The sequence below is a fragment of the Gobio gobio genome, assembly GCF_949357685.1.
Source record: "Gobio gobio genome assembly, chromosome: 11".
In the NCBI taxonomy this organism is placed as follows: domain Eukaryota; kingdom Metazoa; phylum Chordata; class Actinopteri; order Cypriniformes; family Gobionidae; genus Gobio; species Gobio gobio.
This window is the reverse complement of record NC_137104.1, coordinates 54,095,708-54,166,244: the sequence shown is the minus strand read 5'-3', so window position 1 is coordinate 54,166,244 and position 70,537 is coordinate 54,095,708. Positions and strand designations below refer to the sequence as shown.

Sequence of the window (70,537 nt, the reverse complement as noted above, 5' to 3'; positions counted from 1 at the left end):
GAAGTATAAAACACCCTGCCTCTTTTCGTTTACATTTAAAAAATTATATATTAAACATTAATATGTGGTTTAGGTAAGGTGACCAGATTGCTGAAATGGAAACCGGGGACATTTCCTATTTCAGAACACAAGTACAGACAAGAACGCATATTGAGAAACGGCCAGAGTCAGATGTTTCTCCGTCGCTCTGCATACGTCATCTCCCTCATCGCTCTGATTGGTTTTAGGTCTATCCAATTGCGCCGAGAGGCATTTGAGCGACGCCCGTTGGTGACGCCCCTTTGGAAATGATTTGTCTATGAAGCTTTGCCAGACCATAACTCAGTTACTACTATGGTCTGCGGACAACTTAGAGGTAAGATAGTTCACCCTGCAATCCTCTGTAATATCAGAACTGACCAATCTGTGTCCGTTAGAGCAAGCGAAATCTTAAAAATCTTAAAATCAGCTGATAAACTCTAAACATAACACACTTTATGGAGTCACATAGAATTGGAGTCAGATAATATTAGCTACAGGAGCTACAGGCGCTTTCCTGTAGCTCAAACAGTAGAGCATGGCGCTAGCAACGCCAAGGTCATGGGTTCGATTCCCAGGGAAAGCAAGAACTGACAAAATGTAAAATGTGTATCTTGAATGCAATGTAAGTCGCTTTGGATAAAAGCGTCTGCCAAATGCATAAATGTAAATGTAGATAAAATTATTAATGGAGTCAGATTTAAAATGAGATATCAATAAATTAAGAGAACTTCACCAAAATGCTGAAAAGGCTTACACGCAGAATTCCTTTTGACCAAGCCATTAGCGTCCGGTTTTTGGGCTAAATGGATGGAAATTTACAGCAGCTTTACAGTGTTAAACAGGAAAATAATGCAGCATAGTTTTTTTCAGCCGTCTAGCCATTCTGGAGAAAAAATGTCATCAGTTCATTTCAATTATCATACAGTGACAGTGTGGGCTTAAGATCAGTAATTAGAGCAGTAATTTAGTTTATATGGTTAATTTAGTTTAATAATTAGATTTATTTCAATATTTAGTTGAAAAATGTAGTGTCCCCAACTGAGCAAGCCAGAGGCAACAGTGGCAAGGAAACCAAAACCCCATCAGGTGACCTAATGGAGAAAAATAAACCTTGGGAGAAACCAGGCTCAGTCGGGGTGCCAGTTCTCCTCTGGCAAATTAACAAACAGCGTATGATTATTATTCTGGAAACTTTACAGGTCAGAGGTCATAATAGATCGTAATATTCGAAGGATCGGAGGCATCTTTACTTACACATCGTATTTCCATTTGGCCCAAATGTTCATGGGTCTGAAGACTGCAAGTGTGTGTAGAACTGTTGATTACCCAATGGGACACACTTATAGTGTCACAATTGTTTACAGAGCTATATTTTATTTTCAATAAGTAATTCATAAATAATTAAATTAATTAATTAAACCAGTTATTTTACATTTTAATAATATTTCACAATATTACAGATTTTTAATAACGTAAATGCAGCCTTGGTGAGCAGAAGAGACTTTTTTCAAAAACAATCAAAATAGTAGTTTCCAAACCTTTGACTGTGTGTGTGTGGGCATGTTTTTGTGAAATATCAGGACACCAATGTGTATAATGACATGGGTATGACTTAACAACTTAGTATAGTCATAACTTCCTGCGAGTAAGGTCAAAATACCGGCGCGATCATAGAAATTAGCCCAGCAATTGGGTTGTTTTAACCCAGCGATTGGGTTGTTTTAAGCAAACATTTAACCCAACGGCTGGGTTAAAACAACCCAAATGCTGGGTTAAAACAACCCAATTGCTGGGTTAGTCCATTTTCAACCCAACTTGGGTTATTTTTAACCCAGCATTTTTTAGAGTCTATGATTTTAAAATATATCCAACAAACCATTTTTTAAAAAGATATAAAAATTATCTTTCTGAATGTTGCGCATTTTGTAAAACGGATATTTAAACTATTTTGCATCTTTTTTGTAATGTATTCTAATGTTAAATTATTTTGATTGATATAGAATATTTATTTAATATGCTAAGTGGAACCAAAATGAACATAGAGAAATGAGATGCTATTTTCTATAAGGATATAGAAAAGAGCCATGTTTTTATATTAAATATTATAATATTACTCACAAATGTAAATGGTCTGATAGGATTCCTAACATCACCCATTTCAAGGCTGACATGAAGATTTATTTTAAACTCTCAAAGGACTCTCAAACCGCGAAGCAATAAGAACTATGGACATTTACAAAGATTAAACTCCTCTTCTTTAATTTGAATACACATGTAGGCCTATACCCTTTTTTTATTTATTTTTTTAAATGTTTTTTGTTATGTTATGTTTTTTTTGTTATGTTTCATGATATTATGGACATTTTCAAAGAATTATATATGAAACCTTTGTATCTTTCTGAAATGTTACATTTATATCTTTGGAAAAAAAGAAAAAAGACACAAGTCTAAAAATGGTTCACACGTTTTTGTTAAGTCTCCATTTTGGTCCATTTACACTGAAACTAAAGTGGGGTCTGCACCGTTTTCGAGGTTCGGAAATGCCGGAGTAGTGTAGACGACAGGCGTAACTGTAGCAAAAGTTCTACGTTTTAAAATGAAAACACAAGTGTAAACGGGGCCTGAGTGCGCTTTTGCCTAGCTTGTGCTGTTTAATAATCATTTGAAACTTGCAATGACATTACACTGTACACTGCAGGTTTGGAAAAGCCGCAGGCGCCATCTTGTGGTCAGAAGTGCGACTCTCACAGTGAATTATGGGTATTATCAAGCCATTGAACCGTTGTACACTTGTTATTGCATTGTGGGATTGAATGAGTGCACTCGTCCACTATTGATGTAAACATGTAGGAAGCAGATCGTCATTGAGGTCTCTACATGTTTACATTTGCTCACAGGTTTCTACACCTGAGGTTTTCTCCTCAGCTCTTCTATTTGTCCGTATGGTTGTGTCATGTTTTCGAAGACACGTTATACAAATTGATGTGTTGTTGCAACACTCAGCCGTCGCCATCTCCGCTGTTCAACGCAATATCAAAAGTGCAATTCTCTCATTGGCTATTGTAAAAGAACTGAGGTAATCATCCCGATTTAAAATCCTAAATATCAAACATGTTTGATATGATGGGGGCGGCCCAGATTTGTGTGAGAGCAGATCAGGAGGTGCAAGATTCGATCTGTGAACGCCTCACATTACCAGATAATCTCCGCCAAACATCGGAACCGATCGAGGTCCTCGACAAGAGTTTTTTCTCCGATTCTCGGGAGGGCATAAATCAGCCTAAAACTCCTCTAGTCCGAGCCAGGGGGCGATTTCAGACACAGACATCATTAAAATAGTCCATGTGACTACAGTGGTTCCGAGTTCTACGTCAGAACGCTGGCTCACTATTGGCCGATGCTGTTCACGTGGGCACAAGCAGGAGCTGGCCAGTGTGTGTTGTGTTTCTCATGAGTGTTGTTCTGTGATTGTAGAGCTTCATGTTCTTCAGAGAATAATTGGCTGTGAACTGGAGAATCTTCCTGATGGATCAGTGGATCTGACTGTCTTTGATGAATATGGATTTGATGGAGAGGATCTTATATCCTTTAATTCTGACACTATGCAGTGGATTGAGAAAAGCCCCAAAGCCAAAGAAACCAAAGAGAAATGGAATCTTCATTCAGGACGAAACCAGGGCTGCGTTCAGCCCCAACAAAACGTTTTTTAAACGGAAACGGTGCAGCGTTGAACACCCTGTTCTGATGACACAAGAGTTGTAACTATGGCAGCTGAGAAGATCTTTGTGTTCTTTTTGAGGAATTTTCGGAGCCTGATGAAATCGATATAAATACGTGTTTAATACTGCAAAATACACTCAATCACTGCCCTTGCTGTCCAGAATAAAAGACAACATCCCAATCCCATTTAATGAACCTTTTTTATCTCCTGGTAACCAATTCTAATTTCATTTTATTTTATTTCTAGTTCTTACTTTTTTAATAGCTTGTATTTTCTTTCTCATTTTTATGTAAAGCACTTAATTACCATATATGAAATTTGCCTTGCAATGAAGTTAAAAATATAAATAAATAGATATATATACTGTATATATATATATATATATATATATATATATATATATATATATATATATATATATATATATATATATATATATATATATATATATATATATATATATATTTTTTTTTTTTTTTTTTTTTTTTTTACGACAATCTTGTCTTCTAATATCTTCAGTTGTTATGTATACTGAGCTGAGCGGACACATTTGTAAACATCTTTACTTGGACCCATTGTGTGAGCTCGAGCTGTCTCTTTAATACCGCGTGGTTTATATACATGTTGCTGCTGATTGGGCTGACATTTTTGACACACCCACCAAACGAGAAAAAACGCATCTCAAACCTGTTGCACACCGTTTCCAGGAAACATGACGTTTGAACGCTTTGAACGTGCCCCTGGTCTTCAAACTTTACCTCAAGAAATGCACTGATTGGATCTAAGAGTACGTTCTGGTCAGATCACTTTAATTAGCTCATGTCTTTGTGTGTTCTTTTAAAAAAAAAGATTTTCTTTGTGTTTTCATGTACAAACCTAAGAAGCAAAAATACATGTTGTTTTCTGAATGTATCAAAACTAAACATTTAAAAAATTGTGCTTAAAACCAGAATCGCCTATGCCAATGGAGTCAGAAAAATAAACCTACGGTATTTGAATTAAGTTTGTCTTTCTGAACACATCTGGGCCCTTATTCATAAAGAATCTTAATGCAAAGAGTAGCTCCTAGTGACAAAATTCTGAGAAAATTCTTAGAAATGTGGGCGTTTACTCTTAAAATTAACTAAAAAATCCTAGTAAAGAAAAAAGTAATTCAGAAAGCATCTTAACCCTTAAAAGAGGTCTTAAGGTCAAATTTGTTAGGAGCACGGACGAGGACTTTTAAGAGGCTTAAGAGTTTCTTTAGCAGCGGAGAAAATGGCAGAAAGTTGAAGAGAGGAGAAGAAATGTGTTGCAGACAATGGATGACAGTGACTTAATAAGACGCTATAGATTAGATCGTGCAGGGATCATGTTTGTTGTATTAAATCCAACTTTCAAACCACTAGGGATGGGCGATATCTTATCGTTTGCGATATACCGGTAAAAATTCTCCCCACGATAAGAATTTGTCTTCCCGCGATAATAACGATAAAGCCTAGTTGATGGCGCGACCCATCCGCACAGTGCCGTCGCTGGCCGTGTTGATGCCCTAAGCGTTATTACTTTATGATGGCCGTGGTGGCTGCGTTCGTCACTTAGTATATATGAACTTTTCTTGTGGTGCTCCCCGCAGCACTTGGTGTCCTACGCGGAGCGCGTGATGGGAGCGGCGGCACTGAATCCGCATCTCACGTGCAGAGCTGCGGAAGAGTTCACAGCTAAACGAGGGGCTACCTGAGGGAAATCTGAACCTGTACATACAGATGTATTTTCACTCGCTGAGCACTTGGACTGACCGCTTAAGAGATTCGCTCCGTCTCAATCGATCGGTAAAGCACACTATTTCAGTTCATCTCAATGAATGCGTAGTGTATTTGACGCACAATAAACACTAGTGTGAGGCGCGCGACTGAGAGCGCTCAGTGTTTCACACACACTCAAAGAGAGAGCGAGAGAGTCTTATACAACACAGAATTGACGTGCTACATGTAAACAATATCCTTTGTTGTATTTTCCTGTAAAATAAAGGTGTTTATTTGGAATTATTCAGCCTTTCGTGAACAGGAAGAGACGAATGCACAAACCAAACGGGAATCTCATAGGCTGTGCCTGTTTTGATTTCAGCAAATCAGTTCGAATGAGCGCTGACAACGTGATTAATATTCATGAACCCAGAAGCTCATTATTCCTTAGTGCAGTTTATTTTTATTAGTTGAAGAATTCGTGGTATTATTTTATCAACTCAAATGACTGAAGTTCTATAATTAAATCCTTATTTGTAACTTTTTTGTAATCTGAAGACATGGTTGGGATAATTACTTTTGCTGTTTCTGCTATTTTTACCACTGTTTGCACCATGAGTGTATGAATACAGAATCGGTTTACATTTAAAACTTGTCATTGATTTGAATTATTATTGTTTGTATTGTGTGATGTTTTTCAGCACAGTTGCACTATTTAAACATTACCTGCACTTTTACAGAAGACAATTATATCTGCAACTTTTCCATTTCTGAAAAGGCTGGTGTGGAATTTTACATAAAAAAAAAATTTATATATATGATGTATTATAGGAGCCTATTTGATGACAGGTACGTTTTAAGTAAGATCATTTGTTTTTCTGAGCTCTCACTTGTATCCAAAAAAATGGGGAATGATACTACATTTATCGTCATTGATATCGTTATCGCAATAAATACTAGAAAATATCGGGATACATTTTTAAGTCCATATCGCCCATCCCTACAAACCACCATTTAAATAGACATGCCAGCAATCAGTGCAATTGGAAAGAGTGGAACAATGTTTATAATTCTAAGCCAATCAAATACCTTATAGGAAATTAACAGCATGGTAAATAATAAAAGGATTTATATACACTGAAAAAAAATGATTTGTTGAATTTACTAAAGAATTTTATCGTAAGTGGTCGCAATCAATTTATTTGATCTCAATTTAAACAAAAACACATGCAATTCCCATTAAACCAATAATTTTTTTTAAATTAAAATAAAAAAAATAAATTTAAATTATTTAAACGAGCACAAATTAATTATGCTTAATTTAATTTTTCAGTGTACATTTATATATATTGTGTGTGTGTGTGTGTGTGTGTGTGTGTGTGTGTGTGTGTGTGTGTGTGTGTGTGTGTGTGTGTGTGTGTGTGTGTGTGTGTGTGTGTGTGTGTGTGTGTGTGTGTGTGTGTGTGAGTGAGTGAGTGAGAGAGAACGGTAAAATAGGACAATTTGCGCTTGTAAATTCAAAGTGAAGGCTTAGAATAGACCCTTTACTTAAAAGCGCTCCTTTTTTCCCCTTTTTGGACAACCAACCAATTACAGTCGTCAAAAGACTGTGTCATACGTGGCAACGGAGGTCAGCCCCGCCTCTTCACTAAGATAAAAGTTTTTGTATTTGCCTTGCTCAGAGTTGCTCTCAGATCGGTCCCGAATAGCTCTTAAGCTAAGACTCCTACGTAAAAGTTTTTAAGCTAAATTAGGATTTTCTGAGAGGACTCTTAGAATCTTTATGAATACGGGCCCTGGGCCCTTATTCATAAAGAATCTTAATGCAAAGAGTAGCTCCTAGTGACAAAATTCTAAGAAAATTCTTAGAAATGTGGGCGTTTACTGTTAAAATTAACTAAAAAATCCTAGTAAAGAAAAAAGTAATTCAGAAAGCGTCTTAACCCTTAAAAGAGGTCTTAAGGTCAGATTTGTTAGGAGCACGGACGAGGACTTTTAAGAGGCTTAAGAGTTTCTTTAGCAGTGGAGAAAATGGCAGAAAGACGAAGAGGGAGAAGAAATGTGTTGCAGACAATGGAGGACAGTGACTTAATAAGACGCTATAGATTAGATCGTGCAGGGATCATGTTTGTTGTATTAAATCCAACTTTCAAACCGCCATTTAAATAGACATGCCAGCAATCAGTGCAATTGGAAAGAGTGGAACAATGTTTATAATTCTAAGCCAATCAAATACCTTATATGAAATTAACAGCATGGTAAATAATAAAAGGATTTATATAAACTGAAAAAAATGATTTGTTGAATTTACTAAAGAATTTTATCGTAAGTGGTCGCAATCAATTTATTTGATCTCAATTTAAACAAAAACACATGCAATTCCCATTAAACCAATATTTTTTTTTAAATTAAAATAAAAAACTAAATTTAAATTATTTAAACGAGCACAAATTAATTATGCTTAATTAAAATTTTCATTGTACATATATATAATGTGTGTGTGTGTGTGTGTGTGTGTGTGTGTGTGTGTGAGTGAGAGAGAACGGTAAAATAGGACAATTTGCGCTTGTAAATTCAAAGTGAAGGCTTAGAATAGACCCTTTACTTAAAAGCGCTCCTTTTTCCCCTTTTTGAACAACCAACCAATCACAGTCGTCAAAAGACTGTGTCATACGTAGCAACGGGGTCAGCCCCGCCTCTTCACTGAGATAAAAGTTTTTGTATTTTCCTTGCTCAGAGTTGCTCTCAGATCGGCCCCGAATAGCTCTTAAGCTAAGTTAAGCTACGACTCCTACGTAAAAGTTTTTAAGCTAAATTAGGAGTTTTCTCAGAGGACTCTTAGAATCTTTATGAATACGGGCCCTGATGTTTTCATTTATATAGCCTATACTGTTTCTCTGTTAGTACCAGAGGTGATTTATTATCATTATCATCACCGGTGAGGACAGGTTCAGAAATATTAGTGATATTCTCATTTGAGTGTTTCATTGAACTTTCTGGGGATTGTATCTGTTTGCATTCTTTGCATTGTGAAAAACTCTTACTTTGGTCTAAACTAAACTTGAGGAGGAAGTTTGGAGAGCGACCTTTTCACCAGTTAAAGTTAAGACTGTCACATTGGATTGCATGGCATCGATTATTAGATTATGAATTATGAAGATGAAATTATTAAAGAAATAATCACTCAGAAATATAAATTAGAAATTGACTTTTCTTCTGTGAAACATAAAATGTGTACAAATAATAATAATAATAATAATAATAATATAAAAAAAATAATAATAAAATTTTCCACAGCACAGAATCCACAGAGACCGAACCAAATTCTTTGTAAAATGTTTGTTTGCATTATTTTCATCTTCAGGTTCTCCAGATGTTCATGTCTCTGTGAGTGAAGCTCCTGATGATCAGAATAAGCTGGTTCTGACGTGTCTGGCCACTGGTTTCTACCCCAGAGATGTTCAGATGGACATCAGATTGAACAGAAACATCTTTGAGGATCAAACATCTTCTGGAATCAGACCAAATCATGATCAAACCTTTCAGATGAGAACCAGTGTGAAGATCAACAGAAACCATAGAGGATCTTATGACTGTCTGGTCATTCACAGCCGTCTGACAGAACCAGCTTCAGCTAAATGGGGGAAATATGGCCATAAATACAGTCACTCACAAAGTTGTAGCAAGGGAACATAAAACAAACAATTACTGCAGGAGCAAAAAATAATGATTCTTTAACCACTAGATGGTGGTGTTCACTGAGTTTTTTTCATTAAATGAAGAACAAAGCATTGAAACAGACATCACTATGTGGACATTGTTTATTTCAAAACTATGAGTGAAGAGCATCTTACCAACGTGCCCTGGCTTATAGGAAACCCAATTACAATTAAAGTGTCTCAACTCATTTTTAACTGTTCGTAATTTTGATTAAAACGGTTTCCGCGGGTCTTTAAAAAGTTTTAATTTGATCTTTCACAATTTAAGGCCTGGAAAACATCTTAAATTGGAGCAGAAAGTCTTAAATTCACTATCATGGCATTAAATCAGGGCCCTATGATTTCTGCAATGCTGAAAATGTGGACAGAATTGCAGAATTGCATTCATAAAAATGTAGTTTACTGTATAATGCAGAATGTCATGCCATTTGTCACATTTTGGATGAATAAATCATAAGTAGGTCAGTCACTTAAAGGGACAGTTCACCCAATAATTAAAAATGTAAATGTACTTTCCCTAATGTGGTTCCAAACCCGTAAGACTTTTGTTCATTATATAAAGCCATCGAGTCTCTTCAGAAAAGCTTCAGAAAAGCTCTTGCTTAGACTGTCAATGGAGGGACAGAAATCTCTCAGATTTCATTAAAAATATCTTCATTTGTGTTCCGAAGATGAACGATAATAAAATTTAAAGTCAGTAAAATTTAAATTAACAATCAAAGCCAAAATTAAAACAGAATAAACTTTAAAACAAATAAATCAAATCGACTTCATACGACCCTAAATTTGACTGCACACACTGCAAAAAATGTTCTTCCTCAGGATTTTTGTTTTCCAGTAGAAATTCAAAACATCCTTAACAGCTGAACCCATGAGCGGATGCTTATGCGGAAGAAATCACACGGGGAGGCCCACCCAAAACAAATCAACGGGAACTCTGGAACCAATTGGAAGATAACAAAATGATTATATAAACTATTCATTTTAGTTTTGTGGGAGTTAAATGCATAGATTACTCTGCTACAGCCCTTGCTGCGACGGGGTGGATGGAAAACACTGGACTATTGAGGTCTGATGTGAGGGACGATATTTCTGTTCATCGTGCCTAGAAAAAATACAGTAGATTAAATTTAAAAAAAATGTTTTTTTGAACTATTTGAGGTCGAGTACAAACAGATGTCATGCAATTCTCATTTGTTATGGATCCTACCTTGTGTCCTTCAAATAAAATTTAAATAACAAAAATACTTAATTCCTCATTAACAAAATCTCTACTAGCTCATATTTCTATTGTCATACAGTAAATACTGTCAAAACATATTCATATTTTGAAACGTCTTTAAAACAAGGATATTTAAAAAACAAGAAAGTGCTGCATAAAATATATTTCAAACTCACCGTTTAAACATTGCTGCATGTAGATGTAGTAAAGCATCCCAGTTAAAACTAGAACAGCAAAGGTTGCTGCTACTACTGATATAAAGGGCCATCGGGGTTCAGTTTCACACTCAGCACAATTTCCCACTGCAAAAATACATAAATAATTAAAGTAAAAACACACATTATAGCTAGTTTTAAACTGTTGAACAGTGAGTTCGCCTTTGGCTTGGCTTGCTCAGTTGGGGACACTACATTTTCAACTAAATATCCAAATAAATGTAATTACTAAACTAAATTAACTTTATCAACTAAATTACTGATCTAATTACTGATCTAAAGCTCACATTGTCACTGTATGATAATTTAAATGAGCTGATGACATCACCGTTTTCTCCAGAGCGGCTGTACAGCCGAATAAAATTCTGTTGCATTATTTTCCTGTTTAACACTGTGAAGCTGCTTTGAAACAATCTGCATTGTAAAAAGCGCTATATAAATAAAGATGACTTGAGTGGAGGCACTTTAACTGTAATAGTGCGTGATCAGCAACATTTGTCGTGTTCTCTTTCTACATGTTGAGAGACTTGTATTATGTTTCATCCGTTATTGCAGAAACACCGTTACTGTAGGAAGGCCATTCTTCACATATACACTCAAGTCAAGACTGAATTTTTGGCCACATTTACCCCATTCTACTGAAACTGGTTCTGTCAAACGGCTGTGAATGAGCAGACAGTCATAAGATCCTTCATGGTTTCTGTTGATCTTCACACTGGTTCTCATCTGAAAGGTTTGATCATGGTTTGGTCTGATTTCAGAAGATGTTTGATCCTTAAGTTTAGATCTATCCAATCTGATGTCCATCTGAACATCTCTGGGGTAGAAACCAGTGGCCAGACACGTCAGAACCAGCTTATTCTGATCATCAGGAGCTTCACTCGCAGAGACATGAACATCTGGAGAACCTGGAAAGGAAAATAATAATGCAATTAACAAATAAACATTTACAAAGAATTTGTATTGTAATTTGTAGATTTGTATTGTATTGTAGAATTTGTGTTAAAATTTGTATTTATGTATATACTGTATATACACCGATCAGGCATAACATCCTAATATTGTGTTGGTCCCCCTTTTGCTGCCCTGCTCAGCCCTGACCCGTCATCTGATGGACTCTGATGCACCCTGTGGCCGGTTCTCCACTGGCCCTTCCTTGGAGCACTTTTGATAGAGACTGACCACTGCAGACCGGGAACAGCCCACAAGAGCTGCAGTTTTGGAGATGCTCTGACCCAGTCGTCTAGCCGTCACAATCGATTGATAGGAGAGCATCTTGCAGTTGATGGAGATTTGTGGGATGCACATCCAGGGCACAAAGCTCCCGTTCCACCACATCCCAAAGATGCTCTATTGGGTTGAGATCTGGTGACTGTGGGGGCCATTTTAGTTCAGTGAACTCATTGTCATGTTCAAGAAACCAATTTGAAATGATTGGAGCTTTGTGACGGAGCATTATCCTGCTGGAAGTAGCCATCAGAGGATGGACACATGGTGGTCATAAAGGGATGGACATGGTCAGAAACAATGCTCAGGTAGGCCGTGGCATTTAAACAATGCCGAATTGGCACTAAGGGGCCTAAAGTGTGCCAAGAAAACATCCCCCACACCATTACACCACCACCACCAGCCTGCACAGTGGTAACAAGGCATGATGGATCCATGTTCTCATTCTGTTTACGCCAAATTCTGACTCTACCATCTGAATGTCTCAACAGAAATCGAGACTCATCAGACCAGGCAACATTTTTCCAGTCTTCAACTGTCCAATTTTGGTGAGCTTGTGCAAATTGTCGCCTCTTTTTCCTATTTGTAGTGGAGATGAGTGGTCCCCGGGGGGGTCTTCTGCTGTTGTGGCCCATCCGCCTCAAGGTTGTGTGTGTTGTGGCTTCACAAATGCTTTGCTGCAGACCTCGGTTGTAACGAGTGGTTATTTCAGTCAAAGTTGCTCTTCTATCAGCTTGACTCAGTCGGCCCATTCTCCTCTGACCTCTAGCATCAACAAGGCATTTTCGCCCACAGGACTGCCGCATACTGGATGTTTTTCCCTTTTCACACCATTCGTTGTAAACCCTAGAAATGGTTGTGCGTGAAAATCCCAGTAACTGAGCAGATTGTGAAATACTCAGACCGGCCCGTCTGGCACCAACAACCATGCCACGCTCAAAATTGCTTAAATCACCTTTCTTTCCCATTCTGACATTCAGTTTGGAGTTCAGGAGATTGTCTTGACCAGGACCACACCCCTAAATGCATTGAATCAACGGCCATTTGATTGGTTGATTAGATAATTGCATTAATGAGAAATTGAACAGGTGTTCCTAATAATCCTTTAGGCGAGTGTATCCCACCCACTAACAGGGTGAAATGGGTTATAATTATAGAAAGTAAAAACCTTTGCATATATGAACACAACATGAAAGATTTTCTATACATTTATATTTTAGACTGAATTAAAAGTGTTTCATATTGTGAAGGTGCTGCTGATGTTTCACTGACAGGAGTGATGTTTCACAGAACTTACTCTTTTTATTGTTGATAAACGTTGAGATCCAGTCGGTGCAGTTCACAAGGAAATGTTTGATGAAATGGTTTCGTCCTGTTTGACGATCCCATTGCTCTTTGGTTCTTTTGGCTTTGGGGCTTTTCTCAATCCACTGCATAGTGTCAGAATTAAAGGATATAAGATCCTCTCCATCAAATCCATATTCATCAAAGACAGTCAGATCCACTGATCCATCAGGAAGTTTCTCCAGTTCACAGCCAATTATTCTCTGAAGAACATGAAGCTCTACAATCACAGAACAACACTCATGAGAAACTTACAGTAAATATAATGTGTGATCATTAATAAGAGTAAAGCATGAATCTCACCAGAACACTGAGAGTCTGTGCAGTTTGACAGAGTCCTGATCTGATGCATGTACCAGTCTTTACGATCAGATGGTTCTCCAGGAGCTTCAGTCCAGTCTTCAGTCCCAATCCAGACTCTTTCTTCATCACTGAAGTGTGAGATCCGTCTGTCATCATAAACAACCTCAGCACTGAACTCTGGGAATGTGTCTGCTCTGGTCAGGACTGTAAACTTGTAGTGCAGAAAGTGTTTCTCTGAGGAACATAGGAAACACAAACCACAATGAAAACACTTCATGTTATTCGGTCAAGGAATCCATTACACCAGTGATCAGATGTTTTAAAGCCACCATGAAATCAACATGGACGTAACTATTTGAAATGTTTATTATTGACCTTACAATAGTATCAAGAGTTTGACAAGGGCCAAAACAAACTTTCTTTTTTTCACTACATTGCAAAGCTTAATATCAGACTTTCCCCTCCACTTCATTAAAGGAAAAAATGTGGTTCCTTGTTATTTTAAAATGAATAAATCAAGATCTTGTCAGAGACCCGACAGTGACCTTCAGGTTGTATCTGAAAATCTCAGAGCCCCCGCGGTCAAATCTTGTGATTCACTTTATGAAGCAGGCTTAATATTAAAACTCTGTGTCCGAAATCGCCCCCTATCCCTTAAATTACTTTACTTGAGGGGACAGCCATTTGGAGTGGTGTCTGAAACCATAGTGGACGTTAGTGCACTCATCCAATCCCACAATGCACCACAATAACGAGTGTAGGCCTACAACTGGACTGCATTCAGCCCCGACAAAACATTTTTTAAACGGAAACGGTGGTGCGTTGAACACCCTGTTCTGATGACGCAGGAGTTGCAACTATGGCAGCTGAGAAGGCCATTCTTTGTGTTCTTTTTAAATAATTTTCGGAGCTTGATGACATCGGTATAAATACGTGTTTCATTTTCAAAACACGCTCGATGTTACAGTCACTGCCCTTGCCGTCCAGAATAAAAGTGTGAAGGGATTTGTGGAAACTGTGGTTCGTTTATTGTGATCAAGCATTTCTCTCGCATTTTCGGATGAAAAGACGTCTTCTAATATATAATATCTTTAATGGTTGTGTGCTTAAAAGTGCTTAAAATATGGATTTCGTTAGAGGAGTATCTCTACTATAATGGGCTCATGTCCACTTTAACACACTCTCTGTGGTGGCCGAGAAACAGCGGCGCGAAACTCCACCCAGAAGTAGTCAAACAGATCTGGACCAGATTTTACAGAGCGGAAGTGGACCTCTTCGCCTCTTCTCAGACAGCACAATGTCCCCTATGCTTCTCTCTCAGTCACCCAGCCCCGCTTGGTCTGGATATGATGGTTCATACATGGCCCAAAATGCGTCCGTATGCCTTCACTCCAGTCGCTCTGCTCCCGGGAGTTCTAGCTGGGGTTCGCCAAACAAGGGTCTTGCCTCTTATCGATTGTGCTGCGTTGGTCGAACAGGGTTTGGTTCTCGGAGATAGTGTCTCTCCTCAACGGCTGGCCATGGCGATTCCGGCGAAGAGAGGGACCTTCTGTCTCAGGCAGAGGGCATGATATCTCACCCCAGGCCCGACCTGTGGAACCTTCATGTTTGGGGACCTTCATGTTTACCAATTGAGGGACACTGGGCTTTTGCCTGCAGTTATTGAGACCATCCTAAGTGCTAGAGCTTCATCCACTTGGAAAGTTTATGCCAATAAATGGGGCGTCTTTAAGATGGTGTATGACACATAATGCAGACCCAGTCAACTGCCAGGTTGCTTCAGTTCTGGACTTTTTGCAAGAGAAATTGTCATCAGGCATTTGCTCCTCCACTCTCAGGGTTTATGTGGCCGCTCTATCGGCTTGCCACGCCCTGGTGGATGGGCTGCCGCTTGGGAGGCATCCTCTGCTCACTCGCTTTGTTGTGCCAGGCAGTTGTGGCCTCCAGTAAGAATCAAGATCCCTTCATGGGACTTAGTTTTAGCCCTTGAGGGTCTGGTTGAGACCCCTTTTGAACCTCTAGAATCAGCGTCTGACAAACTTCTGACTCTAAAGATGGTTTTTCTTATGGCTATAACTTCTCTGAAAAGAATTGGGGACATGCAGGCTCTGTCAATATCGCCATCCTGCTTAGACTTTGCCCCAGGAATGGTGAAAGGTGATTTTGCATCCTCATCCTGACTACCTGCCTAAGGTTCCGTTCTCGACTGTACATCCTGTTACTCTTGAAACCTTCTGCCCTCCGCCGTTCACAACACCGGATCAGGAGAAACTTCATAGACTGTGTCCAGTCCATGCTCTTCAGGCCTACGTCCACCGCACTAGCCAGTGGCGTAAGTCAGAGCAACTGTTTGTTTGCCATGGGGGCCGTAACAGAGGTTCTGCTGCTGCCACCAAACAATGTCACATTGGGTCAGGGATGCTACTGCTCTTGCCTATGAGGTGCACGGTCAAGCTTCGCCTATAGGATTAAGGGCTCACTCCACCAGGGGAGTCGCCTCTTCTACTGCGTTAACAAGGGGTGCTCCCTTACAAAGTGTTTGTGATGCGGCAGGTTGGTCCTCTCCACACACATTCATAAGATTTTATAGCTTGAATGCTCATGCCACTCATCACAGGCTAATGTCAGAGGCTTCTTGCGTTCTTGTGCACACCTACACAACCGTAAGGGGTCCAGGCACCATCAAGCACGGTGGCGTGGGTATTCTCGTTCTCATTTGCTTAAGCTTATGCAGCATTGAGTGCAGCTTTTGAAAGGGAACACTTGGTTTTTCTTGACTGTAACCCTGTTCCCTGGTAAAGCAGAACGAGATGCTGCATCGCTAGGCCGTGCTGATGATGCTCCAGGACTGGTCTTTAAATAAAGAGATCTGATGGCTACTGCTGGAGCTCATCTATTTATAGCCTCGTGCAGCAGGTGCGCATATGACGTCACCGACCGAGGCTATAAATACCTCCCGGGTCAATTTCATTGATGTGTTTTCTCAACTGATCTATATAAATGACTGGATAGCTCATCGCGTTCTAAACTGCCATCACGCAGTGAAGCCACCGGAAGTGCCGGAGCGGCCATCTTACTATTCCCTACCAGCAGAGGGCATCAGTGACGTTCAGCCAAAACATTGAGCTAAAAATCACACGATTTGCAGCGTCTCAGGCTCACAGGATTAGCTTTACGGTACACTGTAAAAACTAATTAGTTCAGTATTACTTTAATTGTGCAAACTTGTTGCCTTAATTCAATTAAGTAAGAATTAAGAAGACCGTTTAAGTTTTGTCAACTTAATTCTATCTGGGATCTGAGGAAGTGTACTCCCAGAGTGCATTGTGGCATGAATAAATTAATTGCTTGGTTTTACTATTTTTAGCTTTATTTTACTATTTGTCTTTTGTTAGTATAACCCCAATATTGACAGCAAGTAAAATAGTAAAGGTCGTATTAATAATTAAAAAAACAAAAAAACAAAAATAAAACAAATCCTTGTTGTTGTGTTTTGCATGCTGAATGCATGCTGAAGTCTGTGTGTGACACACTCAAGCATGGTCAAATGATATTGTGGCAAATATAGAGAGATTATATCAACTCAATTAAAAGGTTATGGCATAAATATTAGCAAAAATAATGTTAAAAGATCATTATTTGACATTAAATATAGTTATGTTATATATCATGAAAGGACAAATATTTTAGTGTGTGTGTGTGTGTGTGTGTGTGTGTGTGTGTGTGTGTGTGTGTGTGTGTGTGTGTGTGTGTGTGTGTGTGTGTGTGTGTGTGTGTGTGTGTGTGTGTGTGTGTGTGTGTGTGTGTGTGTGTGTGTGTGTGTGTGTGTGTGTGTGTGTGTGTGTGTGTGTGTGTGTGTGTGTGTGTGTGTGTGTGTGTGTGTGTGTGTGTGTGTGTGTGTGTGTGTGTGTGTGTGTGTGTGTGTGTGTGTGTGTGTGTGTGTGTGTGTGTGTGTGTGTGTGTGTGTGTGTGTGTGTGTGTGTGTGTGTGTGTGTGTGTGTGTGTGTGTGTGTGTGTGTGTGTGTGTGTGTGTGTGTGTGTGTGTGTGTGTGTGTGTGTGTGTGTGTGTGTGTGTGTGTGTGTGTGTGTGTGTGTGTGTGTGTGTGTGTGTGTGTGTGTGTGTGTGTGTGTGTGTGTGTGTGTGTGTGTGTGTGTGTGTGTGTGTGTGTGTGTGTGTGTGTGTGTGTGTGTGTGTGTGTGTGTGTGTGTGTGTGTGTGTGTGTGTGTGTGTGTGTGTGTGTGTGTGTGTGTGTGTGTGTGTGTGTGTGTGTGTGTGTGTGTGTGTGTGTGTGTGTGTGTGTGTGTGTGTGTGTGTGTGTGTGTGTGTGTGTGTGTGTGTGTGTGTGTATAACTTCCCTTCTTTTGAAATCATACAACTATGATTTCTTGTATGAAGTAATATGAATGAAGTTCCAAGTGTCCAACCAAAGGGAACACTAATCACAATTATGGTGAGAGGAAGTGGAGGAAATGAGTGATAAGTCTATAAAAAATTTCCCCACCTCAAAAACACTTTGCCCGCCCGCCCATCCGCCTGCTTGTTTTTTTGCTTTGGCAAAATGGTACTCAAACCAGTCAAGTAATGTTTACTTGAGTTTTCGAAGTACAAAGGCATAGCATGCAAATAGTTCTTTTAATAAATGTTTTAAGTAAGTTCAACAAATTATTGGACATCAAGTAAAGTTTACTAAAAAAGTCTTAGTATGAACAACTGTTGGATTTTACAGTGTATATGTATGTAAATTAATAGTTATTTGAGAAGTTATCTGTAATGACACACTGCACACTGAACTAACACAAACATATTTCTTTATGTATGTAATTATGGAGGAAATATTAAACATTAACGTATATCTGTGTTTAGCTGCAGAAATTGATTTGAATAGCTTATAAAATATTAATACAAGCCTCTATATTGCACTATATTGTATTACAATTCAAAGTTTGCCATGCATCATCTCTGAAATGAAGTAGTTAGCGTTATGATGTGTGTATTTTATTTCCTATTAGCAACATCTATTTCAGACTCTTAAAGACAAATTTGTGCCGTTTACAGTTTCCATTTCAGTATAAGTGTTATATGAGAATGTATTCCATATAAGTGTTATGTATGCCATGTTGTTGAATTAAATATTTATCTAATCATCGTTTACATAATTAACTGCTTGATAAATACTGCTATAAAAACAATACTACAGCACAACATAAATGCATAAACGCAACAGTACAATGCGTTTTCTGGTTACAAGGCATAAATCTTTATTCTGATTTCAAAATCTGATCTGCTGCAACAAAGTTTTGCTGGTAAAATATTAAATCCTTAAATATAGGTCAGAAATAAGATTATTGATTTATTAGAATTTATGAGGCTGAAAACTTGATGATCTTGGTTTCTTTCTTAGCAACAAATTATATGTGTTTTGCTAAACACTGTTGCAAAGGCCATACACTCACACAAAGAGTCAAACTGCCCAAACAAGGGAAACATGATTTTCAATTAAAAAAAAAAAAAAATCTACATCTAAACCTGTTCATTCTTAAGATCTTCCAATGGACAACATTTCTTGAATTGGCTCAACTACAAAAGATTTGTTACAGAATAGTTGCATCTCTCCAGAAAACAAATAATGTCAAGTTGACTCAACTAAACATTTTTTATGTCACAGACAACTTATTTTCAGTTCGTATAACTGTTATTTACAAAAGTTGAGTCAACAACAAAAAAAAGCTGCGATTTTTTTGTTGTTGTACAACCTTACTTTTTTTTTTACAGTGCAGAAACAAGTGAACTCTTACCTTTCAGCGCATCGCTTAGACGAGAGAGAAACAGACACAACATTATTTTCACTATAAATAAAAATTTTTTAAACAAGAGTGTGTGAAACATGTTTGCCCTGTACATCCATATCAATACTGAAAGTGTGGATGAGCTCGAGTTACTTCAAGTGACCCTTTGTGGTCACTGGTGGGAAATAATCAGAGTCTGTGAGTTTCTGTGAGCGATGCTGCAGTCTGTATGAGTATTTCATGTTTCCTGTTTCGAGTTAAAGCGCCACTGATGATATTAGTGCACACTCCTCGGCTTTCATAAAGGTAATTAGCCTGTGTTTCAGTGTTAAACGATATACATTTTAACTGTTATTTATGCACAACAGTTTATGTATGTTGTGTTATGTCGTGTCGTGTGTTTGATATGATCAGATGATTTGCCAGAGGTGTCATTACCTTGAGAGACTTTAAAAGCGAAAGATTTAGCCTTTTGCCTAAATGTGTGGTGGCATAATAATATGAATCATAACTCATGTGGTAGCACTTGCTTCACTGCAGGCTAATGTGAGAAAGGAAGAACGATGTAAGGCTCTCATCATCATTTGAACAATGTTTCTTCCTTCAGAAAGGAGTTTATGAACAAAATGGGTTTCCATTTCATATGCAGGGGATTTGGAACCATTGTGTGTGTGTGTGTGTGTGTGTGTGTGTGTGTGTGTGTGGGACAGACCCAACACTGAAAAAAATGGTGTGTTGGATTTACATGATTTAATCATGTACATCGGTTCCACATGATTCAATTAAGTTAAACAAACATAATTTGTTCACATAATTTCAACATAATGGAATTAAGTTATTTTTAAGTAACCGAATTGAGTAGTCTCACAATGATTTTAATATGGCTCCCTAACAACAGTGGTGCACATGGGGGCTTAAGATCTAATCTCTTTAATCAAAACACGTTTATTTTTGTATATTTGTGTTGTCATTTGACTGATCTATAACACAGTACTCAGTAGCTTTCATTATATTTGTCAGCAATAGCACATCATATATATGCTAAGTGTGAAATGCTATTTAATGGCATGTGCTGAGTCAGTCCACAGCCTAAGCAATCGCTCCGCTCTTCTCCACTATGGTAACCCAGTGTAATTTAAATGGTTCGAATAATTCCAACATAATTAAACATTAAACACTAATAAACAATATAAAGTCTCCCCCTTTTTCTCATTTTGCCCAAAAACACATAAAATAACACTTAATTTCAACAATTTTACTCTAGTCGTCAAGTCCCAAGCAAAGCATGCTGGGAACTACAGTTTCAGCAAAAATCATTTTCAAGTACTTAATTGCTTCACATTCACCCCAAATAATTTAATCTAGTAGATTTCACATTTTAGAGAATTACATTAATCGAAAGCAATGAAATCATGTTTAGAAGAGAAACAAAAATTTGTTGCGTAGATCACAAATAATACGATTAAGTAAATTGGACAACATGTGTTTTCTTGTTTTTTCAGTGAATGAGGGCCCGTATAGGCCATAATTATTAAAAAGCTTCTTACAAACACTAGTGAAACGGAAAACGTTGACCAACCTTCCTCAGTGAAATTCATGCACACTCATAACTGAAAATGCTTTTATCAACCCACAGTGAAATGGTTTCAAGCTTACCCTGAACTGAGAAAACCTTTGGTAGTTGAGGAGAGAAAGCAGAACCGTCACACGGTCTGTGCCAAGTGAGAAATTAGAAGAAACAAGAGAAGAGACCAGCAGAAAAACTTCTACAATTAACCTCAGGCACACTGAATGTGAAACCAGTGTAAGACCGCATGAATCCACTCCAAGGATCGGTAGCGAAACAGGGTGAAGGCCGCACGCGCGTTCAGTGTTTCAGCTGGAAAAATTTATTTAATTATAAGATTCTTTATCTGACTCCATTTATCATAGTTGCCGCATTTAGGAGAGAATCCCAACTGGTTGCTTGTTCGTCTATATTTGATAGTTAATCATACATTTAATAATTCTGTTTTAACCCTTTGTTGCAATTATACCGTTCCGTATTGGAGATAGTTAATAATTACAGATTAATTCAGAAAGGATCAAAAATGTAACAATTTATTAACAATCAAGTAAATGTAAAATGTCAATTGCATCATAGACAGAAATCTCTTTTAAAAGGAAACACAAATTCTAATTATGGTTACACTTAAAATAGTTTCAAATAGATGCAAACTTAAACCCTTAATTATACTCAGTAGGCCTCTGCCTAGAATGTTACCTGTGAGATAGAGAGAGAAAGAGAGAGAGAGAGAGAGAGAGAGAGAGAGAGAGAGAGCCAAAGAGCAGCTCTCTCTAGAGAAAGCCAGAGAATCCAAAAGAGCCAGAACTACAGTTGAAATCCTCTTTTATCCTCTTCCCTGATGTCACCAAACTCAAATATGACTCTTTTAAAACTGACCAATCAGACCAAACCGTTAGACGTTTGAAAGTAACCAATCAGACGAAACTTCCCCCATTGTACCAAAGGTGTGAAAACCATTTGGCCAGCCAGCCATTCTTTTGTCCTTAGAAACTCCAACTGGCCCCTCTGATGGCGTTAAGGGGGAGGGAGTTGAGTCAATTTCAAATATCTTGGTCACGACGATGGCTGCTAACAGCAAAGCAGATGATTTTGTTCTATTTCAAATATATTTGATTATTTTCCACCTTACACCAGTTTACAAACCAGACATTATTTATTTCACTTTGTGCAAGTCGCTTTGAGTTAAGACAGCTCAAGTGGTTCTTCACTAATACAAAATAATTATTCAATCACTTAATTATCTCATTACCTCCAACACTGATTAAGTGTTACATTAAACAGCCTGTAGTGAGCACACTAAGCAGTGTTCATTTCATCTGGGCAAATCCATGTGGGGCCTACATGGAAACTGGGTGCAAAACTGGCTGGGTCCCAGTTAGATAGCCCAGGTCAAACCCATTTGGGCCCCACATGGCTCTGCTGGCTGGGAAGAGTTCAACACTCCAATCTCTTGCGGCGATACGATGACGCCTCGGATCTAATCAGCGTAACACACAGGCCCTTTGTTTAAGTATAATTTGATTAGAAAACTCACGAGGGCTGTGAGGTGTTCAGACTTTGGCCTTCCTGCCAGACGACTGATTGAATCATTACTGTTACAACATTAGAGAGAAAAACAGAATATAATCCTACAAAATGCAGCGGGCTAAAGAAAACATTGTCGGACCATATCGCCTAAAACTAAATCCTAATGCAAAGAAGAGATCTGATGAGAAAAAGGGAATCAAATGACTGGATCCTTACGAGCTGAGCGACTGGTCAAGGGACGTCAAACTGTTGCCCAACTTCCAGCACCCATATATATATACAAATACATGATATTAAGTGTTGTTAGTGCGTACACACACACGCAAACTTTTCAGAATTCAAGTCGCTGCAGTCTTTTTTACAGATGGATGGGTCTAGGACCTGGAGATTGTAAAAGTGGGGCAGAAAACTGTCGTCCATTCAAAGTTATGCTAAGTTTTAAGCACCACACTCCTCGCTCTCTCTCATCTATCTGCATACAGTCAGAATTCAACAAACCTGCGTGTGTGTGTGTGAGAGTGAGGCCGGCTACACACTGCAAGCGTGGCGTGTCCGTTTTTATTTCGGCTCCCATGTTAACAGGTTAGAGCGTGCACACTGCCTGCGTGAGACACGGAAAACGCGTGCATGCTAGAAATAGAACAAACGCGACACGCAAGCGTGTTGGAAGCGTTTGACATGAAGTATAGGCCTTCCACTACGTCACCTAGCAGCAGCATCGCCGCGTCAGACACGCTTCTGGTGTGCAGACACAGAAAACGCCACGCAGCTGAAACGCAACAGAAACGCCACGCTTGCAGTGTGTAGCCGGCCTGAGAGAGGGGGGCGCGGGCGCAATCCAACAGTGGACACAAAAATATACTCTGTCATTTTGTTCATACAGGACATCATTCAAACTGCAAAGTGTTTACTTATTTGTATATCCCGTTCTTAAGCTTTATGCCACTTCTATCGTGAGAACGACTTTTGCAGTTTATAACACAGCAGGTAGACGGCATCTTGAACACTGCGTTCTTCCCTCCATGCAAAGAAGTCTGCCGCCCGGCGCCCGTTTGTGCCGCGGATTCCCAAAATGCTTTGTGTTTACCACTGGGAATACGTCATGATGACGACACATTAGCAGTAGGCTTGTTTGAGATGAGCGAAATCTGCGCAGAACCGATCACCGGTGATCAGCGCGAGATGCATTCCGGTTAGAAATGTGTCCGAGGGCGGTCCGCCTTGCTCTGATGTCATGCCGACGTATGTCAAAAAACTCTCGCGAGCGAAAGGCGGATGTGTCGGATTCTGCAGTCGAGCGCAGTTGCTCTCCACCGACTGCGCGGAGCAAAAGCATGATGGGAAACGACTTGCTGACGACACAGCTGAATGCTTATTGGTTTAAACAACCGTGATGTATGGTTCTTTTTTTTTAAATGTTTGATTTTAAAACTCTGAGATCATGTTTTTATGTGTGAATATTCCCAAACTCTCTAACAAAGGCGATCTCTCTGTGGGTTATGTGATTGTTGTCCTATTTATAAAATATATAAATATATATAAAAACATGTATGTAGGCCTAATTAAAGTAAAAATGATTGATAAACACGTCTTTCGAATGGAAATAAATAACTAAAACTTTGGGTGTCTTGTTCATAATATTTATTTTCATATAAAAGTAACAGAACTTAAATTACATCCAGTTTATCAGCAACAAATCGCACGAGTGTGAATCCCGCGATATCCGCCTGTGATCTCGAAGGTGTCTGATCCACTACTACGAGAAGAGAGAACTGTCCGGCTTGCTGCACTTTTTTCACTCCTCCACTAACAGCAGCCGCCTAGTCTCGGCTGAACTGCAATCTCTATACTTCGGGTGGGTTGTGGTTAGGTTGTGTAGGCTAGCATCATCGCCATAGGCGTCGATTTCAGGGGGGACGGGGGGGGGGGGACGCGTACCCACCAGATTTCGTCATGAGTCCTTTTGTACCCACCACTTTTTTTTTTTTTTTTTTAAACCTCGAGTTCAATTTTGCGGTGAAGCATTGCTGACACACACATATTATTTTTTCCACTCAATTGTGTCGTAATAACGATATCTTATGTCGTTTTAACTACATCTTTTCTCATAATAACGATATCTTATGTCGTTTTAACTACATCTTTTCTCATAATAACGAGATCTTATGTCGTTTTAACGACATCTTTTGTTGTAAAAACGTTTGAAAAGCAGAAGCAAGCTCCGTAAAATAGGCTCTTCCGCTGCCTGTATCAGTGGCAGTGCCCATAACACGAAATTGTTGTAATGGATTGATGTAGCCTATACAGTTCTTAACAGCCATGGGTAGCAGGTGCCATGGACCGCTCATGATTTAGCGTAATGACGGACCCCGGTGCAGCCACAAATATCATAATTAGGCTAGGCCTAATTGAGACATTCAAGAAATGTATTAAAAAGAAAGACGCTTTCAGCCTTACTCAAAGTAGAGCCCTACATTTCTGCCCGAGCCCGACGGGCCCCGACTTTTTTACGCCCTAGGGCCGGGCTTCGGGCCAATTTTCCAGTCATAGCCTACCTCAGACGCGGGCCGGGCTTCGGGCTTTTTTAGGCTATAGGACGGCGCTATGCAACACGCATCGCCGCAAATGAGTAAAGAAAGCCAACAAGCAAACTGCCACAAGTGAAACTGAAAATAAGCTACGTTTTAAATGCTCAAAAGCACAATCATCTTCATTAAAATTAATGAGACTAAATGCTCTTACCAGTGTTTAGGTCGCTCGTTCTCATAATGCGGTCTTTGATGTTGAAAAGAGCTGATGAATAAAATGCTCATATCGGTTGATTTCGTTGACATGAACTCCGTTAAATGTGCATATAGCACGGGAATTGAAGATCGGATGTATATTCATTTCGCGGAGAGGTGTAGCCTAAGGTAAGACAACCAGCATGTTTTTTTATTTTTAATTATTTGTTTAGATTGTGTAGCCCGTTTTGTTTGCGCGCGCCGTTGCGATCTGCCTGCCTCATCTTGTCAAAAATGCCTTTTTACTGTGATGGTGGTGATAATAGGCTAAACGTTTAAACGATGCTTTAAGTGTTTTTTATGGATTTAATAAGCAAGACAAGTCAAGTGTTGATTTCAGAGGCTAAAGTGTTGGGTTAACTCACTGTCGGCCGCTGGCCGCTTGGTCGTCACTTTAAAAAGCAAAAACTTTAGTTTAACAAACATTAAATGCTTTAAACATTTTTCTAAATTAACTTAGGCCTAATAAAGAAACAAAACGAAATATATCTACTTTGACATTAAAAACAAAACTGAACTATTTTAATGGCTGTAACTAATGTGTAATAGGGAGGATAAAAAAACACGGGCTCCAGACTGACTCTGATAATGAAGTGGTAAAAAAAATTGCAAAAATGAAAAATATTACAGAATTCGCGGGGCGCTTTCGTCGGCATGAGTAAGATAGGCTATAAGACCCGCAATATGTCTCTCATCTGACATTTTTATTTATTTACATTAGTAAGCTGCAGGACATAGTCTTTCAAAACATGACCTGCGCGAAAGAGAAAAAAAAAGGTACCCAGCACTTCTGAAAATGCACTTCTGAATGCGTCTCTGTCCCCAGCACATTTCAAACCAAACTGACGCTCATGATCATCGCCCACGTGTCACAGAAGACTCAGAGTAGCCTATATTTACACCCACACGGTGCGAGCGGGCTTTTTTTTAACAGAGAAACGAGAACTTGAAGTAGCTCAAGATCATCACTTTCAGTATTGATTTGGATGTACAGGGCAAACATGTTTCACACACTCTCGTTTAAAAACATTTCCTTTATAGTGAAAATAATGTTGTGTGTGTTTCTCTCTCGTCTAAGCGATGCGCTGAAAGGTAAGAGTTCACTTGTTCCTGATTCATCTACAAATGTAGAAACTAAATCTTCTTAGTTTGCTTTCAGGGTTTGTTTTAAATAGTTTCAGCAATCATATCTTCGACTATTGTTCCACATACAGGGGACGAATATTTCCCTCTTGTGATATTCGGGCATTTTGAGCAGTTTCTGTTCGGGGTTCATGAAAAGTCATGTCAAAAACTGTTCAAGAGCTTAACAAAAGAAAAGCTTGATCTGCTTATAGTTTCAGACATGAATGAGGAAGTTAAGATACAGAGTCATGTTAAAAAGCTGAGCTAAGAAACAGTGTTTGTTTATAAGCTTGCACTAATATGGGATTGGGTTACATTAAAAATATTGTCTATGCGTAATTCATGTTTGTTCATTAAAAATTGCTCTTCATTAACGTTAATTTAAAATGTTTAATTTTGTGTTAAGAATATAGAGAATATTTCGTTCTGTATTGACAGGTGCAATATTTTTTCTTAATTACAATTAGCCTATATCTGCATTTATGTAAACCTATAGAGACTTTCAAACATCACAATGTCATTTATTAATATGAATTTGTGTCAAAATGACAAACAGCTAAAAAAAAAGATGCGGTTCTACCCATTTCTAGCTTGCACGCGTTTCTGTCATGCAGGCATGCAGTGTACAAGCTCTAACCTGTTAAAATGGAAGCCAAAATAAAAACGGACATGCCACGCTGCCGGTGTGTAGCTTGCCTTAAAGGATAATATTAAATGAATTAACTTCCACACGCAATGCTTCTTTGCCGTCGTGCAGGGCCGGCCCAAGCCTTTATGGGACCCTAAGCAGAATTTTATTTGGGGGCCCCTCTGTGCCACCAATACGACTATTGTCTATTGACTATTGTCAGTTCTTGATAATTCACACACCCATTATCAATTTCATTAGTTGTAGCTGTGTTGCTTATCTGCCTGTCATGTTTTTACCCTTGTATTGTAACAGTAGCAATTGCAAACCCACAAGAGTGGTCAGATGTTAACTTGCACTTTAATATTCAAAGTTTTACAGTACAACAGACTGGGATATGTACGATTTTTTAAAAATATTTTAAAAAGAAGTCTCTTATGCTGAATATGTGCACAGTTCCCCCAGGATTCTTTGATGAATAGAATGTTCAAAAGAACAACATTTATCTGAAATCCTAAAGAATCTTAAAAAAAAAGTTCTCAACTGTTTTCAACACCGACATGTTTCATGAGCAAATCCTCATATGAGAATGATTTCTGAAGGATCATGTGACACTGAAGACTGGAGTAATGATGATAAAAGCAGCTTTGACCACAGGAATAAATCACACTTTACTATATATTCTCATAGAAAACAGCTATATTAAATTGCATTCCCTTTCGTTCAGTCACTACGACGTACGTTAGTGACTAACGAATGGGGGTTTCGCTTAGAAGCCAATCATCTTCATCGTATTCAACAGCGCCCAATGGCAGTGCCAATGCCATGGGCATGCGGAATTTGCATGCGTAACTCCGCCCCACCTCGTGGGTATATAAGGAAGTACGCTGCGAACATCGCATTATGTTTCTGCTTTGGAGCCAAGAGGATCTCTTCACTCCTACAAGCCTGATCTGAGTCATCGACAGCTTTCGAGACGAGCAGCTTTCCAGAGGCGTTGGTGTTACGGCGCGTTCCAGTGATCATCATACTGCCTGCCTGCTGATCTGCGCAGTGGTCCGCTAGACAGCTGGTGTGTGGTCCCTGGGCGCTTCGGCGTTCTCTGCGAGGCTTCCTCTCATAAAAGAGCTTACACGTGACGCGTCCTTTTCAGGATGTCTCGTCCGTGTACTTCTGGGTGTGGTCGGTTGCTTTCCTCTTCTGATGGGCACGAACACTGTCTGATATGTTTGGGCTTTCAGCATGCTCAGACAGCGTTCGCGGATGAGTCATGTTCTCACTGCGGGAACATGACCATCGCAATGTTGCGGTCAAGACTCCATGACCTTCGTACTGAAGTGAGAGTCCCCTCTACCACACCCCGATCTACTGAGTCCCAGAGGCCCAGTACTTCGGCTGGTGGTCAGGGTGACTTGACGGTTACGGTGTGGAACAAAGCCCCGACGCTCATGCCTCGGGCCACACCCCCGTCTTGCACATTGCAACCCGCGAGTGTTCAGATGCAGATCGCGGGGCCGGCTCCGGCCCCCCCGCGCATCTCATTTGGCGCTCCAGAGGAGGATGCGATGTCGATCACCGCATCACAAGGTGGGCTCGAGTCCTCTGGAGATGATGACTCGGCTGTGCTGCCTCCCTCGGGCGTGCCAGCATTGCCCGAGTCAGATCCAGAGCTGACAGCCATGTTGTCTCGGGCAGCCGCGAGTTTAGGGATCGAGTGGAACCCTCCACCCTGTCCCGAACGCTCAAGGCTCGACGATTGGTTTTTGGGGGCTCGCGCTGACACCCGTCAGTCCTTGCCCTCAATACCTTTCTTTCCCGAGCTGCATGAGGAACTCACGCGGTCCTGGAAGTCCCCGTTGTCTTCCCGTGACCGTTCGGTGACTTCCTCCGCCTTCTCCGTCCTCGATGGGGCGGCAGCTAAAGGGTACACTGGGGTCCCTCCAGTTGAACGTTCTGTTGCGATGCAACTGTGTCCTCAGAGCGCTTCAACCTGGCGTGGTGATCCTAAGCACCCCTCCAAAGCCTGTCGATTCACATCAACCTTGGTGTCGAAATCGCACAGAGCCGCGGGGCAGGCTGCCGCTTCGCTGCATGCCATGGCGATCCTCCAGGTCTACCAGGCCAGGATCCTCAAGGACATGCACGAGGGTGGAGTTGATCCGGGGCTCTTAAATGAGCTGCGTGCCGCCACCGACCTCGCTCTCCGGGCGACGAAGGTGACCGCACGCTCCCTGGGTCAAGTGATGTCCACAAATGTGGTCCAGGAGCGTCACCTGTGGCTGAACCTGGCCGATATGCGGGACACCGAGCGAACCCGGTTCCTCGATGCCCCCATATCCCAGGCCGGCCTCTTCGGCGGGGCGGTTGAGGACTTCGCCCAACAGTTCTCAATCGCCCAGAAGCAGACTGAGGCTATTAAGCACGTACTGCCCCGGCGGCCAGCTGCTGCCTCCACCCCGCCGCCGGCGCAGTCAACTCAGTCTGCTCCACGCCGAGGACGCCCTCCTAAGGCTCCCGCCCCTCCCACCCGGTCCAAGCAGCAGCCTTCACCCGGGCCGGGTCGCGGAGGAAGCCGTAGGAAGGCGTCCAAGTCCCCTCAGGCCGCCCCGCGCCCCGCTAAACGCCAGGCCAAGCGGCGCTCCTGAGACGGACGGCTCAGGGATGGGAAATTCTTTCGAGGAGATGGTAGCAGGACCACTCCTTCCCCCGGTGGAGGGCCGGGGGAGAATCCTTTGTTCAGCTGCTGGCCCCCGGGTCAGCAGCACCCTATGTTGGTCAAAGAAAGAATTAACACTCCCATCCCTGAGCCCACAGAGTCCGGTGATGACGGTGCGCGCCACCCACGGGTCCCGCCACTCGCATCCCACTCTGTCGCCAGCCTCCTGGCAGAGCAGACCCCAGTGGAACGCTGGTCCTTCCCTGGTCTCCTCTGTCAGGACGCAGCTGTCAACCGTGCCCCCGCACCGGGACGCCCCACAGCCTCCCATGTCCGGGCCGGTGACGCTGCATCGCTGCAAGCCCACACCGGGTACGTCTGTACACCGTATGACCCCGCTGGTGCAGTTTCTGGATGTCTGGCTTCAGCTTCCAGGGCTGTCCCGCTGGGTCGAGCGGACCGTCAGGCGCGGCTATGCGATTCAGTTCGCACGGGTTCCTCCCTGCTTCCAGGGAGTCCGTTCCACCATGATCGGGGCCAACGCCCCCGTCATGCGAGCGGAGATTGCCACCCTACTGGCGAAGGGTGCGATCGAACCTGTCCCTCCAGCCGAGATGAATTGCGGGTTTTACAGCCCGTACTTCATTGTACCCAAAAAGACCGGTGGGCTACGGCCAATCCTGGACCTGCGCATCCTGAACCGTTACCTTCACCGGTTTCCGTTCAAGATGTTGACAGCGAAACGCCTTTTCGAATGCGTTCGTCCACACGATTGGTTTGCAGCGATCGACCTGAAGGACGCCTACTTCCATGTCTCCATTTTGCCTCGACACAGACCGTTCCTACGGTTTGCTTTCGAGGGGCGGGCATATCAGTACGCAGTTCTACCATTCGGGCTATCTCTGTCCCCTCGCGTCTTTACGAAGATTGCCGAGGCAGCCCTTGCGCCCCTTCGGCAGCACGGGGTCCGCATCCTGAACTACCTCGACGACTGGCTCATACTGGGTCCCTCTCGAGAGCAGGTTTGCGGACACAGAGATCTGGTGCTCCATCACCTAGCCCGTCTGGGCCTTCGGGTCAACTGGGAGAAGAGCAAACTTTGCCCCGCGCAGAGGATCTCTTTTCTCGGTATGGATATCGACTCGGTCGCCATGTGCGCGCAGCTTTCGAGCGAGCGCGCGCAGTCTCTGCTGACTGCCCTTCGACAAGTCGAGGGCCAGAGTGCGGTTCCACTGAAACATTTTCAGAGGCTCCTGGGGCATATGGCATCTGCAGCCGCGGTAACGCCGCTCGGATTGCTTCATATGAGACCGCTTCAGCACTGGCTACGCGATCGAGTCCCGAGATGGGCATGGCGGTCTGGCACGCTCCGGGTCCCAGTGACTCGGGCCTGCTTACAGACACTCACCCCGTGGTCGAACCTCAAGTTTCTACGGACCGGAGTGTCCTTAGAACGAGCTTCCAGGCATGTTGTTGTGACAACAGATGCATCATCCACGGGCTGGGGTGCCATGTGCAATGGACAAGCAGCCGCGGGCTCCTGGACAGGACCCCAGCGCCTTCTGCATGTCAATTGCCTCGAGTTACTGGCTGTACGGTTCGCCCTGCACCGCTTCCGAGCGTTGCTGAAGGGTCAACATGTGCTAGTCAGGACAGACAACACGGCCGTAGTAGCGTACATCAACCACCAGGGCGGTCTACGCTCCCACCGTATGTCTCAACTCGCCCGCCATCTCGTTTTGTGGAGTCAGAAGCGCCTGAGGTCCCTTCGTGCTGTCCACATCCCTGGAGACCTGAACTGTGCAGCCGACGAGCTGTCACGGTTTCAGCCTCTCCCCGGAGAGTGGAGACTCCACCCCCAGACGATCCAGCTGATATGGGAACGGTTCGGCGACGCACAGGTAGATCTGTTTGCCTCCCAGGACTCTTCCCATTGCTCCCTGTATTATTCCCTGACCGAGGGCACCCTCGGCACGGATGCACTGGCGCACAGCTGGCCGTCCGGGCTACGCAAGTATGCGTTTCCCCCAGTGAGCCTTCTTGCACGGGTACTGTGCAAGATCAGGGAGGACAAGGAGCAGGTCGTCTTGGTCGCCCCGCTTTGGCACGGCCAGACCTGGTTCCCAGAACTCTTACTCCTTGCGACAGCCCCTCCCTGGCCTATCCCTCTGAGACCAGACCTTCTGACTCAGAGACGGGGCACCTTTTGGCACCCGCGTCCAGCGTTCTGGAAGCTCCACGTGTGGCTTCTGGACGGGACACGGCAGGTTTGAGTAGCCTTCCACCTGCGGTGGTCGCTACCATCACTTCCGCTAGAGCTGAGTCTACACGACGTCTCTACGCGTTGAAGTGGAACCTCTTCGTCACATGGTGCTCTTCCCGCCAAGAAGACCCCTGGAAATGCCCGATCGGGTCCGTGCTATCGTTTCTCCAGGAGGGGGTGGAGCGAAGGCTGTCTCCCTCCACCCTGAAAGTGTACGTGGCCGCAATATCTGCCTACCACGATCTCCTGGGAGACAAAAAGGTAAGTCAGCACGACCTGGTCATCAGGTTCCTGAGGGGAGCGAGGAGACTGAATCCTCCTCGCTCTCCTCTCGTTCCCTCTTGGGACCTCTCAGTAGTCTTAAGTGCTCTGCAGAGGCCTCCCTTTGAGCCTTTGCGGTCGGCCGAGATTAAGTTCTTGTCTATGAAGACGGCTCTGCTGACCGCATTGGCCTCGCTTAAGAGGGTCGGGGACCTGCAAGCATTTTCGGTTGACGAAGCGTGCCTTGAGTTCGGGCCGGCTAACTCTCACGTGATCCTGAGACCCCGGCCCGGATATGTGCCCAAGGTTCCTACCACTCCGTTCCGAGATCAGGTGGTGAACCTGCAAGCGCTGCCTTTGGAGGAGGCAGACCCAGCCTTGGCATTGCTCTGTCCAGTACGCGCTCTCCGCGCCTACGTAGACATGACGCAGTGTTTCAGGACCTCAGACCAGCTCTTTGTCTGTTATGGTGGAGAGCGGAAGGGAAGTGCTCTCTCAAAGCAGAGGTTGTCTCACTGGGTGGTGGACACCATTGTTTTGGCTTACCAGCAGCAAGGTCGACCATGTCCCCTTGGTGTGAGGGCACACTCCACCCGGAGTGTGGCCTCCTCTTGGGCTCTAGCGCATGGCGCCTCGCTAACAGACATCTGCAGAGCTGCAGGCTGGGCGACACCCAACACATTCGCCAGATTCTACAATCTCCGAGTGGAGCCAGTGTCCGACTTTGTACTCGCCCCCCCGAGGGGCCGGTAATGGACCACGCTCAGGTGTCTTCGCTTGCTCGCCATTCCACTCCCATGACTGGATACGTGCGATATTTTCCTCAGGTGAGCTCCCCGAGAGCCCTGAGCTCCTCCAGCACTGTCGACGCCGACATCAGTTCAGTCTGCCCTTTCGAGCCCAGACCCTCATGTCCGGCCAGGTGCTCCGTGTGCATGGTTCCCCTCTGGCGACCCCCACACGAGTATTCCCACCGTAAGCCTCCTCAGTGAGCAGGTGTCTTTCCCTTGGCAAGTCCCTGCCACCCCTAGGGTTAAAAATCCACCTTCGGCTGGTACCCTAGAGATCTTCCATATGCAACCCTCAGCGGGTCATATGTGTATTCTCTAAGTCCTCCCTACGGTAGGCACCTTGGCATTCCCTCACTGGGATATGCTTCCCAGTGTACCTTGGTAATCCTGTGATAAGTGGGAGTCCTAGGGCCTTAAGTGGCGGGATCTCACACTTACGCAGGGCACTGGATGACAGCTGAGTGGCGCTGTTTTACAGGTTCCCCCATTCGTTAGTCACTAACGTACGTCGTAGTGACTGAACGAAAGGGAACGTCCGGTTACGTATGTAACCCTCGTTCCCTGAGGAGGGAACGGAGACGTACGTTTCCTTAGCCACGTCAGCTGTGCTGCCTGGAACGCGAGGAGTTCAGTCTTGGCTCCTGCAGCAGTAACATAATGCGATGTTCGCAGCGTACTTCCTTATATACCCACGAGGTGGGGCGGAGTTACGCATGCAAATTCCGCATGCCCATGGCATTGGCACTGCCATTGGGCGCTGTTGAATACGATGAAGATGATTGGCTTCTAAGCGAAACCCCCATTCGTTAGTCACTAACGTACGTCTCCGTTCCCTCCTCAGGGAACGAGGGTTACATACGTAACCGGACGATAATATTTCACAATATTACTGTCTGTTTTTACTGTATTTTTGGTCAAATAAATGCAGCCTTGGTCAGAAGAGACTTCTTTTAAAAACAAGAAATGTTGATGGATTTCTTTCAAACACTAAACAGCTTGTATTTTGGCAGAAACACGCAGGAAGACCTTAGTGGTTCTTTTTGTTGACAACAGATTTATAAATGATTCTCATTCCGAATATGGGAGAGATGATTGCTGCATGTTGCACTGCGTTGTGTTGCGTTCCCATATTTTGAGCGACTCAAACATATAGTAGCCTACTTGTAGAGAAGCATTTACTGTGAACAGAAACTGAAAGCTATACTCAGTCCAAAACATGCAGCACGTCAGATCATGTCCCCCGCACTTTTAAAGGGGTGGTAAACCACGATTGCACTATTCTAACTTTAGCTAGCATGTAATGTTGCTGCTTGAGCATAAACAACATCTGCAAAGTTACAACGTTCAAAGTTTAAAGCAAAGGGAGATATTTGCTTTTAAAGAAATCAGTTTCTAAGAACTACAGCAAACGGCCAGTAGGCGACTACACACATTCCTCCAGGGTTGGTGACATCAACAGGCTCAATATTTACATAAACCCCTCCTCCGAGAAAATTAAATAAGGGAGGGTGAGGCCATTTTGTATCGCGGCGCTGTTGTGGTATAAGTTAGTTAGGCTGGAGTGTTGTTGCCGCGATGCCGAGGAAACGCTGTTATTTCCATCCGGATTGCAGGTCTGGGGTACTTGCTCTGTTCAGCCTTCCTTGGGACGGGGGTGCGTTGCAGAGCGTTTAACACACAGCATGTTATATGCACGTGTGTTTGAGTCAGCGGGGAATCAGGCGCGCGCGGGGCTTCCTGCAGCACATCTAACAGAGGAAAACATCCACCGTCTTCGCGATTTCAATGCCGGATTTGCACAACGTCAGCTGCGTGAAAAAAACACTGCCGGTGCGTGGATGCATGACGCGCGCGCTGCACATTTCACGGAGGACAACACAAACTTCCACAAACTTCGCGAGTTCAATACAGGATATGCACAACAGCTTGTCCTGAAAGCTGGATTTACAAACAGAAGCTGTTTACGGGCCACAACCTGTAAGTCTGATTTATTTTTCATCGATGTGTTTTCCTGTAATAGGTTGTAGCAAGGAAGTAAACAGATGACAACGCTGTTCTGCAAACCAGTCTGTTAAATGCTCATTCATACTTAACGTTATCCGACAAACACCTAACGTTACAAACACTAACGTTAAAATCTCAACAGTGAACCTGGCATTAGTGTAAATGATTCTTTGATTAGAGCTTTTATGTATTGTTTATCTTCAGGCATGCTAAACATGGTTCTGTGTGTGATTTGGCTAACTTACTAGTTAAAGCCAGTGCTTAGTGTTTGTTTTGGGTTAGTTCTTGCGACAGATATTTGGCTATAATCGTTCTAAAAATACAAAAGTTAAAGTGCCATTCAGTAGCGATCATTATAGATCCGCAGTCTTTACTCTCGAGGACTGAACAGGTTCTGCTCGATCATCTTCACTCAAATGTTCTGGGTCTGATTCGGGCGGTAAGGGGCGTGACGTTTCCGACGTGCACTGCGGTTAGCGAATCACAACACACTGGGCCAGCTAACCAATCTGAGCCCACTGCGTATTTTTGAGGGACTGGCTTCATACAACCCGGAAAGCATCAGACCGTTTTACAAGGAGGGACAGAGCAGTGTAGAATAAAGGTCAAATATATGAAAAATAAGGCAATTTTTTTTAAAACGAAGCATGAACACATGTTACAGTGCACCCCACAAACACAGTCAAGCCTTCAAAAGAATGTGTTTTACCACCCCTTTAATAAAACGTACATTCGTCCCCCGCACTTTTACAGAGTCTCACCGGTCCAAGTCGACCCGCTCCGGGCGGGATTCGAACCGACGTCTAGTCACACCGCTCTTACTGGCCTACTTTTGTTACACAAGCAAGTTCGTTTACGTAGAAGGCAACGTAAATAAATTTAGATTTAAATTCAAAGACACAAAATAATTTATACATGACCTGTCATTTTATTCGTATCCAAAAACAAGGCGATCTGAACACTATGGAGTGCTAACACTCTCGTGCAACACTCCAATTCATACTCGAAGCCATAGGGCGCGCTCTCAAAGAAAAAACAAAACTGATTCTTAGAAGTAAAACCCTGTCACTTTCCAAAGGCATTCAGCGATGTAGCAGCAGCTGAATAAAAAGAATCGCTATGACTGATGAAACCTGACAACAAACACGATTGCGACAATATAGCCTATGGTTTGTGTTTTTCCAGCCATTTCAAGGTATTTATTGACAATAAAGAATATGAATAATGCAGTGCTAACTGACAGACTTTTAAATGTTTAGTATCTTCTGCTTGCCAAGGCTGCATTTATTTAATAAAAAATACAGTTAAAACATTAATATTGCGAAATATATTCACATATAAATGCACAGTTGTTTTAATTTGTAATGATATTACAATGATATTATATTATAGTAAAGTGTTATTTATTCCTGTGATCAAAGTTGAATTTTCAGCATCATTACTCCAGTCTTCAGTATCACATGATCCTTCTGAAATCAATCTAATATGATCATTTGATGAAAAGGAAACATTTATAATTATAATCATTGTTGAAAACAGCTGTGGAAACCATGATGCATTTTATTTTTCAGGATTTTTTAATGAATAGAAAGTTAAATAAACAGCATTTATTTGCATTGAATAAAGCATGTATAAATCTTTTGTTATATTATAAATGCCACTTGATCAATTGAATGCATGTTTGATGAATCAAAGTATTAATTTCTCTCTTTTTTTATCTTACCACAAATGTTTGAATAGTTCAAGATTTCCACAAAAATGAAGCAGCACAACTGTTTTCAACATGATAATAATCATAAATGTTTCTTGAGCATCAAATGAACATGATTTCTGAAAGATCATGTGACACTGAAGACTGGAGTAATGATGATAAATTCAGCTTTGATCACAGGAATAAATTACAAAGATTTTTTTATTTTTTACTATATATTCACAAAGCTGCTTTACATTAGGATAATATTTCACTGTATTACTTTTTTACTGCATTTTGTATTAAATAAATGCAGCCTTGGTGAGCAGAAAACTTATTCAAAAACATTTAACAATTGTAATGTTTCCAAACTTTTGATAGGTACTGTATATTTTCTGCCTTATTCAGTGATATTTTTTTTTATAAAGCATAAAATCCATGGGGACTTAATGCACAAGTGTTTGTAGTACATAAACCAATCATAAAATTGGCATAACATAGGGAAAACATTATAGATATTAGTGGTTATTGTTCAGCAATGTATTTGATATATTACTGAATTAAAAGCAAGAGATGAGATTAAATCTGTCAATTAGACAAAGGTCAGAAAAAAAACTGGTATTACACCTGACATTTCTGTCCCCCTCACTTCTGAAAAGATGGCTACCCTCCTGCGTCAGATAACATATTCACACTAAACCATATCACATTCTCAAATCCAGCCATTCATAAAAAGGTTACCAGGCAACTAGGGCTGTAATCTCCCAGTCAATTAGTCGATTATTAGTCGATACGTTCTGGCTCGACCAAAATTCTGATTGGTCGATTTTTTGCCGTGTTCATTTCATTAGTTTTGCTGCGTTCATTTAATCAGTTTTGCCGGGCCGCGTTCATTTAATCAGGTGGAAAGCAATAATTGCTAATGGGGGTGTTTTGAGAGCACCCCTGTTTCACAGGTAGGCTAACAGTCTGCCTTCAGAACACCCCCATTGTTTTCACTTCTTTTGGATTAGCCCAGCCAGCCAGCTGGCGAAGAGAAGTCTCTCGCGGGTCTTTTGTTTTTCATTCCCGCTGGCTCAAACGCACGCCCATAGCGGTAAACTTGAGGAACGCCCATCAACATACACATGAGGGGAAGCGTCACAACATCGCGCTTAGTGGATCTGTACTGTCAGTTTTGCCGCGTTCATTTCATCAGTTTTGCCGAGCCACGTTCATTTCATTAGTTTTGCTGCGTTCATTTCATCAGTTTTGCCGCGCCGCGTTCATTTTCATCAGGTGGAAAGCACTAATTGCTAATGGGGGTGTTTTCAGGCTTTGGGTGCTCGAGCCCCTGCCCTTTTTCAAAATGAATCAAAAGTGCCCCTCTCAGACAAATATCAATGATAATATCGTGGTCAATAAAACTAAATAATTGTGATTATTATAACATGACATTGATGACAATGTATACAATAGTAACGAACGGCTCAAAAGTCGGACAATTTCTGTTGAGGCGTTGCCATAACGCGTTGCTATGGGTTGCGTGCGTTTTGATTGACAGCTGATTTTCCTCTGTTCGGAAGCGGCTCTCGAGACAAATATGGTCCTTTCAGAGAGTGTGTGGCCTTACGGGAAAAAAGTAAACCAATATTTTTTTTTCATCCATAATCAAAGCTAATGTGTTGATTTAAATACAAATCTATATATTAGGCTATATATTTTAAAGTATTACACAATTCACCAATGCCCGTTTGTCATGTAGGCTATATACACCAACCAATCGTGATCTGGCAAAGCAAGTTCAAATTCCATTGGGCATGTGAAGTGGAGCGGTAATTTTCTGTTCTTATTCATAAATCGGTTCAAAATTACCGATTTATGGACAAACCGATTTATGGACTTATCAATGGACAAACGAACTAACGTTTCGGGCTTTCGGTACGGTGCGCGCGTGTACCAAACGTTTATGAATGTAATCTATAACAGTTAACAGTCGGCTTGTTTAAAGCGCGGAACACACTTCAATCCTAGTTCCCACACGAACATATTAAGTATTCAGTCCATTTTATCACGAAATTCAAACGATAAATGCCATTTTAACGCTCTATTATGTGACGTGACAGAGACGCGTATCTTCAAGCGACAGCGCGCGGCGCGCGAGTGAACGCGATCATCTCTTCCTAAAGAAATGAATATCTAAAAGGTATGTTGAGGATACATTACAACTTACTGAAACGTATAATATGTTGTGTAATCGCTCCATCGGTGTTTCAACCGCGGAAAGACAATAAAACAGCTTGTAAACAAACAATGTCATGTAGAATCACATTTACCTCAGAAGTCATTCAGTGTCCACAGCTGTGAGTTCACTAGAGAGATTAACTCTTTCACTGAATACATGCACTATATTAGCCTATATATTCGTAATTAGTCTATATATATTCATTATATACCACTTAGCCTGTTAGTGATGTCTTGTTTATTTAATGTATGTTTAAATAAACCTGTCATGAAAATTACAGCCACTAAATGATTATATTTCAACGAGTTGGAGAAAAAATAATAATAATTAGATTTAGATATTAATGCAAAAACTGCCTTATGTGAAGCTTATGAGTGTTGATTTTTATATCTAAAAATAAATAGCAAATGAATTTAGGCTAATAGTTTGGGCTCTGTTGTTAATCTTTAATAGCAATATGTAAGGGCTCCCTATATAGTTTACAGCATTATCTTTAAGAAACTTTTAGTTATAACTGAATTCATTTAAGGACAGACACAAATTTTTTTTTCATTAAACCACTGTTGAATAAAAATTAATAAAAAGCAATTTTGTAAAACTGCTGTACCGAATCCGTACCGAACCGTGACTTCAAAACCGAGGTACGTACCGAACCGTCAGTTTTGTGTACCGTTACACCCCTAATATATATATATTTACATATTGCCCCTTTTTTACATTTGAGCCCCTGCCTCTGAAGAACTCTCTGCACGGCCCTGCAACACATAGCCTATGACTTCCGAAAATATAGTACTATGATATTGCGCAGGTGCACGTGATGCAACGCTGTCAGAGCCAACAGACTCGTGTGTCAGACTCATTTCAGTGCAAAATAATCAGGTCAAAAACGATTTAATATTCTGCAAATAGCCTACTAGATTTTTATGTTTATTTATAATTAATTTAGGCAGACAACAAGGCTACCAAGTACTGCGCACAGTGCGCAGCTAATTCATTTAACGTTTTTTTTTCCTAACGTCATTTTAGTCGATTTTTAGTCGAAAATTTCAGGACTTCAGTCGACTAAGATTTTCTTTGGTTGATAACAGCCCTACAGGCAACTGACAAGCGATTTTTCTCGCACTTTGAACCCTGGCTAACAAGCCAATGAATGGTGTCCCGCCAATGGCGCTGCGAGCTGTCAGAATCAATCTGTGCATATGAAAAAAAAAAAGAGCAGTTTATCTAGTAATTGTCTTAGGCCATTTCGCGATTTCAATAAAGTAGCATGCGGCAAGTAATTTCATGTACTCTTGGGGGCCCCCTGGTGGCCAAGGGGGCCCTACATTCTAAAAAAAAAAGGTTCTATATGGCACCAAAAATGGTTCTTGGCTCGTAATCATAGGGGAACCTTTTTTAATGCTATATAGCACCAATTTTGCTGCTTCAGTGGTTCTTCAGCGGTTCTTCAGAGGTGCTATATAGCACCTTAGTCAAAGAACCGGTGAAGAACCTCTGAAGCACCAAAATTGGTGCTATATAGCATTAAAAAAGGTTCCCCTATGATTACGAGCCAAGAACCATTTTTGGTGCCATATAGAACCTTTTTTTTTAGAGTGTAAGCAGCTGCTTAGTTCTCTTATGCCTTGGGCCGGCCCTGCTCTGCCGTCATGTTTACATATATAATATATTTGTTCACATATATATATATATATATATATATTATACAGTGTTTCCCCTAGGTTTACAGCTTTGGGGGGGGGGGGACCTCCCGAAACTACTAGTGTCGTGGAGCTGGAGTGTTACGGATACTCTGTGTTGCCATAGACAATAAATAAATAAATTAATTTGGTAAATAAATATAAACAAACATTTTTTATACATCACACAACTATTTACAACACAACAGAGGTTGGCTTAGCTTGAGTTTTTGCTCTGGATTTTGTTGCTTTTAAGAAAAAAAACCCTAATTTTTGCCCGTTTAGGTTCGTCACCTTCTCCATTGCATTTTTACATTTTTACCATTAAAGTTACTACACGCAAATCCGTGTTTTTTTTTTTGTTGTTGTTGTTTTTTTGGGGGGGAATATATTTCAGGGCTCAATGCTAAGGATTTTTTTCAGGGGTTCAAATTTTTACTTGCCCTGTCAGAATTTTCACTGACCCCACCACAAAAAAAAAGACAAATAAAATAAAATAGGCCTAGTATTGTTTTTGAGCCATATAAGCTTAATAAATAAGGTTATGACTCTAAAAACTAAAATCCTAACTCATATATTTTTTTTATATTGTTAAAGACCGTCAGTAATAAAAAAAGAACAAATAATCAAATTATGAGCAAAAGCACAAATAAATACAGCAGAACAAACATATACAAATGAAATAAACAGTTATTTTCATGTAGGTCTAAACTAGATTGTCAGGTACAAAAATAGTAATCAAATGTAAAATATCACTGCATAGTCTGCATAAAATTATATGTCACTGCATAAAAATACAGATTAATCCTTATTTAAAGTTATTCAGTCAAGAGCAGTGAGTGATTTTTTTTTGTCTTTTGTTATCTCAATATTTGTATAGCCAATGACGATATTTTCCGGCTTTCCGTGTTTTCACTGTTATACGGTAGGGGGCGCTGTAGCGCAATTCCTGCACGAGAACAGAATCTCCTGATCAAAACAGCCGAAGAAGCAACGTGCGAAATCATAAGCAGATGCATATGTAAAATAACGCGATCATCACCATTAAACAGCATATACATCACAACTGCCCAATGTTATTGAATGAACTGTCAACCCAGGACGAGTTCTAGGACTGTGAAGCTTTGGGGTGTTGATGGACTCGATCTACAACATCTGTGTTTTGTTCATCGTTCGGACGTAACGTTAGTCTTTTACAAAAACGTGCTTTTTTCAGCTTTATGCTCAAAATGTTGCTTTTTCATGAAACTTGTAACATTCAAGTGTTGATTAAAAAAATAATATATGAAGCTGGAATAAAACAGTGGGTCAGTTCTTTCTTTTGATATATTGCATGTTTAGATATTCTGTGGGCCATTAAAACTTACAAACTTGACCATAAATGCTGGCGGTGACTGGCAAATTTCATGTTTACGTTGATTTAAAAGACCTAACCGACTATGTTTACGATGATACTCAACAAGACAGGCATTTTGATATAATTTTGTGTGAATATTCGCGCGCTGTGAGACGCGTGTGTGTGTGTGTGTGTGTTGTGTTGCTGCCCTTCGCGAGTATCAAACTGAGACACTTTCTCGTCTATGAGCGCTTGGCTTGAATATTTAAATTGCCATGGCTTAAAAATGCGCAAATGATCAGTTTCCGTGAAGATGCAGCTCTGGGAGTGTCTTTCACGCTGGCACTGAACCATCGGGCAATTCTTATTGTCGACCGTAATGACAAATATTTTTTGTCACTCATTCAGGGGGGGCGGGGGGGCGTTTTGGGAGGGCGGGGCGCCCCCCCCTGAACAATGGTAGGGGAAACACTATATATATATATATATATATATATATATATATATATACAATCTATAATCTTTTTAAATCTAAAGATTTTGTACCGTATCCATGTAATGTTAGGCCTATGTAAACGTTATCTCCCCCTGGTTTTCTGCAACCTAGCTGCGCGCGCATCCTGTATGTAACGGAGGCCAGCTAGTAGTTGCTGTGTGAGTAAACCTCACTCCTCTGATCTCTAGAGACGCTCTAGATTAGATTAGATTAGATTCAACTTTATTGTCATTACACAAGTACAAGGCAAAGAAATGTAGTTTAGGTCTAACCAGAAGTGCAATAGCAGCAAGTGCAGGATATACAATGGTTGAATAAGTGCAAGACATATGATATGTACTGAATATATATATATAAATATATACAGAGAGAGATGGTTATGAATAAATACAGTGAATAAATAAACAGATGGCTATTACTATAAACAGAATTTTACAGATAGAGGTATACAATGGTATGTTAGGCTAAAATGAGGAATATAGCAGTGGATTAAAGTAGTGCAATAAATTATGGACAGAAGCTATCCGAAAAAAGTGTAAAAGTGCAGTGGAAAGTGATTGCATATTACAGTTAGAAGTAATATGTAATACGGTGCAAAATGCAAATGTAAACAGTAGGTATACTGTAAATAACAGTCGGCAGTGCAAATGAGCATAATGCAGTTAAGGTATGGTAGTGCAAGATGCATAAGTAAACAGTTGTTACTGTATAAACAGTCGGTAGTGCAAATTGACATTCTTGACAAATTGACATTGACATAGTGCGACTGACGCTAGGGGTTGCAGCCTTTAGCCTCCTTGTTAGAGGACCCGGGTTCGAGTCCCGCTTGGAGCGGGCGGTTTGAACAGGTGGGGTTACATGTATGTTTACAAACAGTAAATTGTCGCGCACACTTGACTTCTGCTATCTCTCATCAACTACCAAAGGTTTTCTCAGTTCAGTGTAGGCTATGAAACCACTTCACTGTGGTTGATAATAATAATTTTCAGTTATGAGTGTGCATGAATGTCACTAAGGAAGGTTGGTCAACATTTTTCGTTTCACTATTGTCTGTAATTGGCTTTTTAATAATTATGGCCTATACGGCCCCAAACTCCCTGGGTGTCACTGGAATTTTATGGAAATTTAGAAACTCAGAGTAAGTTAGCAGCATACCTTCTTGATTTAGTAATTGATCTGCTCGAATTATACCTGCTAAAAACCATCTTTCAAAAACTAAGGATTTATTTTTATATAATATATTGTTTGTTTCAAATTAAATATCTATGGGGTGACAAATTATGCTTCTATAACAGGGACCAAGCAAGCAACATTTGTTTGTGAAAGGAAGATAAATTCAGAGGGATTTTCTCAATTTTATAATTTTGCAAATCAAGAGAAAATCAAGACTCTGGAGAAAAGGTTTGGAATGAAATTCCAAAGAGAATTTGGATTTAGAATGAAATGTCTAATCCAATTAATTTTAAAAATATTATTTAAAGTACTGAAATCAACCCTACTGATCTATATATGAATGACTGGATTTAGTAGGCTAAGCTCACGCCTTCTATTGAATCTATAGACAATTATAAACAATTATATGATTTTACTGAGAAAACAGTAAACTAACGAGCCTAACGAGTCAGCGTTTTTATATTTGAAGTCTTCTTGTACACAACACAAACGTACTAAGCATGTAAATGGTTATTCGTTTAAAGTCAGCAGGGATTTCCCCTGCTTATTTATTAAAAAGTTCATATTCATTACAGTAGTGAACATCAGCTCGGTGGGCGGCACTTCAGCATATCACAAATGTCAAAGCGCGAATTTGTATGACTTGAAAACGTAACCTGAAATCGTATTGTAGGCCTACTGTTTTGTTGGGCTGTGTGTTGTTTTTATTCATACAGTAGCCTAGGCTAACTGCAAATGTTTCAACAATGATTTCGTTAACAGCATGCATTTTGAAGCAGTTCATGATTTAAACAATGATTAAATAAATAACAGGGCATACATAACACTTATGGAATAGCTACTCATATAACACTTATACTCATATGGTCTTTACACTGTCTTTACACTTTACACATAACTTATTCGGGAAGATAACGCTGACTGCTTTATTTCCGAGATGATGACAAACCTTGAATTGTAATACAATATAGTGCAATATAGAGGCTTGTATTAATATTTATTATAAGCTATTCAAATCAATTTCTGCAGCTAAACACAGATATATGTTAATGTTTAATATTACTAACCCCTAATTAACGTGCGTTTAGCTGAAGCAATGCATTCGAATAGATTATACAATAAATATTAATAGCCTACATATTTTTTATTGGCTATGTATTCCAATAAATATTAATACATACAATTATGGAGGCTTAGTGTTAGTTACTAACCCTAACCCTCCATTACATACATAAAGACATATATTTTGTGTTATTTCAGTTACATTATCTCTGTCGGCAGTGTGCAGTAGTCACACCCACATGACCATAAACATGACATCTGAAGTTACTATTAATTTACATACATATGGTAAAACCAATCCTGTGAGACTGAGACGCTGCAAATCTTGTGAATTTTTTTTTTTAGATCAATGTTTTGGCTGTACGTCAATAATGACCTCTGTTGGTATAGAGGGTATGCATCGACGTCACTTTCCCGCCGGAACACACCCCCTCAGCCGGGACTGAGTGGCAGAAGTGCTGCTGCGTAACTGGAGTTAATAGGGGAAACCGCGAGTAAAACAAACAGTTATCAGTTTAAACTAAAGGTTGGACTCGATATAGTGTTCTTTACAACTTGGCAAAGATCCAGAGATCCATGAATATTGACATGCAGCCAGGAATCGTGTTTTCCTGACATTTATATGAGCCTGATTTCGATACATAAATATCACTGTCAGTCATCACAATTTCGAGAATGAATCCCGCATGTAAATGCGGATATGGGTCTATGTATTAAAGTGTGTATGTGGCCGCTTGTCAAGAATGGAATACAAAAGTTTTATTCAAATTCTGAATATATTGCGCGCAAATAGTGCAAAATTGTGTCATTTTCTATATTCTATTGTCTTTTATGAGTTTAATAAAGAACTCTATCATAACATACCATCATCTGTAAAGAATGCCACATACAGAGAAGAGCGAAATGTTTGAATTGGCAATTTTACCACTTCGTTATTTTGGCTTGTAATTTCGTTTGTTGGAAATATAAACTGAATTTAGAAATGCTTTTAAAATGAAAAACTTTGCATTTAATGAACAAAATATATTTTTGAAATGAAGACAGCGTTTGGTGTGAGTGCAAAATAATCTGTTCCCAGCTGAATCCACTGCCTTTGTTGTTATTGTGAGTGTACACAAATAAAAGTAGACAGTTTATAGTTTATAATGATGTCTTATCTGTATGGCTAAAAATGACGGAGTATTGTGAGTTGTTTCCGCTGTCATAAAGGAAAAAAATCCATCAGAAGTCGCCGACGCCTTCCTCGGCCATGGGTTAAAGAAAATGCAGCCATTTAGTTTCATAGTTAGGCTATGTTTAAATATTATTATTATTTTAATTTCATATGTTGATTATGAAAAGTGAGCAGCTTGAGTAATCAGATGTGCATATGTCTGGGGAGGGGGCAACCTCATATTCTTTCATAGGGCCCAAAATTGCTACACTCTAAAAAAAAAAATGTTCTATATGGCACCAAAAATGGTTCTTGGCTCGTAGGGGAACCTTTTTTAGTGCTCTGTTCAGTGGTTCTTCAGTGGTTCTTCAGAGGTTCTTCAGAGGTGCTATATAGCACCTTAGTCAAGGAACCGCTGAATAACCACTGAAGCACCAAAATTGGTGCTAAATAGCACTAAAAAAGGTTCCCCTATGATTACGAGCCAAGAACCATTTTTGGTGCCATACAGAACCCTTTTTTTGTGTAGCGGCGCCCCTGCCTTATCTGTATTCTGCACATACATCGCATCGAAAAGCATCGCCCACGTGCAGGGCCATTTTTAGGCATAGGCGAACTAGGCGGTCGCCTAGGCGCCATCAGCTGAAGGGGCGCTAATGAACGCATATATGGGGTGTTTGTAAAGGGTGTCACGGCCACCCTGAAATATGATTGCAGCCCCCAACGTTGGACGGACGTTGCATTTTGGTTGAAAATGAAAATCGGGTTGACGTCAGAACACAACATCAGATTGACGTCGGGTTCTGACGTCAACCCGATTTTCATTTTCAACCAAAATGCAACGTCCGTCCAACGTTGGATGTTGACGTCAATCTGACGTTGGGTTCTGACGTCAATCTAACGTTGGGTTCTGACGTCAACCCGATTTTCATTTTCAACCAAAATGCAATGTCCGTCCAACGTTGGATGTTGACGTCAATCTAACGTTGGGTTCTGACGTCAACCCGATTTTCATTTTCAACCAAAATGCAATGTCCGTTTAACGTTGGAGGTTGACGTCAATCTGACGTTGGGTTCTGACGTCAACCCGATTTTCATTTTCAACCAAAATCCAACGTCCGTCCAGCGTTGGAGGTTGACGTCAATCTGACGTTGGGTTCTGACGTCAATCTAACGTTGGGTTCTGACGTCAACCCGATTTTCATTTTCAACCAAAATGCAACGTCCGTCCAACGTTGGATGTTGACGTCTATCTGACGTTGGGTTCTGACGTCAACTCGATTTTCATTTTCAACCAAAATGCAATGTCCGTTTAACGTTGGAGGTTGACGTTAATCTGACGTTGGGTTCTGACGTCAATCTAACGTTGGGTTCTGACGTCAACCCGATTTTCATTTTCAACCAAAATCCAACGTCCGTCCAACGTTGGATGTTGACATCTATCTGACGTTGGGTTCTGACGTCAATCTGACGTTGGGTTCTGACGTCAACCAGACGTTGGATTCTGACGTCAACCTGATTTTCATTTTCAACCAAAATGCAACGTCCGTCCAATGTTGGATGTTGACGTCAATCTAACGTTGGGTTCTGACGTCAACCCGATTTTCATTTTCAACCAAAATGCAACGTCCGTCCAATGTTGGAGGTTGACGTCAATCTGACATTGGGTTCTAAACTCAACACCAGATTGACATCAACCTCCAACGTTGGACAGACGTTGCATTACATTCATATTGAAACTGGCCATTATCTCATTTGTCATCAGCCTGTGGATATGAAAAGAAAAGGATTTAAATGTCCAAATAATTAATAATACATAACATATTATGAACCGGTTGTCATAGTTTTTGTCAGGTTCGTCATATCTAATGCAGATGTCACACTGGTTCTACTCTGGTGCTAGATGGAAGGTCATGGGCTCACCCAGATTGCAAGGTTTTTATCTTCTGGCAACACAAGTGATAACATGCAATTCCAAAATCTAAAACCTAAAAATCTCTAAACATTTACTTAGATCTGTTGTGAATATGTACACAAAAAAGAGAATAAACAACAAACAACTGACTGAGCAATTATTAGATGGAACCAAAAGCAATGGTTTAGGATATTTCACACTATGAATTCAGTGATATCACCAGTCTGTAATCGTTGTCGTTGCTGCTTCTTCTTCTTCTTCGCCTGTTTTAATCAAGAGTTGCTGTACTCATTCAGGAGATGTGTAATAGCGCCCCCTACCATATAACATGGAAAGTGGAAAATATCGCAGAGATAACAAAAGACAGAAGAAAAAAAATCACTCCGACTCTTGACGGAATAACTTTTAATAAGGGTTAATCTATATGTATATGCAGTGATATATCATTTAATGCAGACTATGCAGTAATATTTTACATTTGATTACTATTTGTGTACCTGAAAATCTAGTTTCTAGTTAATCTGACGTCAATATGATGTTGGCTTGAGACGTTGGTTCAACGTTAGATTTTGGTTAGTTAATACCACAACCTAAAACCAACAAAGGATCAACGTCTAATGATGTTAGAATCTGACGTCAATATGATGTTGGCTTGAGACGATGGCTCGATGTTGAATTTTGGTTACTTTACAACACAACCTAAAAACAACTAAACATCAACATCAGCTGACGTTGGTATTGGACATCAAATTAACGTTGGCATTAGACGTTGAGCTAAAGTTGAATTTTGGTCACCTGACGTCACAAACAAAATGTAACCAAATATCAACATCTTATGACGTTGTGTGCCTGCTGGGAAAGGTCATGTCAAAAATTGTTCAAGAGCTTAGCAAAAGAAAAAAAAAAGCTCGATCTGCTTATAGTTTCCGACATGAATGAGGAAGTTAAGATACAGAGTCATGTTAAAAAGCTGAGCTGAGAAACAGTGTTTTTTTGTAAGCTTGTATTAATGTGGGATTGGGTTACATTACAAATATTGTATGTGCGTAAATATATCAGAGTACCTTCAGGGATTTTAAAATCAAATGGAAGACTTTTTAAGACACACACACACACACACACACACACACACACACACACACACACACACACACACACACACACACACACACACACACACACAATTTGAGCGGGTAGAGTAACGATGGCATCCAAACATAAAATGACTGTTAAAATAACAATAACTCTACAGTTCAAATAGCCTACAGGTTGGCAAAATCAAAACGTATTATAAAAAGATAAGCCTCATATTCAAGATTTTTCTAAAAAGAAAAATTATTTATAAATAATTATAAAATTAGGGGAGACCGGGGGTGGTTGTAACACTTTAATACACAGTATCACAGTGGTTGTTTGTTCTACATGTTTCACATTTTTATTTTGATACATGGTAAACACATTTATCTGCTACAAATATAACTCATTCAGACATGAACTACACAATCACTGAGAGGTAATTTGCTGAAATAACACACACACTATCCAATTATTGCATAAACATCATTGAAGAACAAAGAAAAAACAGTTTGAACAACGTGAACAATTTAAACTTACAAAAATATATATATTTATTTTGGTTTTAGGATTTTAATTGTAGTTAAAAACAGTGTGTGTGTGTGTGTGTGTGTGTGTGTGTGTGTGTGTGTGTGTGTGTGTGTGTGTGTGTGTGTGTGTGTGTGTGTGTGTGTGTGTGTGTGTGTGTGTGTGTGTGTGTGTGTGTGTGTGTGTGTGTGTGTGTGTGTGTTTGTTTTTCTAGCCTGGTGGGGACTTCAACCTGACTGTAGACAGACTCATGGGGACTCGTGTCACTGTGGGGACCTCAATCATTCAGAATGAGTTTTTATGAAAATGTAAAAATGCAGAATGTCTCCTGTGAGGGTTAGGTTTAGGGGCAGGGGCAGTGTAGGGGGAAAGAAAATACGGTTTGTACAGTATAAAAACCATTACGCCTATGGTGAGTCCCCAGAAGGATAGCGCACCAGACTGTGTGTGTGTGTGGTATTCCTGTCACAGAAGGGTTCAGTCACTGGCTATGTTTCCAAGATCCACCTATTTTAATGTGAATTTTGAGATATTGCATAAAAACACAGGATGGAAACATAAAGATCCGCATAAATTCTAATAATGTGCACAAAACAATTGTGTGTTCAATGGAGGCAGATCATAAGAAGACATGAGCATAAACTATGATGGAAACACATTTACTGAATAAATACCCAATAAATAAAAAAACACGTGACTTTGCAGACAGAAGTGTGATTGATATCTGGGGCACATTCAAAGCTCAAACCGGTGCGCAACGTTTTGCTACGGTTTCCGGTTGAACGTCATGTTTCCTGGAAACGGTGTGTAACGGTGTGCAACAGGTTTGAGATGCGTTTTATCTCGTTTGGTGGGTGTGTCAAAAATGTCAGCCCAATCAGCAGCAACATGTATATAAACCCACGCGGTATTAAAGAGACAGCTCGAGCTCACACAATGGGTCCAAGTAAAGTTGTTTACCAATGTGTACGCTGCAGCTCGGTATACACAACAAGATGATTGTCATAAAAAATGTATACAGTATATATATCAACATGATGTATTTATTCATATTTTTAGCTTCATTGCAAGGCAAATTTCATAAATGGTAATTAAGTGCTTTACATAAAAATGAGAAAGAATATACAAGCTATTAAAAAAGTAAGAACTAGAAATAAAATAAAATTAGAATTGATTACCAGGAGATAAAAATGTTAAATAAATGGGATTGGGATGTTGTCTTTTATTCTGCACGGCAAGGGCAGTGATTGCATGTATTTTGCAGTATTAAACACGTAGGCTATTTATATAGATTTCATCAGGCTCCAAGAATTCCTCAAAAAGAACACAAAGAATGGCCTTCTCAGCTGCCATAGTTGCAACTCTTGCGTCATCAGAACAGGGTGTTCAACGCAGCACCGTTAGCGTTTAATAACGTTTTGCAACGTTTTGTTGGGGCTGAACGCAGTCCAGTTGTAGGCCTACACTCGTCATTGTGGTGCATTGTGGGATTGGATGAGTGCACTAAGGTCCAATATGATATCGGACAACACTACAAATGGCTGTCCCTTCAAGTAATGCCCTATTTAAGGGTATAGGGGGCGATTTCGGACACAGAGATTTAATATAGCCTGCTTCAGTGAATCACAAGATTTGATCTCGGGGGCTGTGAGATTTTCAGATACTGAGAAGATCTCGATTTCTTCATGTTAACCCACTGGTCAGGGGCGCAACTACCCAGTGCCAGAGGGGTATGCAGCAACAATTTAGCAAACAATAACAAATTGTTATTAATAGGCTAATAACACACATAAAAATAAACATTTGTTTGAAAGTAATTAAAGAGGAAATTATGAGTTAAGCAACATCATACGAGCAAGAGTGCTCTTTTCCAGAGTAGCCTACACTCTAAAAAAAAGGTTCTATATGGCACAAAAAATGGTTCTTGGCTCGTAATCATAGGGGAACCTTTTTAAGTGCTATATAGCACCAACTTTGGTGCTTCAATGGTTCTTCAGCAGTTCTTCAGAGGTTCTTCACCGGTTCTTTAACTAAGGTGCTATATAGCACCGCTACCATATACAGAACATGTTAAGATATGGTTCTTTATAGCACCAAAAGTGGTTCCTCTATGATTACGATGAAGAACCATTTTTGGTGCCATATAGAACCTTTTTTATGAATTTTTTTTGTATATCAGCACGATTGCAAAATGCGATATTAATTTTATACAACAGTTCAATAAACAACAAGTTGTCATTTTTTACAGTTTTGCTCTATTTTTCCAACAAAAATAGATTCAAACAAAGTATAGGTTTTGTTCTCGAATAATTCACAGTTTTTGAACAGATGGTTAGAACGAATTATAGTTGAATGATTCTAGAATCCTCCTCCTTGAACTGCCACCTTAACGTGGTGGAGGGGTTTGAGTACCCGAATTAACCTAGGAGCTACGTTGTCCGTGGCTATATGCCCCTGGTAGGGTCTCCCTAGGCAAACAGGTCCTAGGTGACAGGTCAGATTAAGAGCAGTTCAAAAACCCCTTATGACGACAAGGACAACGAGGACCGTGACGTCGCCCGGTACGGCGCAGCCGGGGCCCCACCCTGGAGCCAGGCCTGGGGTTGGGGCTCGTATGCGAGCGCCTGGTGGCCGGGCCTTCCCCCACGGGGTCCGGCCGGGCTCAGCCCAAAGGAGCAACGTGGGGACACCTTCCCGTGGGCCCACCACTCACGGGAGGGACCGTAAGGGGCCGGTGCAAAGAAAATCGGGCAGCAGTCGAAGGCGGGAGCCCAGACAACCCGATCCCTGGACATGGAAACTGGCTCTTGGGACATGGAATGTCACCTCACTGGCGGGGAAAGAGCCTGAGATTGTGCGTGAGGTTGAGAGGTTCCGACTAGAGATAGTCGGAATCACCTCTACGCACGGCTTGGGCTCTGGAACCACGCTCCTCGAGAGAGGATGGACTCTTCACCACTCCGGAGTTGCCCATGGTGAGAGACGGCGGGCTGGTGTGGGTTTGCTTATAGCCCCCCAGCTCTGCCGCCATGTGTTGGAGTTTACCCCGGTGAATGAAAGGGTCGGCTCAGGGATAGGTCTCTCACTGTTGTGTGTGCCTACGGGCCGAACGGCAGTGCAGAGTACCCGACCTTCTTGGTGTCCCTGGGAGGGGTGCTGGAAAGTGCTCCGACTGGGGACTCCGTCGTTCTACTGGGGGACTTCAACGCCCACGTGGGCATTGACAGTGACACCTGGAGGGGCGTGATTGGGAGGAACGGCCCCCCTGATCTGAACTCGAGTGGTGTTCAGTTATTGGACTTCTGTGCTAGTTACGGTTTGTCCATAACGAACACCATGTTCAGGCATAAGAGTGTCCATCAGTGCACATGCCACCAGGACACTCTAGGCCGGAGGTCAGAGATGTATAAAGTACTAGAGACACAGACTTGAGTAAAAGTACAAGTTCCTTATCAAAAAAGTGACTTGAGTAGAAGTTGAAGTGCTCTTTAAGCACCACACTTAAGTAGAAGTACTAAAGTATTCAACATTTTTTGTACTTAAGTATTGCAAGTAGTTTATTTTAAAATGTACTACTCAAGTACTGAAAGTAAAAGTACAAGTATTGTGTTATGTAGTTATTAAAGAAAGTAGTTAAAAGTTTGAACATCATATTGTTTTTATTATTTCAAATGATCAACCTAAAGGACAATCACAATGTTGGTAGGTCATTTTTCTACACATTGCCATATAAATAACCTGAAAATACTGTAGTTCATTAAGATTAAATCTTACTAACCACTCTTACTAAAAAAAAAAATGGGGAAGCACACTTATATTCTCATTTCAAGAGGTGTTCTGAGTAAATTATTTGTTTTTAACACTTTACAATATGGTTTGATTTGTTAACATTACATTAGTTAATGTATTAGACCAATAACTAACATGAACTAACCATGATCAATACATTTGTTACTGTATTTATTAATCTTAGTTAATAAAAATACAGCTGTTCATTGTTTGTATATGTTAATTCACAGTGCACATTAACTATGTAAACAATTAAAGAGCAATTTGAGCGCAAGACGCTGTTTTAAAGACAGTGAATGCACACGCGCGCGGGGCTCGCGCTCTCTCTCTCTCTCTCTCTCTCTCTCTCTCTCTCTCGCGCTCTCTCTTGGAATGGAATGATTCGTAACATTTTTATAATTGTAACGAGTAACGATGCAGCACATAAAAAAAATATCGGAGTAAAAGTATTAAACTCATTGAAAATATGTACTGAAGTAAAAGTGGAAGTAGGAGAAAAAAATAATACTCTAGTAAAGTACAGATACTGCCTTTTAGTACTTAAGTACAGTAGTGAAGTAGTTCTACTTCGTTACTATACATCTCTGCCGGAGGTCGATGATCGACTTTGTGGTCAGACCTTCGGCCATATGTCTTGGACACTCGGGTGAAGAGAGGGGCGGAGCTGTCAACTGATCACCACCTGGTGGTGAGTTGGATCCGATGGCGGGGGAGGAAGCTGGACAGACCCGGCAGACCCAAACGTACTGTGAGGGTCTGCTTGGAACGTTTGGCCGAGTCTCCTGTCAGAGAGATCTTCAACTCCTACCTCCGGCAGAACTTCGACCGGATCCCGAGGGAGGCTGGAGATATTGAGTCCGAGTGGAACATGTTCTCCAGCTCCATTGTCAAAGTGGCCGCTCGGAGCTGTGGACGCAAGGTCTCCGGTGCCTGTCGAGGCGGCAATCCACAAACCCGGTGGTGGACACCGGAAGTAAGAGATGCCGTCAAGCTGAAGAAGGAGTCCAATCGGGCCTGGAGGGCTTGTGGGACTCCTGAGGCAGCTGACACGTACCGCCAGGCTAAGCGGACTGCAGCCCGGGTGGTTGTGGAGGCAAAAACTCGGGCCTGGGAGGAGTTCGGTGAGGCCATGGAAAAGGACTATCAGCTGGCCTCGAAGAGATTCTGGCAAACCGTCTGGCGCCTCAGGAGGGGGAAGCAGTGCCCTACCAACGATGTTTACAGTGGCGATGGGCGGTTGTTGACCTCGACTGGGGATGTTGTCGGACGGTGGAAGGAATACTTCGAGGATCTCCTCAATCCCGCCATCACGTCTTCCATTGAGGAAGCAGAGGCTGGGGGCTCAGAGGAGGACTCGTCCATCACCCAAGCTGAAGTCACCGAGGTGGTCAAGAAACTCCTCGGTGGCAAGGCACCGGGGGTGGATGAGATCCGCCCTGAGTACCTCAAGTCTCTGGATGTTGTGGGGCTGTCTTGGCTGACACGCCTCTGCAGCATCGCGTGGCGGTCGGGGACAGTGCCTCTGGGATGGCAGACCGGGGTGGTGGTCCCTCTTTTTAAAAAGGGGGACCGGAGGGTGTGTTCCAACTATAGGGGGATCACACTTCTCAGCCTCCCCGGGAAAGTCTATGCCAGGGTACTGGAGAGGAGAATTCGGCCGATAGTGGAACCTCGGATTCAGGAGGAACAGTCTGGTTTTCGTCCTGGTCGTGGAACACTGGACCAGCTCTATACCCTCTACAGGGTGCTGGAGGGTTCATGGGAGTTTGCCCAACCAGTCCGCATGTGTTTTGTGGATTTGGAGAAGGCATTCGACTGTGTCCCTCGCGGTGTCCTGTGGTGGGTGCTCGGGGAGTATGGGTTCCGCATACCCACTTTTTGCGCCACTGCCTCTGGTGCTCTTCGTTTAGGGGTTGCATTGGTTATCTTCCCGTTCATAAGTGACCAGACACCTAAAAATTAAACTTCCTCCACCCCAGTAAAACCGATGTAATTTATTTTTCTTCAATAATATTTTTAGATGATTTGATGGTACTTATTAATATGTATGCAATAATTATGGTCTGTTTTTGCCATTGAAAATAATAATAAAAAAAGTTATAAAAAAATTTAAACAGTATTTCAGGTTAAAATAAAGTCTAGACCTTCAAAATAAATTTTTTGAAGGCAGATTAGCCCCTCTTTTGGAGTTATTTAAGAAAACATGCAACCATGGGTGTAACCACTAGGTCTCTATGGAGAGGCTTGAGAATTCACTAGTTCTCTTTTGAACACATTTAATTATTTTTTTATTTTATTTTTTTGATGGATTTGAATATATATTTTAAAAAATCTTATTATTATAAAGTTTTAGATACATTTTTTTTTGTTAGAAAAAGTGATTTAAAGTGTTTTGTGTGTTTACATACCTAATGCTAGAAAAGTCACCAAGTTTCATATCATTCTGATGAAGCTGTGATTTTTTTGAATTTCAAAACCAAACATTTTCCGGTCAGAAATGACCGAAGAGCACCAGAGGCGAGGAACCAAATTTTTTCTTTAATGAAGTGCAGGGGACAGTCTGATATTATGCTTTGCAATGTAGTGAAGAAAAAGGAAGTTTGTTTTGGCCCTTGTCAAACTGTAAAATAACATGAAGTGTTTTTATTGTTGTTTGTGTTTTTCTCTTTCAGAGAGACACTTCCTGCACTACAAGTTTACAGTCCTGACCAGAGCAGACACATTCCCAGAGTTCAGTGCTGAGGTTGTTTATGATGACAGACGGATCTCACACTTCAGTGATGAAGAAAGAGTCTGGATTGTGACTGAAGACTGGACTGAAGCTCCTGCAGATCCTCCTGATCACAGAGTCTGGTTCATACATCAGATCAGGACTCTGTCAAACTGCACAGACTCACAGTGTTCTGGTGAGATTCATGCTTTACTCTTATTAATGATCACACATTATATTTACTGTAAGTTTCTCATGAGTGTTGTTCTGTGATTGTAGAGCTTCATGTTCTTCAGAGAATAATTGGCTGTGAACTGGAGAAACTTCCTGATGGATCAGTGGATCTGACTGTCTTTGATGAATATGGATTTGATGGAGAGGATCTTATATCCTTTAATTCTGACACTATGCAGTGGATTGAGAAAAGCCCCAAAGCCAAAAGAACCAAAGAGAAATGGGACAGTCAAACTGGACGAAACCACGTCATTGAATATTTCCTCAAGACCTGCAGGAACTGGATCTCCACATTTATCAACACTAAAAAGAGTGAGTTCTGATCAGATCATATTAATTAGCTCCTGTGTGTGTGTGTGTGTGTGTGTGTGTGTGTGTGTGTGTGTGTGTGTGTGTGTGTGTGTGTGTGTGTGTGTGTGTGTGTGTGTGTGTGTGTGTGTGTGTGTGTGTGTGTGTGTGTGTGTGTGTGTGTGTGTGTGTGTGCATGTTTTCGTGAAATATCAGGACACAAATGTGTATAATGACATGGGTATGACAAAAAGAGGGTGAAATATGAGGACGTTACCCATGTCCTCACTTTTCAAAATGCTTATAAATCACACAGAATGAGGTTTTTTTCACAGAAAGTGAACTGCACAGTCTCCTGTGAGGGCTAGGTTTAGGGGCAGTGTAAGGGGATAGAAAATACGGTTTGTACGGTATAAAAACCATTACGCCTATGGAATGTCCTCACATTTCACAAAAACAAACGTGTGTGTGTGTGTGTGTGTGTGTGTGTGTGTGTGTGTGTGTGTGTGTGTGTGTGTGTGTGTGTGTGTGTGTGTGTGTGTGTGTGTGTGTGTGTACATGTTTTTCTAGCCTGGTGGGGACTTGAACCTGACTGTAGACAGACTCATGGGGACTCGTGTCACCTAAATTGAGGTCCCCATGGGCACAAAAGCTTATAAATCATTCAGAATGAGTTTTTATGAAAATGTAAAAATGCAGAATGTCTCCTGTGAGGGGTAGGTTTAGGGTCAGTGTAAGGGGATAGAAAATACGGTTTGTACAGTATAAAAACCATTACGCCTATGGTGAGTCCCCAGAAGGATAGCGCACCAGACTGTGTGTGTGTCTGTGTGTGTCTGTGTGTGTGTGTCTGTGTGACATAAGTTCAGCAGGTTATCATTAAATATTGAAAATGTAAAACTGTTGAGGACACATTCAGAAATGTTGAAATATCTTTATTTAAATGTTTTATTTAACTTTCTGGGTTTGTAGTTACACATCAGCAGCCCTTCACATTATGAAACACTTTTAATTGCAGTTAAGAAATATATATACATTATATTGGCAACAGTTTTGTGACGCCTGCCTTCACATGCACATGAGCTTTAATGCCATCCCATTCTTAATCCGTAGTGTTTAATATGGATTCGGTCCACCCTTCACAGCTCTAACAGCTTCAGCTCTTCTGGGAAGCTTTCCTCAAGGTTTAGGAGTGTGTTTATGGGGAATCTTCTAGAAGCGCATTTGTGATGTTGGACGAGAAGGCCTGGCTCTCAGTCTCCGCTCTAATTCATCCCAAAGGTGTTCTATCAGGTTGAGGTCAGGACTCAAGTTCCTCCACACCAAATTCGCTCATCCATGTCTTTATGGAGCGACGCTTTGTGCACTGGTCAGTCATGCTGGGACAGGAAGGGGTCGTCCCCAAACTGGTCCCACAAAGTTGGGAGCATGAAATTGTCCAAAATGTCTTGGTGAAGCATTAAGAGTTCCTTTCATTTACATTTACATTTACATTTATGCATTTGGCAGACGCTTTTATCCAACGCGACAGTGCCCTTATTACAGGAACATTCCCCCTGGAGCAACATGGAGTAAAGAGCCTTGCTCAAGGACACACTGGTGGTGACTGCTGGGATTGAACCAGCAACCTTCTGCATGTCAGTTCCATGGTTTAACCCACTGGACCACCATCTCCTTTCATTGGAACTAAGGGGCCAACCCCTGAAAACCCCACCCCATTACCCCCCCTCCACTAAACTTTACACTTGGCACAATGCAGTCAGGCAAGTCCCGTTCTCCTGGCAACCGCCAAACCCAGACTCGTCCATGGGATTGTCAGACAGAGAAGCGTGATTGGTCACTCCAGAGAACACGTCTCACTGCTGTAGAGTCCAGTGGTGGCACGCTTTACCCCACTGCATCCCACGCTTTACATTGCACTTGGTGATGTAAGGCTTGGATGAGCTGCTCGGCCATGGAAACCCATTCCATGAAGCTCTACACACTGTTCTTGAGCTCATCTGAAGGCCACAGTAGTTTGGAGGTCTGGAGCTCTTGACTCTGCAGAAAGTTGGCGACTTCTGTGACCCTCAGCATGCGCTGACCCCGCTCTGGGATTTCACTTCGTGGCTGAGTTGCTTCCAGTTTGTTATAACACCACTAACAGTTGAGCGTGGAATATTTAGTAGTGAGGAAATGTCCAGAATGGACTTCTTGCACAGATGTCCACCGATCACGGCCCCACGCTTGAGTTCTCTGAGCTCCTGAGAGCGGCCCATTCTCTCACTGATGTGTGTAGAAGCGAACACACACACACACACACACTCCTGAGAGCGACCCATTCTCTCACTGATGTGTGTAGAAGCGTCTGCAGGCCTAGAGCTTGATTTACACACCTGTGGCCATGAAGTGATTGAACACCTGAACTCAGTGATTTGGAGGGGCGGCTCAATACTTTTGGCAATAGAGTGTATATTTGAAGGTTGTGTTCATGTATGCACATTTTTAATGAATATGAAGAATTGTTTTTACACAAAGAACCAAATTATTTGTAAATGTTTGTTTGTTAATTGCATTATTATTTTCATCTCCAGGTTCTCCAGATGTTCACATGTTTGCGAGTAAAGCTCCTGGTGATCAGAATAAGCTGGTTCTGACGTGTCTGGCCACTGGTTTCTACCCCAGAGATGTTCAGATGGATATTAGAAGGAGCAGAACTAAACTTAAGGATAAAACGTCTTCTGGAATCAGACCAAATGCTGACGGATCCTTTCAGATGAGAACCAGTGTGAAGATCAACAGAAACCATAGAGGATCTTTTGACTGTCGGGTCATTCACAGCAGTCTGAGAAAACCAGCTTTAGCTAAATGGGGTAAATATGATCATAAATTGTGTGAATATGTGAAGATCTGACTTTATACAGTAACACTGCTTCTGCATTATTAACATTTGAATCTTAATACAAGTCACTCAGTATGTAGAAAGAGAACATGATAACACTCATTTAGGCTACAATATTTGTGTTTTTATTTTTTTGCAGTTGGAAATTGTGCCGACTGTGAAACAGAATCTCAGAATGTCGGATATTTAACTGTAGCTCTACCTTTAGTTCTCATTGTGTGTCTTTGGTGGATTTGCCTATTGATAAGTTCAAAAGGTGAGTTCTAAATATTGAACACTGTTGCTTAAATGTCTTGATTTTAAACATCATAGTTTTAAAGACATTTCAAAATGTATGATGTTTTGACAGTGTGTATTTACTGAAAAAATATAAACTAGTAAAGAGTTTGATGATGATGAGATTGAAGGACATAAACAAGATCTATAACAAATGAGAATTGTGACGTGAAATCTGTTTGTACACAAAGTTTATAGGCTATATATGCTGTGGAAGAGAGAAGATGAAGAAGAGAACCGAGAATTAGCTCTCATGGATGAGCTTCGATCGGGAGCAGGAGGAGCGATGACTGTGAAGGATGGGAGAGGAACAGGCCTGGGACATTAATGTTCTGTTTTATTATGGGTTTTTTTGCGGCAGTCCCATGAGGGGCTGACAGGCTAGGATGCTGGGCCGTTATTCCCCTCAGTTACCGTGGCCTAAAGACGCCTGATGAAGCTCCTGATGATCAGAATAAGCTGGTTCTGACGTGTCCTCACGCCTCAGAACGAAGAGAGAAGTGTGTGTGGCCGTCAGACCCCAGCCCTAACCTGGACCCATCCTATCTGATCACGGCTCTTCCTTCACGATTCCCTGGCACACCGAGGACACCAGATCCCCTGTTTTGTTGGGCACTTTATTCCCCTTTTTAAATATATTTTTTAAATGTTTGTTAATGTTAATAATAAACCCCTCCTCGAGGCCTGACACAACATCCACTGTGGCGTCACTGTGGCAAACTGTTTGCTCCTCCCGCCACAATTGTTACAGACTATAGGAGAATAAATCATCATCTCCTCACACAGATATCTCCACATCAGTCACATGACCCACCTCTATAGTCAGTGTTTTGATCAAGAGCTCAGTGATGATGGAGTTACACACTGGACTGACATGGGAACAGTTTGTGGTTTATAGGTGATGGCTACAAATGCAATTTAACTGGTTTAATTTATCAGGAAGAAGTTCAATTCCAATGCCCGGTCGAAATACACACTATTTTGGTCTTTGCACTTGACCACTTGTCTACTTACACAACGTATTGTTGCACAATGTGCAGAGTGCCTCCCTCTCAGTCCTTCCCCTCCCCCCTCACTCTCAGGCTCACCCTGGGTGTGTGTGTGTTTGAGTGTGTGCGCGCACGTGTGTGTGTGTGTGTGTGTGTGTGCCATCCTGAAAACTTTCTATCGAGGGGCGATAGAAAGTGTCCTGACTCAGTGCATCACAGCGTGGTACGGGAACAGCACCAGTCACGACTGCAAAGCCCTGCAAAGAGTGGTGCGCTTATCCGAGCGCATCTCAGGCTCAGCTCTCCCGTCTCTGCAGGACATCTACACCAAACGCTGCAGAGGTAGAGCTACTAAAATCATCAGAGACATTAATCACCCTGCAAACTCTCACTTCACCCTGCTGCCATCTGGTAAGCGCTTCCGTAGCCTGATGGCAAAGACTGAAAGACTCAGGAGGAGTTTCTTCCCCCAGGCCATCAGACTCCTGAACTCAGTCACGTGACTTCACTTCACCCCGCACACGCATAAACATCCAGTTTAAACATTAACATCCACATACTGCCATTGCACTGCACTTTACGTTCCTATTGTTACTGTGTAACAACCTGTAATAACCTGTTTGCACATCATACTCCTGTTTGCACATTATACTCCATTTGCAATTATACCTATTGTATGCACATCATACTTCTCTATATATAAATATATATATATATTTTATGTTAACCACTTATTTTTAAGTCTACAGTTTCTCACTTATCATATCCACTTATTTTATATTTTATATTTTTATTTTATTTTTTTATTTTTATCTTATTTCCTATTTTTATCTTACTTGATTTATTTATAACTCTACTTATGTTAATACTTTTTATTCTAATTTTATTCTATTTCTATTTTAATTTCCCCTTGTGTTCTTGTAACTGTTATTTGCACTGTCCATGGAGCGGACCTGTTTACATTTCACTGCCAGTTGTATATTGTGTATATAACTGTGTATGTGACAAATAAAACTCTTGAATCTTGAATCTTGTGTGTGTATAAATGAAACAAACTTTTTTTTTTTACTTTTTTTTTATTATGAATCTTAACAATACAAAAATACATACACAAAACTAGAGTCATTAATACAATGTTAACAGTTACAACACAAAAAGAAAAAAATTATAAACCAGGGGGAGGGGTTCAAATAAAGATATTAAATAAGGAGCATAATTGAATTGTTTTATAAAGGAAACAAACTTATCGATGGCTCCTGTGCGATCGTGACGCTTTTAAAACTTTAAAACTGCTCATAGGCTTTGCGAACAAACCACGCCCTCATGTTGTCGTCAGACTCAAAACTGATAAAAAACGAAAGTTCAACATTTTTTTTTGTTCAGTCATGTGAGGAAGAGACGCTTACAGTTCATCTGTAATGTAGGCTATACTCTAGGTCTAGGACACAAGTCTAAAAATGGTTCACAAGTCTGAACATGATCTTTATAGGGGTAGTTTGGATTATGTTTCACGCTTGTCTCAGTGAAGCGCATCAAAGTAAACACAGAGGTAAGCTCATGTGTCTGAACTCTGATCCGCAGAGAAATACACGGCTTATAAACCTTCTGAGTTTGCTTACACATGTTTTAATATCGTTTCAGCAAACATTTTCACCTTTTGATTACACGGGACAGGTTAGGTATTGTGACATCCAAAATGGGCAAGTTAAAAGTTGATTTCTACTTGGGCAAAATGGGCAGTATCTTCATCTCTTCGCGTTTGCTTCAATTAAATGTAGATTTGGCTCTGCTTGGTCAAATTGAATGTACATTAACGTTAGCTGAAAACGAAAAAGAAGTGCTGTTACAGTTACATTTTGTGTCAAAAATACGACTGGCACAGAAAATAACGTTAATTAAATATACAAATGTAACCAAGGGCGACCACTTTCCTGACCAAAAAAACACAAATCTCACAAAAATAACTTATTTTATTTATACAAAAATAATTATAACAAACTGAATTTAATCAACACAGAAAAATAAAACAAATAACAAACAGTTAAATTCCCCCTTCGAAGATGTCAATGACCAACCAACCTTCCATAAACCCCAACACAATCCCAGCTTAAATCACACATAATTCAAAAATAAAGAGAAAAAACGAATTACATAAGTGTTCCCGAAAATCATATTACACCAAAGGAAAACCACTCAAACGAAACTAGGAATCAAACCAGGAAAACGTACACTCCACGGCAACCATAAATCTCATGCAAAATGAATTAATGTGGTTTCCAAGCATCCATACGGTAGTATGGGTAAAAAGGTTGGCTGGTAATACGAGGCTGGGAAATGGCATACAAACAAAACAAATAAAAGACAACAAAAAAAAAAGCACCTCACTAGCCAGTCCAGTTCAGTACAAACATAATTTCTCCCTGCGCTGGAGGCAAACAGCGCGCACATACGGGGACTGGCTAGCTGAGGAAAATAAAACAAAAACAAACACAGGAGGAACAGCGATCAACTAAACCTAATAAACAAACAAAAACCACAAATTACTATACACCAAAAAAACACACCATACATAGTTTTACTTTTTAATCCTAAAAAGCATAAAAACATTTACAGACACTATATAAAAAAACTTCTACAGTTACCTGCCACACGGCCACCAACTCACGATCACATGAAAACGGGCGTGACTAACGGCATGCAGACCCACGCTCTCTGCATCTGCAGTGCACTAAAACATGATACCTCATTTTAGTAAACAAGGCTTTACGGATGTGCATCCCATCGATTCACTCATCCTACCTGCTCACAAGACCATGTCCGCGCACACTCAGCCACAGCAGCACTGCCGGACAGCACAATGTTTGCATCTATGTTAAAAACACCTAATTTAATTGAACAATATTTAATAAGTGACAAAACAAATCGAGGTTCACTTCAGCCTACCTGCTAACCCAGACCGCATCCGCGCAAAACCCGGAAGTGCTGCCAGACCACACGCGTCCACACAACAAATCGGACCCCGTCTCTGGATCTCCCTTCAGGTGCCTACTTAAAAACCCTCTCCCTACCTGGCAACGCCCATTAATCACATCAATAACCACCTCACCGGCTACATTCTTCCCCCTAGGAATTTATTGGTGACCCACCAATGCACACATACACAAAAAAATAATATTCTCAGGGAAAACAGCACATCCACTCGGTCTCAAGTATTACAATTCATCTCCCACTACTGGCACCACTGCAGCCCTAGGCAGTCTATATGGGTTTGAATGCTGACCTGCTGTACTTCTCCCAGAACGTCTCAGGTCCAAGGGTTGAGCCTCCGATACCGGGGAACTTTCCAGGACACTAGCCTCAGCTATCTTTGGTGATGCATCACACTCACCTCGCAATAATACACATGAGGCTGAATCATCGTCTGAATCTATAATAGACCCACTAGTCGAGCCCACTGATTCAGACACAGTAGAGTCTCCATCACTTACGACCGGGTCAATAAACGCCTTACGCATTTCCATCCGATGGACCTGCTTCACAGGCCCTGTCTGGGACACAGGAGTAACAGAGTACACAACACCCTGCTCCCCTGGTTCACGCACAACCTTATACAGACATGAATCGTACACATCCTGAATCTTATTTCGTCCACGATGATGACTTTTAAGATAAACCAACTCACCCGTTCTAAAACCCTGATCATTTACTCTACCTTCGTAGCATCGGTTACGACGGGCGACCTTTTCTCTCAATCTCTCCTGTACCTCACCATATGCTGCCTGAAGCCTATCCTGATGTTCCACAATCCACTGTTCGGGCGCCTCTATGGCCTCTTCCAACTGATTATTTAACAAAAAATCAACCGGCAACTTAGGTTCACGCCCAAACATTAAAAAATACGGGGTCATACCAGTAGAATAATGCACTGTGGTATTATAAGCATAAACAAGCTGTGGCAAATGCTGAGGCCACCCCCTCTTTTTCTCTGGGGGCAACGTCCGCAACAAATCATGGAGCGTCCGATTAAAACGTTCGCACTGCCCATTACCCTGTGGATGGTATGGGGTAGTGCGACTCTTCTGTACACCATAAATCTTACATAGCTGACTAATGAGGTTACTTTCAAAATTCCGCCCTTGGTCTGAATGCAGACGACAAGGGACCCCAAACAAATGAAACCAATGCCGGACCAAAACATCGGCCACAGTACTTGCTCGCTGATCACGAGTAGGGATAGCCTGAGTGAACTTAGAAAAAACATCAGTAAGCACCAAAACATTCTCCCTCCCATCACCTGCAGGCTCCAACAAGGTAAAATCGACTGCCAAGATTTCATGAGGCCGAGATGCTTGTAGTGTTCCCATAAAAGACCTCACCTTCGGTTGAACCGCCTTCGCAAGAATGCACCGCTGACATTCCCGACACCACCGCTCCACATCTCTAACCATCCCTGGCCAATAACAGCGACGCTTCACTAATTCTACCGTTCGATCTTTCCCCTGATGTCCATGACTGTCATGCAAACTGCTAAACACCTCCTTTTGAAGTTTTTGAGGTAACAGTAACTGATAGATCTCTCGATGACCATCAGGTGTATACGCCAAACGATAAAGACACCCATCCTTCTCTCGCAATCGGTCCCATTGCCTAGCCAGCTCCTTTACAGCTCGATCCCTACCAGCCAACTCCGAAGAGCGTAAAACGCTGCCCGCATCCCAGGCCTCCATAACGGGCCCAATAACTGGATCTGCTCTCTGCAGACAAGCGAGATCTGCCTGCGCACATCCAGGCAATGCAGCAACTTCACTAGCACTCACCACTACACGCTCTGGAGATCTTCCCCTCACTTGCTGCTGTAAAGCTTGGGGAAGTTCTGTTCCTGGAAGCACACTATTCATGATCTGCCGTGACAGTGCGTCAGCATTTTGATTAACCCTTCCCGGCCGGTACTTAATCACAAAATTGAAAGAAGCCAACTGTGATAACCATCGCTGCTCCAGAGCGCCCAACTTTGATGTCTGCAGGTGACAGAGAGGATTATTGTCGGTGTAGACAACAAAGTCATTCCCCAACAAATACTCCCTAAACTTATCGCATACAGCCCATTTTAGAGCCAAACACTCCAACTTCATGGAGCTATAGTTCTCCATATTTCGCTCTGTCCTCCGCAGACCCCTACTGGCATATGCAATAGGGCGAATCTTGCCACCCTGCTCTTGGGACAACACCGCCCCCAAACCCTGATGGCTTGCATCTATTTCCAGGACGAAAGACTTGCGGAAATCCGCATATGCCAGCACAGGTGCAGTAACCAGCTTTGCCTTCAATGTTTGGAAACTATTCTCACACACTGCATCCCACACAGAAGATAAAGGCAGCCGTGGGGTCTTACCCTTTCTTGCAGAACCACTCAGTCTTGTTACCAACTCATGAAGTGGCCTAGCCATCTTGGCAAATCCATTAATAAACCGGCGATAGTAGCTGGCAAAACCTATAAACGAACGAAGCTCTGCCAAATGTACTGGACGACTCCATTCTTTTACTGCTGCAACTTTATCAGGATCAGTAGCAACCCCCTGCTCAGACACTAGATGCCCTAAATATTTCACCTGCTTCTGGAAAAAACTGCATTTGCTCAATTTAATCTTCAGACCTTCCTGCTGCAGTCGCTTAAAAACCTCCTCCAGCCGTAACAAATGTTCCTGTACAGAAGAGGAAAAGACAATTATATCATCCAGATACAAAAGTAAAGATGAGAAACGCCTATCCCCAAACAGTCGTTCCATGAGTCTTTGGAATGTCCCTGGTGCATTACAAAGCCCAAAGGGCATACGATTGAATTCAAACAAACCAAATGGAGTACAAAAAGCTGTCTTGGCCTTATCTGCCTCCGCTACCTCAACCTGATTATACCCACTTGCTAAATCTACAGTGAAAAACCACCTTGCCCCAGTCAAAGCATCCAAAGACTCCTCAATTCTTGGTAGTGGATAAGCGTCCTTTCTAGTTTTCACATTCAATTGACGATAATCAACACACATTCTAATTGTTCCATCCTTCTTCTGTACCAGGACAATCGGGGACGAGTAAGGGCTACTACTCTCCCTTATCACCTTACTGTCCAAAAGCTGTTGAATATGGGACCTTACAGACTCATACTGGGAGGGGGGGATTCGTCTATATGGCTGTCGCACTGGTTTCTCATCCACTAATGGAATCTCATGTTTAATCAGAGCTGTACAACCTATATCACCCTCAGTCGTGGAAAAAATGACCTGATATTTATCTAGCAACTGCTTTGCCTGTTCAGTTTCCTGTTCAGTAAGTCCTTCAAAAGAAGGAAAATCCATGTTGCAATTAGTCAACTGCTCAGCCACATGAACAGACACCTGGGCACTATAAACATTTTCAGGACATATCTGTAACTTAGGCCCTGGGGCAGTTATCACGGTCACTACTTGGACTGTACCTATAATGCGCCGGGGTCCCAACCATACCTCTGTACTACCCACGTTAACGATGGGTGCATACACTAACCCTCTTTCTGCATATACCAAGGAGGGAGACAACAGCAATCCTTCCGGAAGGGCATTTTCCTCTGGCCCAAATGGTTCTAAAAGAAACTCTATCACAGCACCTGAAACTTGGGGACAGGTAACAGGAACCATAGTCATGGTACCTGCAGCAACACGGATGGGGGTTTTACCCTGCACTCTCACCTTAAATACAGAAGAAGAATTTGACACCGCCTCAATTTTTTGACAACAGCGGAGTGCTTGTTTCCATGCTGCTGTAGCTGCTTGCATTTGGGGAATCTGAAAAAGCTCCACACCATGTTCATTAAATAAATTCAAATAACACTCCCGAATGATATTCATACCTAGTACAGCTGGAATCTTCTCTTTCTGAGCATGCATGCTAGGAGAACAGGCATCTTTTACAATCAAAATACCTTTCTTGGGTAAGGTGACCCCAAATAAACTAACATCCAGTTCTACATACCCCACACAAGGAATATCCATCCCATTTGCAGCTTTCAACGCTAACCATGCACAGTCACGGAGACCCCCTTTACCCAAATCAAAAAAATTATGGTTAAAAAAACTCTCAGTTACAGTAGTAACCATAGATCCTGTATCTAATAAGCACAACACATCAACAGTTCCCATTTTAACATTTAATGTTGGACAAGACCCTACTAAACTAGAAAAAGCTTGAGAATCAACTTTTGAGCCTAATGTCCCCATCTCCAGTGTGTGGCTCTGCACCCTGGAGGGCTCTAGTTTTCCGCCGGAAAAAGAGATTCAGCAACTACCCCACCATTAGAACCCGAAACAGGCACAGACTTGGTTTGTATATTGAGCGTACAATATCTCGCTATATGACCCGCTTGATTACATTTGATACATATGGGTTGGCCGTCAGGTGTTCTGCGAAATCTACTGCCCCTAGGGACTCTATTGATATTACTTGCAACCCCTTCTGAAGTACTCAAAGTTTTAAGGATCAAATCCAATTGTGCCTGCTGTCGTAGGACCATATCTTTCAATTCTGTAAATTCTGAACTAACAACCCGGTTTTCATCACATGTCGCCACTACTTGAGTTTCAAATGAATGGGGAACTACTCTACTTGATCTATTTCTTTGTGGCTGTCCCTCCTCCACCCAACGCATTGCCTCCTTGCGTAGGTCAAGGAGGGTCAAAGAAGGATTCTGCCTCACCAACCTTTTCAGTTCTCTACGAAGGGTATGGTCCTGAACATTTTCACAAAATTGATCTCGCAGAACTACCTGATAATCAGACACAGCATTAGGGTTAGCTTTTCGTACCTTATCCATAAGGTCCATCAAAGCATGCGAAAACTCTTGTAAAGATTCCCCATCCTTCTGCTTTCGATCAAAGAATTGTTGTTGCAGGATAACATAAGGGGAAGAAAGACAATATAATTCACGTAACACTGCAAATATCTCAGTGGAATTCTCTTTAACTTCCTCAGGCCTGAACTTGATTTCGATCCGAGCCTCCCCCTCTAGATGGTCATAGACAAACATGGCTTTGTCTGACTCGGACATATATCTACCCCTAATACAACTCTCCACCTCTTCAATCCAATCCTCCAACAAAGGAGAGCCGGGAGACACCTTACCAGAAAATTTAGGACATTTTCTCTCTCTAGGCAGATATATAGCCTGTTCACGACGCTGCCCCTGCCTTTCTGAGTCCGAACTTGACATGGCACCTGCCACGCCTTCAGCTTGAGGCAGTTTGAGTCTTTCATTTTCCAGTCGCAGTTGCTCTAACTGGTCTCGTAGTTCTTGCAACTCCTCCGCCATTACTGCAGCCGACGAACCCAACGTCCCCAGAAGCAGTCGTCCTACGAGCTGACCGCTGTTCCTCCCTACAAATTTAGAAAAAAACAAGAAAAATACAGAAAAAACTAACCACTTCCCAGCCTTTAATACCACGAAAAAGGGAAAAGAAAGTCTCGTCCTGCCGACTACGCCAAATTGTAACCAAGGGCGACCACTTTCCTGACCAAAAAAACACAAATCTCACAAAAATAACTTATTTTATTTATACAAAAATAATTATAACAAACTGAATTTAATCAACACAGAAAAATAAAACAAATAACAAACAGTTAAATTCCCCCTTCGAAGATGTCAATGACCAACCAACCTTCCATAAACCCCAACACAATCCCAGCTTAAATCACACATAATTCAAAAATAAAGAGAAAAAACGAATTACATAAGTGTTCCCGAAAATCATATTACACCAAAGGAAAACCACTCAAACGAAACTAGGAATCAAACCAGGAAAACGTACACTCCACGGCAACCATAAATCTCATGCAAAATGAATTAATGTGGTTTCCAAGCATCCATACGGTAGTATGGGTAAAAAGGTTGGCTGGTAATACGAGGCTGGGAAATGGCATACAAACAAAACAAATAAAAGACAACAAAAAAAAAGCACCTCACTAGCCAGTCCAGTTCAGTACAAACATAATTTCTCCCTGCGCTGGAGGCAAACAGCGCGCACATACGGGGACTGGCTAGCTGAGGAAAATAAAACAAAAACAAACACAGGAGGAACAGCGATCAACTAAACCTAATAAACAAACAAAAACCACAAATTACTATACACCAAAAAAACACACCATACATAGTTTTACTTTTTAATCCTAAAAAGCATAAAAACATTTACAGACACTATATAAAAAAACTTCTACAGTTACCTGCCACACGGCCACCAACTCACGATCACATGAAAACGGGCGTGACTAACGGCATGCAGACCCACGCTCTCTGCATCTGCAGTGCACTAAAACATGATACCTCATTTTAGTAAACAAGGCTTTACGGATGTGCATCCCATCGATTCACTCATCCTACCTGCTCACAAGACCATGTCCGCGCACACTCAGCCACAGCAGCACTGCCGGACAGCACAATGTTTGCATCTATGTTAAAAACACCTAATTTAATTGAACAATATTTAATAAGTGACAAAACAAATCGAGGTTCACTTCAGCCTACCTGCTCACCCAGACCGCATCCGCGCAAAACCCGGAAGTGCTGCCAGACCACACGCGTCCACACAACAAATCGGACCCCGTCTCTGGATCTCCCTTCAGGTGCCTACTTAAAAACCCTCTCCCTACCTGGCAACGCCCATTAATCACATCAATAACCACCTCACCGGCTACACAAATCTTACCTGGAGTCACAAAATAATGAGAGATTTATAACACTCAGATAAATACACGGCTTCTAAACCTTCTGAGTTTGCTTGCACGTTTTTAATATCGTTTCACCTTTTGATTACATGGGACATATATTGTGACATCCAATATGGGCAAGTTAAAAGTTGTAGCCAAGCAGCAACCTCCCGCAGTTTCTCTTGAAGCCAATACGGAAGTGCGTCAAACTGCAGTTCATCGACTGGCCGCTAGGGACAGGATCCAGAAGGGAGCAGAATCTCATTGAGCCCCATGTTAAAATGGCCAACTTTAGAGCAGAATAAAACATGTTTACAGCCTGGTACAAATTGTGCTTTTGGTCTGTACGGCTCATTTTGCCCTTCATGACAACTGTGAGGGGGGTGAATTTTTTTATAACTCATTCGTTTACATTATATAAAGCCT

The 70,537-nt window shown here is 41.5% G+C and overlaps 2 protein-coding genes across 2 annotated transcripts; one reads left to right on the top strand and one right to left on the bottom strand.

Moving 5' to 3' along the window:
* Nucleotides 1-9,270: 9,270 nt before the first annotated feature.
* LOC307133855 (H-2 class I histocompatibility antigen, alpha chain-like) lies at nt 9,271-19,474 on the bottom strand. Its single transcript, XM_079829160.1, has 6 exons — nt 19,293-19,474; nt 13,497-13,730; nt 13,147-13,413; nt 11,252-11,530; nt 10,584-10,709; nt 9,271-10,290 (listed from the first exon to the last, which is right to left on the bottom strand). Exons 1-6 carry the CDS (start codon nt 19,396-19,398, stop codon nt 10,247-10,249), a joined length of 1,056 nt encoding a protein of 351 aa, XP_079685286.1. The 5' UTR covers nt 19,399-19,474; the 3' UTR covers nt 9,271-10,246.
* Nucleotides 19,475-26,159: 6,685 nt separating this feature from the next.
* LOC307133513 (class I histocompatibility antigen, F10 alpha chain-like) lies at nt 26,160-59,132 on the top strand (the record flags this gene model as incomplete). Its single annotated transcript, XM_079828595.1, has 4 exons — nt 26,160-26,252; nt 55,680-55,913; nt 55,997-56,263; nt 58,813-59,132. Exons 1-4 carry the CDS (start codon nt 26,162-26,164, stop codon nt 59,130-59,132), a joined length of 912 nt encoding a protein of 303 aa, XP_079684721.1. The 5' UTR covers nt 26,160-26,161.
* Nucleotides 59,133-70,537: the final 11,405 nt, after the last annotated feature.

What these genes read in the sequence shown, in the direction of transcription:
- LOC307133855 (XM_079829160.1), bottom strand. Translation starts at nt 19,398, where the DNA reads ATGTACAGGGCAAACATGTTTCACACACTCTTGTTTAAAAAATTTTTA. An exon ending in TCTAAGCGATGCGCTGAAAG is followed by an intron (nt 13,731 to 19,292) that starts GTAAGAGTTCAC and finishes TATGTTCCTCAG; the next exon opens with AGAAACACTTTCTGCACTAC. An exon ending in GTTTATCAACAATAAAAAGA is followed by an intron (nt 11,531 to 13,146) that starts GTAAGTTCTGTG and finishes TTTCCTTTCCAG; the next exon opens with GTTCTCCAGATGTTCATGTC.